This window comes from Cenococcum geophilum (genome assembly GCF_001692895.1).
Source record: "Cenococcum geophilum 1.58 unplaced genomic scaffold K441scaffold_18, whole genome shotgun sequence".
Classification (NCBI taxonomy): domain Eukaryota; kingdom Fungi; phylum Ascomycota; class Dothideomycetes; order Gloniales; family Gloniaceae; genus Cenococcum; species Cenococcum geophilum.
The window spans coordinates 424,880-496,968 of NW_027137576.1; the positions used below are offsets into that span (position 1 = coordinate 424,880).

The 72,089-nt window shown below is 39.1% G+C and overlaps 6 protein-coding genes across 6 annotated transcripts; 4 read left to right on the forward strand and 2 right to left on the reverse strand.

Annotated features, from left to right (window-relative positions):
* Positions 1-9,189: 9,189 nt before the first annotated feature.
* Positions 9,190-10,744, reverse strand: K441DRAFT_658970 (1-deoxy-D-xylulose 5-phosphate reductoisomerase). Its single transcript, XM_067648446.1, has 2 exons — positions 9,397-10,744; positions 9,190-9,309 (listed from the first exon to the last, which is right to left on the reverse strand). The coding sequence occupies exon 1, from the start codon at positions 10,674-10,676 to the stop codon at positions 9,495-9,497; it is 1,182 nt and encodes a 393-aa protein (XP_067504523.1). The 5' UTR covers positions 10,677-10,744; the 3' UTR covers positions 9,190-9,309; positions 9,397-9,494.
* Positions 10,745-11,034: 290 nt separating this feature from the next.
* On the forward strand, positions 11,035-11,985 carry K441DRAFT_83765 (2-C-methyl-D-erythritol 4-phosphate cy). Its single transcript, XM_067654483.1, has one exon. The coding sequence runs from the start codon at positions 11,111-11,113 to the stop codon at positions 11,819-11,821; it is 711 nt and encodes a 236-aa protein (XP_067504524.1). The 5' UTR covers positions 11,035-11,110; the 3' UTR covers positions 11,822-11,985.
* A 346-nt stretch (positions 11,986-12,331) lies between these two features.
* K441DRAFT_676943 (uncharacterized protein) lies at positions 12,332-12,775 on the forward strand (the record flags this gene model as incomplete). Its single annotated transcript, XM_067651009.1, has 1 exon — positions 12,332-12,775. One exon carries the CDS (start codon positions 12,332-12,334, stop codon positions 12,773-12,775), a length of 444 nt encoding a protein of 147 aa, XP_067504525.1.
* A 32,297-nt stretch (positions 12,776-45,072) lies between these two features.
* K441DRAFT_676944 (uncharacterized protein) lies at positions 45,073-46,778 on the forward strand (the record flags this gene model as incomplete). Its single annotated transcript, XM_067651010.1, has 2 exons — positions 45,073-45,087; positions 45,246-46,778. 2 exons carry the CDS (start codon positions 45,073-45,075, stop codon positions 46,776-46,778), a joined length of 1,548 nt encoding a protein of 515 aa, XP_067504526.1.
* Positions 46,779-47,021: 243 nt separating this feature from the next.
* Positions 47,022-49,156, reverse strand: K441DRAFT_658975 (uncharacterized protein). The gene has a single exon (XM_067648447.1). It carries the CDS (start codon positions 48,657-48,659, stop codon positions 47,337-47,339), a length of 1,323 nt encoding a protein of 440 aa, XP_067504527.1. The 5' UTR covers positions 48,660-49,156; the 3' UTR covers positions 47,022-47,336.
* Positions 49,157-49,568: 412 nt separating this feature from the next.
* Positions 49,569-51,312, forward strand: K441DRAFT_658976 (uncharacterized protein). Its single transcript, XM_067648448.1, has 4 exons — positions 49,569-49,842; positions 49,898-50,016; positions 50,414-50,701; positions 50,758-51,312. Exons 2-4 carry the CDS (start codon positions 49,971-49,973, stop codon positions 51,141-51,143), a joined length of 720 nt encoding a protein of 239 aa, XP_067504528.1. The 5' UTR covers positions 49,569-49,842; positions 49,898-49,970; the 3' UTR covers positions 51,144-51,312.
* The last annotated feature ends 20,777 nt before the right edge of the window (positions 51,313-72,089 follow it).

Below are 72,089 nucleotides of genomic sequence, written 5' to 3' on the forward strand. Positions count from 1 at the left end.
GATATTATTAAGGCCTTCCCAGGCAAGGTAGGGAGAGCTTAGTATAATATCACGGCTTAAACAAATGCCTTTAAACCGAAGCTTGAACGAATGCTGTATTACCAAGATACTAAGCTAAAGAGAAGGAAAAGGGGTTGCTAGGACCGATGTAAACAAATATATAGGGTGAGCCGCTAAGGCGCTAGCTTTGGGCGGGCCAATCGCAGGTCGGCAGAATATGGCAGAATTTGGCAGGTAACGTGCGATAGCGCCGTTACATTAATAGGGTGTATATAGAGACACGGCTTATCTAGTACCGCTTTTAAACCTATACTTTATAGAGCAGCAGACATCTCTAAGAACTACAATTTAGGAGATTTCTATAGTCCATACATTGCCTTTCTTAGGCGGAGGGAGAATCCAGGTAGTAGGTCTATACCCTTAGGGGGAATAAAATAGACCTTATTATTAACCAAGGCATTAACGAATGCATTGACGGCGTTAATTTATATAACGTCAAGGTTAAAGCCAGCGATAAGAGCGTAAAGTAGACGGAAGGTTTAATAGGCTGCCGTTATAGCCTTAACCTCCTCTTAAGAGACTGCTTAGAGGTCTCCGCGGACAACTAAACAAGCTTTAAATCTTATAATATAGCCGTCCGAATCTTCCTTATAGGTAAAGACCTATATAGTAGGAAGTCGATAAGCCTTCTTAATTAGCCGTACCTCGTCCTAGGTATATTTTCCGGTTAAGGCCTTTATTTTAGTATAAGCAGCTACTTTGAACTCTATAGCGTACTTATAATTAAGTATCTCTTTCTATAACTTTAGTGGCGGTAGAAAGTCATCTCGATATCCGTACGTCCTTATAGTAGTAGTATAAAAGGCGTAAGCTAATAGCGTCGTCTCTGGATCGATAAGATTATCACCATTATTAATTTAAACCGTAAAGGCTTATTATTATAGATCCTAATTTGGCATATCTTTTTTCTTTATTATAGACCGCTTTTTACAGCCAGAACATCTCTTACCCCTTAATAATAAGCCTGCTGTCGTCTGAGGTTTAAAACGAGGTATAGGATCTACAAACGGTGGTTTAGTAACTTTAGAAGATAACTAAGTAGTAGATAGTGTCTGTGGCGTAGATGCCGTAGTAGATGGTAATTGCTAAGGCGCTAAAAACGCTAATAGTATAGACGGTTCTAGAGTTAGCTTCAGGGTAGGTAGCTAAGGGAGTTCTTCTATTAAGATCTGAATGCTTTTTAACGTAGGAGTAACGTCAATATTTACTAAATGCGGCAGTCTTATATTTAGTTCTTCGTTAAAGTTCCCCATCTAGTCCTTGCTGCTATCTTAAAGATTATCTAGTAAGTCCTAGACTTATTAAAAACAATCTTTTTAAGCCTATATAATAATAAGGTGTTCTAATATTATAGAAGATTAATATCTCTTTAACTTATTAATTTGTATATTACAAGATCGGATAATACGGTTAGTGGTTGGTATCTATATCCTATAGATATTTAACGCTTCTATACCAATAAGATAACCTACCTAGGCTTATAGCTTAAACTTTACCTTCCTAGGAATGCTGTATTAAATAAGTATATAGGTTAAAGATCTAGCTATACAAAGTCCTGCTAGCCATAGCTTCCGTTTATAAAGTATCTTAAATAGGGTCTTTTAGTTAATAGACTTAATAGGAGTTCGATTAAGTAGGAACACTGCTAGAAGTATAAACTCGGGCCACAGATCCATAGGTAACTTTACTTTAATAATAGCAGTCCTTACTTATTTAGAAATAGCTCTCCCTAACCTCTCTATAGGTCTATTTTAAGCTAGGGTATATAGCGTTAATTACTTAATAATACCTCCGTTAAGCTAGATAAGGTTCTTTACCCTAGCTCCTATACCTTACTCCTTATCTATATACTAAATACGGATACCTTAAGCATTAAATTTCTTCGCAAATGCTATTATCAATTTAAAGAGTAGGAGTAGTATCTCTTACTCGTGGTTCTTAATAGGAAAAGCACGATAGTACTTTATATAGTTATACCAAAAATAAGCTATATACGTATCTCCATTAAACCCATCTTCCTCTATAATAATATTAAAGTAAATACGTTTAAAAGGGTAGGTTCCCTTTACAGATATTCTATAAGATATCTACGGTATTATCTTTCCAAGAATATATAGTTTATAAAGTAGTACACCATACGGAGTTCTTTCTCTATCCGTCTTAACCACTTTAACCCCATCTACTATAGTCGGCAGATAATCCACTAACTCCATATTATAGTGTAATAAGCGTTAATACCATACTCTATTATATGCTAAGGTTTTAAAGAATCTAGTAGATATAGCGTAGGTAGTAGGAGTAGGTAGTAAGCAGGCGATGGTATTGATAAGGTAGAGACCTCCATATTCTATAATGTTGGCGAATAGGCTTCCGTCATCTTTATAGCGTAGATAGTTTATAAATTAGTTAATAATTACTCCGACCTTACAGAGCTTTACTACGGATATTAAATTAGTATAAAAATATAGAGCGTATACTATATTCCTTAATATTAGATACTAAGTTAGGCGTTATTAGCCTACCTTAATTGCTAAGTTAATATCACTATATCTATAGATTTCTGCCCTAAAATCTCTAGCTGTTGCTATAGATATACTTAGCTTAAAGTTACGGAAGTATCTAATATCGTTGCAGAAGTGGGTGTCTGCTATAGTGTTATACCCCTAGGCGTTAATTAAAGACAGATCCGGATAATCCTATAATAATGTTAATAATATTAATAATAAAAAGGATGTTTTTATAGCCGCTGCTATAGCTTAAGGTCGGTCTAGATCCTTAATCTTTTCGGCAGTAAATAAAGCTAATAGAGATATCCTTAACCTAGGGCCTTCCCTCTTAATCTGCTTAAGCCTCCTATCGTAATACTACTTATTTATCGGGACCTTAAGCCATTCCTAACACCTCCGTAGATATTCGTTATTTAGTATAAAGTTTGGACCTTAAAGAGACTAAAATAGTTGCTTATAATTCTTTAACTTATAGGGTAAACCATAAGCAAAGCACTTTGCCTTAGGTAATTAAGAAGGTATTAGGGTAGTAAACGTCGTAGGATCTGCAGCTGGCTGCCCTAAGAGTATAGCATAGGCGTTATATCCCGTATTCGGATGCTTATAGCATCGGGAAAATATTCGCAGGATGAGATTCAAGTAGACTTTGATTTTCGCGTTTCGCGTAATTGACATGTAATTTGACCAACTCGACACGCAATTAACCAACTTGACACGCATTTAACTAACTTAACACGCAATTTAACTAACTTAACATGTAATTAACCAACTTAACACGCAATTTGACTAACTTAATACGCAATTGACTAACTTAACACGCAATTCGACTAACTTAATACGCAATTAACTAACTTAATACGCAATTTAACTAACTTAACACGCAATTGATACGCAATTGACTAACTTAATATATTTAAAAGTTAAATAATACATAGTTGACCTACTTAGCAACTTTAAAAGGTAACTGTATATTTCTTGACATGCAATTAAGGTAAAGTTATATGCTATATATTTAACTATTATATATTATCTAATATAATCTTATACAATCTTATATAGTCTTATTACTTAGAGGCTCTGCATGAGGCTCTGCACGAGGCTCTACACGAAGCTCTACACGAAGCTCTACACGAAGCTCTGCGTACAGAGGCTCTGCACGAAGCTCTGCGCATAGAGGCTCTGCACGAAGCTCTGCACGAAGCTCTGCACGAAGCTCTGCACGAAGCTCTACATACAGAGGCTCTGCACGAGGCTCTGCACGAAGCTCTGCACGAAGCTCTACNTACAGAGGCTCTGCACGAGGCTCTGCGCGAGGCTCTGCGTACGGAGGCTCTGCACGAAGCTCTGCACGAAGCTCTGCACGAGGCTCTGCGCGAAGCTCTGCGTACGGAGGCTCTGCACGAAGCTCTGCACGAAGCTCTGCACGAGGCTCTGCGCGAAGCTCTGCGTACGGAGGCTCTACACGAAGCTCTGCACGAGGCTCTGCGCGAAGCTCTGCATACGGAGGCTCTACACGAAGCTCTGCATCGGGTCCCCGCTATATTCCCGATAGCGTCTACACGTGTCTCTGCCTATGTAGCCGCCTTATTTTTTACCCTTCCTTCCTTCCTTACATCCTCCCTACCTAGGGAGGCACTAGAACGGCAGCCAGCAGAGGACCGTTGCTAGAACTAGATGACTATCGCTAGAACTAAACGACCGTCGCCAGAACCAGACGACCGTTACCAGAACCAGACGACCGTCGCCAGAGCCAGACGACCGTCGCTAGAGCCAGACGACCGTCGCCAGAACCAAGACGACCGTCTCCAGAGTCAGACGACTGTCGCCAAAACCAGACGACCGTCGCCAGAGCCAGACGACCGTCGCCAGACCAGACGACCGTCCGCTAGAACCAGACGACCGTCGCCAGAACCAGACGACCGTTACCAGAGCCAGACGACCGTTACCAGAACCAGACGACCGTCGCCAGACCAGACGACTGTCGCCAGAGCCAGACGACCGTCGCCAGAGCCAGACGACCGTCGCCAGAACCAGACGACCGTCGCTAGAACAGACGACCGTCGCAGAACAGACGACCGTTACCAGAGCCAGACGACCGTTACCAGACCAGACGACGTCGCAGACCAGACGACTGTCGCAGAGCCAGACGACCGTCGCTAGAACAGACCGACTGTCGCAGAGCCAGACGACAACGACTAGCAGCGAACACTCTAAACGATTCGATCGATTGATCGAATCAAGGTAGCACAGACAGGTAGGCACAAACAGGGAGATGCTGACGGTAGGCAGATGTAGACAGGTAGGCAGATACAGACAGGTAAGCAGATGCAGATAGGTAAGCAGATGCAGACAGGTAGGCAGATGCTGACGGGTAGGCAGATATAGACAGGTAGGCAGATGCAAACAGGTAGGCGATGCAGACAGGTAGGCAATGCAGACAGGTAGGCGATGCAGGCAGGTAGGTAGATAGGCAGGTAGGTAGATAGGTAAGTAGTAAGTCAATAGGTAAATAGGTAGAAGAGAACCATCGCTATATTATATTAAATTATCTAAATAATATTATTTATTTTGCTAGCCTTATAAATAGCTTTAAAATAGCTTTTATTTATTTAAAATATGCTATTAGTATAAAAGAGGTAAATATAATTATGGTTGCCAAATGCGCAGGTTGCGCGCAGGCTGCGCGCAGGCTGCGTGTCAAAAAAACACGACATAGGCTAGTCGGTCGAGTTGCCAAATGACCTCAACTGCGCGCCAATTGCGTCAACCACCAGCCATTGAGGCCATTGAAAGGGTACCATATTTTGCCGATGAGAGGAGGTTAAATTCCTTAATTATTATTAATATTTTGAGTTTCTCTAACCTCTTTACTACCTTTTAGATAAAGGCATAATATAGAGCTGGATAGATCTCCTTATAGTCCTAGATAAAGGCTTGTATAACGCTACTTTCTATTACCTCTATTAACCCTTCCTCTAGCTCTTCGCCATTTTGTATAATAGTGATATAAAGCTAAAGCCATAATTCCAGAGTCTGGCGTTTAGGCCCTTATTTCCGTTTCTTAAGATCATCTAATACTATTTGCTATAATGAAGCTTATAACGGCTTTGCTACCTTTTTTAGCTGCCTTAAAATTAAATATGGTGTAGTGAGGTTTTTAAGATATCCTAAAAAGTTAGTACCTATAGTGGCATGCAATAGTGCTATAAAGGTATAAAGCTTCTCTTCCCGTTTTATATAGTCCTGTTATTAAAGCTTATAAAGCTTAAAGAGCATTCTCTATATCTCTAGAGATTGCGGTGTTTATTATCCTTATTAACTTAATAACTTAAGTATAGCTGTTCTAGTAGACGCTAGAGTTACTGCTAAAGTTATAGGAGCTGCTGCTAGTGTTGCAGAAGCTGCTACTAGTGCTATAGAAGCTATAGGAGCTGTTATAGGTGCTATAGGAGCTGCTGCTATCGAAGGTATAGCTAGCTCAGTGTTTTTTTTAATTTCGTTCTCCGTCTTATTTAGGTTAATATAGTCCCAGATCTTCGCAAAACTTACTTTTTAGCGGATAAATTAAAACTATATAGGCCAGTCTTTCTGGGTTAGCAAAAGAGGGTTTGTAGAGTCCTTAGTTGCTATATTGGCTTTTATTTTAAGGTTACGTAAAGAGACGCGCTTACGCGTAATATACGCGATATTTCGTAACAAACTATGCTTAAAGAGGCTTAGTGGTAGTCGTCTAGCCACTAAGATCTCCCTAGTGCTCAGAAGGTTACCGGGCTTATAACTTTTAGCCAGGCAGATATCACGACAAATAACTTAAGTTGGCTGGTAGGTAGAGACATAGAATTATATAGGTGATCTATTCCATTTAAGGCGGCTCTAAGAGCCCTAATATATATAAGAGAATTGACCCCCTACAGGGGTCCCTAGAGAGTGATGATACACGTTAAAACTGACGTCGAACAGCACCCGTCGCACCTCTGTAGTAGGGCTACCTCCATAGCCAACATTTATTTATTCTAATATTATTTAGTTTATTAGTTACCCCTAGTATTAATAATAGTAAAGTCTAATTATATTAATCTAAAGCGGCAAATCTATTAATATTAGTTACTATAATAGCGTCAAAACGTTATATAAGGATAGCTTACTATATATTATATAAATTAAACCTTATCGTCACTCTAGCGGTTCCTGGAGAAGGTCACGTGACTCTAATTTTGACGTAGAGTTTTCCTTATTCTTAGTATGCTTAGACTATAAAGATAAATCCAGCCCAATAGCACTAAACCAGTTTAGGCTATCTGTCCTATTATGGTCTAAGATACTTTAACCAACGTTTATAACGCACGTTGCTATATTTACACAGCTAATATTATAGATATTTACTTCTTATTCTTATAACAAGTTTAGGTAGCTTAAAAAATTTATTAATTATACACTAAGCCCTAGCGAATCTAATGGTCTACGTAAAAAGTCTTCCCACCTTCTCGTTCCTAATATTAATTTTAAAATAGCCGTAACGCGGTTTGCCAAAGTGTATAATTACAGTCACAATATCCGCAATAATATATTAACCTTAACCACCCACTCTCTATCTTCTATATCTATTAAAACCTATTAAGATCTATTTATTATAATATATTTAAGCCCTTAGGTAGTTTATTAAAAGTTTAAGAAGACTGGCTCCTGCTAGATAAGTAGAGCCATTTAAAGAGCCATTACAGAGCCATTTGTAGAGCCGTTGCAGAGCTGTTTATAGAGCCGTTGCAGAGCCGTTGCAGAGCCGTTGCAGAGCCGTTCGTAGAGCCGTTTGTAGAGCCGTTTGTAGAGCCGTTTGTAGAGCCGTTTGTAGAGCCGTTTGTAGAGCCGTTTGTAGAGCCGTTGCAGAGCCGTTACAGAGTCGTTCGTAGAGCCATTCGTAGAGACGATGTAGAGTCGTTCGTACAGACGATTGTATAGGCGACTATATATAGGCGATAGTAGAGCTGTGGTAGAGTCGTTATAGAAGAATTTTCTATTAAGGGCCTGGGAGCTTACGGTCGCAAAATTAACTCCACGTATAGTAACGCTTGCGGATATTAATAAAGACCGCTTATACGCTAAATACGCGCGCCTAATATCTCAAATTTAAATTCTAGTTGTATTAAATGCACTAGTACATAGTGCAGATATCCTAGATATTTACCGTTTAATTAAAAGCTTAAGACTGGCTCCTACTAGACGAAATAGAGGGGTTTCTTCAACGCCTTTTAGATACATTTACAGCTAGCGGTTAGTTCTAGAAATTTTATTAATTAGAGAGCTAACTAAGGCGATTCTAACGCAGGTACTTACAGGATAATAGACGTGGCGGTTGCTTACATTAATTTTGTTAAAGTTAATGGTTTGCCTTATATAAACAGAGCAGCTTAGCTTCTAAAAGCTTGCTAAAGTAGCTCAGACCAAGAAACAGATGGATCAATCGAATAGGTTAGCTTGCGGATATTCAATAATCCGCTTACGGATATTTATTGGTTTCTTAGTCTGAGCATGCTGAGTTAAGAGTTTTCCTACACAAAAGATGCCCAAAAAATCGATCGCCCGCTATAACGGTAGTAATATCGATCCGGCTATATAGCCAATCCTCCCTATACACTATTGTATGTATATAAAACAGCTCCTAAAGTAAGAAATAGCGCCTCTTAATAGCACTAAAGTTGGAAGCTAAAATCGAAAATTTTGGTAGGACTCGTCGCTCTATTTAAAAGGTAGTAAACTAAATTAAATGGCGCAATCTCTGGTCAAGTCCGAACTAGTATACGATTTCCTTATTAAGAAAGGTCATTTTCTACGTTTAATAAAGCTATTACGGTTCTAGCTTCGCGTATACTGTAAGGCTACGATATATTCGAGAGTAATAAGGCTTAAGTATATTACCGAGCTTACTAAACGATCGTTCGAAGTCGCAGCTTGATGGTAGTATACTTAGTATATTAAGAGCCATTTAGCTAAGGTTAGGAAACTCTATTGCCATTATCCTCTAGTGTAAAATAAGTAATATAGCGATAGGAATTAGTGGGTAAAAGAGGAGACTTTAGAGGGTTAAGTCAGAAAGACGCGATTAGATGTTTATTTTTAGCGCGTATATTATTATAGATTGCTCATTAACTGCAACTCGCTTTTAGATAAGAGCCTCCTATATTATATAATACACCCCTACTAATATAGCTTTATATTTTATAAATAAGAGGCCTATTTTATAGCTATATTTTAAGGCTATAAAATAAGTCCCTATTTATATAAATTAGACTAATATTGGTTGAATTATATGGGGTGGTTCCTGACTTAAATTAAGACTCTACACTAACTAATCTAACCCCTCTACCCCTAAAATGAGCACCCCTTAAAACTCTACTAAAATAGCCCTAAATTATATAAATAAGGGCTTATTTTATAGTCCTAGAATAGAGCTATAAAATAGGCCTCTTATTTATAAAATATAAAGCTATATTAGTAGGGCTATAGGAGGTGTATTATTTGATGTGGGAGGCTCTTATCTGGAAGCGAGTTGCAATCGATAAGCAATCTATAATATATCACGATCGTGGTATATTATAGAACTACCCAAAACTCAACCACCAAGAACCCCCCCTTGACCAAAAACAATACCTATATCTTATATATTAAACGAGCAAACCAACTCAATCAAACGAGACGATATAGGGCTTGATTGGTTGTTTGATTGCAAAGCAAACAAGTAAACAAACTAGCAAACGGGGTTTGTTTATCAGCAAGTCTGCTTAAGTTACTTATAGGTTATTTGAGTATTACTCAAGTAGAGTATAAGTATTACCTTAAAATGGTTCAGTAGAGTAGAGTAACAGGCATTACTCTACTCATTTGACATACCGTGAAAAGTGTCATGTTTTATTTCTACCTATGAACAAGCTTTCAACCTTCTTGACCTTTGATCTCGCCAACAGAACAGAACAATCCAGCCATATTGCGAGCTTCCTTGTCGACGGCCAAATAATCTTCGTAGACAGGACTTTGAACGAAATTCGAAGCACGCATTACTTTTTCGTTGATCTCACCGACCTGTAGGAAGCCGATCTTCAATTCCAAGAAGGCTTGAACAGTGACTTCGTTCGCGGCATTCAAAGCGCATGCAGCAGTTCCACCAAGTTCCATAGCTTCGTAGGCAAGGTCGAGGTTTCTGAAGGTTCCGCGGTCCGGCTTCTCGAACGTCAGTTGGGGATAATCCATGAAATTGAACCGTGGAAAATCGTTCTTCACTCGCTCTGGGCACGCCAATGCAAACTGGATCGGGAGTTTCATGTCCGGCAATCCCATCTGCGCTTTTATGCTTCCGTCCTGAAACTGGACGAGAGAATGCACAATAGACTGTGGATGGACAATCACATCAATCTGGTCTGGCCTGAGGTTAAACAACCATTTGGCTTCGATCACCTCGAATCCTTTATTCATCAGCGAGGCAGAGTCGATGGTGATTTTAGCCCCCATGGACCAGTTCGGATGCTTCAAAGCCTGTTGCGGTGTCACATTTTGGAGGGCGTCCTTGCTCCAGCCACGGAAAGGCCCGCCTGACGCCGTCAGGTAGATCTTCTCAATGGCAGTGAGCTGTTCTCCCAGCAAACACTGGAAAATGGCGGAATGTTCGGAATCAACAGGATAAATATTGACACCGTTCTCTCGTGCTAAACGAGTCACCAGTTCTCCCGCAACGACGAGGGTTTCCTTGTTGGCAAGGGCGATGTCTTTCTTCGCGACAATAGCTGCCAGCGTTGGTGTGAGTCCGGCATAGCCTACCAGCGCAGTCAAGACAATATCAATATCCTCCAAGGCCACGACCTGCGCCAGGGAGGCTTCCCCACTATACACCTGGACTCCCGCCCCCACGAGTGCGTCGTTCACTTCTTCGTATACATCTTCGCGAACGATCACCACACACTTCGGCATATAACGGAGCGCCTGATCGATCAGCATATTTGCGTTCCGATGGGCGGTTAGGACCTGGAGACTGAAGTGGTCTGGGTGGGCTTCGATGACTTCGAGCGCCTGCGTTCCGATCGAACCTGTAGAACCCAAGATGGCAACGCCTGTTTTCTTCATCGTGCAGACTTCCTAGAGAGCAATTATTGCACGAACGAGCCGGAATAAATGTTGAAAATATCGTGGATGCATTGTCAAATGTAGATATTGCGGAGCGCTTATGCACTCGATATCCCTGGTCAAACGCCCAACCCCCTCAACCTCTCAATCCGTGATTTCACTAAAACAGCGGTATAAAATCACAAAATCGAGTAGATATTCGTAATCGCCGACCTTAGAATAGTAGTCCTGGAAGCTTTTAGAATTTTCCAAGCACTTTGAAAAAATCTCAAATTTTTGGTGTTCTGGTAACTGGGCGGTTGAGCGCTTGATAAACGCTTTCCTAACTTCCCTTCTCTATAATAACATAGGCACTCATCACATAGTTGTCCTCTTCGTACTCCGTTCACTCTTACCAAACCCCTGTTTTCACTCTCGTTATATACGCAAGAGAGATGAAGCGTTCAGTCATCATTCCAGCAGGGGGAGTGGGAAAACGTATGGGCGGAGATCTCCCGAAACAGTTTCTCTTGCTCGCCGGCGAACCCATTCTGTTCCGCACCATTCGTTCTTTCCACACATTCGATCCAGCTGCGCAAATTATAGTCTCGCTCCCGGACGACTGGCTGTCATACTGGCAAGATTTGTGCCGTCAGTATCGATTTACAATTACCCACGAAGTAGTTGCAGGAGGCAAAGAGCGCTTCCACTCTGTCCAAAACGCGCTGCAGCTGGCAAAGGGCGACCTGATCGCCGTGCATGACGGAGTGCGCCCCTTCCCCAGCCTTCAAACCAGCCAGAAGTGCTTCGAGATTGCCGGGACGTACGGGAGCGCCATTCCGGTCGTCGAATTGAAGGATTCTATACGAGAGATCACTGGGAACAGGTCCACAGCAATGGCCAGAAAGAGGTATCGGTTGGTGCAGACCCCGCAAGTTTTCAGGTCTGAGATAATCCGTAGCGCCTACGCGCAAGAATTCCATGAAAGTATTACGGACGACGCGTCACTCGTAGAAGCTTTGGGGATTCATATTACGCTTGTTCAAGGAAACGACGAGAATATCAAGATTACTAGCCCCACAGACTTGATACTCGCCGAATCTATAGTGAAATCCTGCCAATTGTTGGCCGTGGTGGCACATGGTGCCAGAGATGAAATTGCCTGAATGTCGGTGATATACTGGGTTTGCAGCAAGCTGGGGAGGTTCCAAAACGTATACCCATCGATCTCGAAGCTGAACGAGCGTGCGACGCGCACCTGAATCAACAGATCGTACAGGTGGCTTGGTAACCACCTTGATCAGATTCTACAGCGGCGCTACCGTACGAGTAGCCAGCCGCTCGAACCCGCGGAGCTGACGCCTTACTGACACTGTCACTGTCACCAAACGAGAGCAAGTGCCTGCCAGAAGACCTAGGAGGAGCTCACCGACCGAAGCTGAAATTGATTCTGGATAGAATCGACGACGAGCCTGAACGACACAGAGCCGCTAACTATACTGTCAAGAGCTGATACCTGACTATCACACAGAGCTGACACCTCACTGTCACACGGAACAAGATCACGAAGAAGAAATTCATTCTGATGGGCTGTAATTTAGATGCTAGGCTGCAATCCGAAGGAGACAGTGAACCAAAGAGCAGCAGCAACATACCTACCAGATAATCTTTGAGATATGTATTCAGCCATGATACTACATGGCAGGATTAGAGCTCCTTGGTGGGAACAGCTTGGAGGAATGCCGGATTTGATTGTGAAAGCCGTGGGGGTTATGAACGAGTTCTACACCGGGAATCCACTCCGAAGAAACGACAATCCTTACGAGCAATCACCAGCTTCATTTGGGAATGGGGAGGATCTGGATAGGACGAGGGGGAGGGGCGACGTGGGGAACAATAGGCAGACACCAACACAAGAGGATCGGGCACAACCGCAACGCTCGCAGAATGGTCACAGTCAGCAAGACGGTGATGTGGAGAATAGTACTTCCGTTATGAACAGCAACAAGACAGCTGAGCACCCCTCTACGGGAGCCTTTGAGAACGGAATGCCAGCATCTCCACAATCCCAACCAGCTCCCAATGCCTCCACGCACTCCCAACTGGTTTCGAATGCTTAGGTTATTAGCAACGATGTCAGTGGCCACAAAGTGAGCAGAGCCATGCCCCGATTCCACTGCAGTCAAAGAACGAATATGGGTCTGCAGGCAACGCCCAATCGTCATATAATTTTCACCATATGGGACCACGGCGGACACCCGGGAGAATATCGGTCTCCTAATCTCCATAATGCTGGATGCCTTGCTTCAAACCAATCACACGGCGCTGTTGCGTCCACATATCCCCAACCAAATCAGTAACCAGTTTGCGTACCTGCTTCTCTATGTCCCGAAAACCCTGCTCAAAAAGTTTGCGTGTTTGAGCGACTGGCAGCGTCTCTAGTTCTCTCTTTATAAGCGATTCAAAAATCAGTGTGCGATGTTGCGTCTCTATTAGCCCGAGCATAGCCTCTATCGTACGTTGGCTGGTCTGCAGACCTTGGTAGACAGTGTGTCCAACAGTCAGCTTAGCTGCGAGCTTGAGAAAAATAGCTGACTGACTGCGTCAATTGGATCGCTCGCTGTCCGCTGACTGTTGGATAACGTACGCTGACCGTGAAGCTGTCAGCTAGCTGTCCCAATTAGGAAATTTGTATAGACTTTATGGTGTTTCATTTTAGATTTTTGGCAGCACCTCTCTATATATAAATATTAACATTGCCCAATTAAAATTTAGCCCTAATTTACCTAATATAGTATCTAAATATAGCCAAATTCGTCCCGCGCCCGTAGAGGCTTAAAAGGTAGGTAGAATAGTTGGTGGTAAGGACTCCGGAGGCTCTATTTCTATATTAGATTTAATTAAATACGAAGCTCTGTTAAGTCACCTTACCAAGCTAGCTTTTCTGCCTCTATAGTTAGCTTATAGCCAGTAAGATTAACATTTAAGCTTATTAACTAGGGTGTAGTTAAAGCTCTATTTGAGTTAATACAGTCGATTAAACTGCTTAATAAAAGGCCTTTAATTAACTACCACTTCTGATATTGGTCTGCTTTAATTATATTAGCTAAGAGTTTATTATACTTATTAGTAACGATCTTTTTAGCTTAACTAAAGGCTTATTTATATACGGAGCTTATCACCAGTATAGAGAATATATTAAGAGTAATCTTAGCAAGCGTTAGATAAAGGATTTAACTAATTTTAAGCCACTAGTTAAGAGGATTAGGAATGACGTCGTTCTGCTTATTACCGTCTTTAGAACGGATCTTAATAAACTTAAGGCCTACGTTATAGTAGCGGTTAAGCTCACTAGTAAGCTTAATACGCTTTTAATTACGCTTTAAGGAAGTAAGGCTCTTATTTACGACTAAGGACTGTGCATATTTATTAGTTAAATTATTATTAGATTTATAAGGAACCTTCCTACGTTATGGCTTAACTAGTTCCTTATCTTCCTTATCTACTTACTTATTAATATAGTTATTAAATAGAGTCTCTATACACCGCTTGGCGTGCTTCTACTACTAGGGCTACTGTTTCCACTTATCGCGTGTCACGGAACGAGGGCAGTGGCTACAGAGCGTATGTATTCGAGGAGTCTACAAGACGTTGCGCGATCGATCGTAAGGGTCGAGGGCGTAAGGAGGTGATATACCTACGCGTAGCTGACATAAGCTGTACGCGAGGTGTACGCGAGAGCACGGGGCTCTCCTATGGAGGCCCCTGCGGTGGGGTTCCGTGACATCGCGAAAGTAGGCGCGTTTAAAAGACGGATAAAGGATTACTGCGGCAAAGTAGTAAGGGCTTTCGGCCTTTATTTTATTAAAATATTTATTAATCTTTTTAATAGCTATATTAACACCCAATTTAAGGAAGGAGTTGTATTCGTTTTTAAGGCTTAGCTAAGTTCGCTAAAGGATCTAATAGAGGAGCTCTATATTAGTAATTAACTCCTATAGAGCGCTATATAAGCCTTTAATACTAGAACTATTGGCGTCGCCTTTTATACGCTTAGTAGCTAATATAAAAGGCTTTAGGATCTTAATAAGCTGCTCTACCTACTACCAATCTTTATTAGTAAGCGCGTCCTAAGATAGATCGTAGCTATTGTTAGCGGGCTTCCTTTAAGCTAGTAGATATTTATTAATCGCTTTATAAAGAAGCAATGCACGGCGGAGTATAAAGTAGGTTAAATTCTACTAAACGCCTCCGTCCTTAATAAGTAGAAGCTCTGCTTAATTAAAAAGATCGTCCTTAATATAGGCCTTACTTTAGTTCTTAGCAAAGTCCTTACGGCGTTCTGTTAATCGCATAATATATTTAACGATATTATAAATCTTGCTTATAAAGCCTCTCTGCCGTATAAGGTTAAATTTAATATAGTTACTCGCGCTAATTATTAAGCGCTTAAGCTTGCTAACGCCTTTGCCGTATATTAAAGCCTTAACAATAAGGTTAATAATATAGCCAACGCACTAAAGCCGCTCCTTTTTAGGCACTAAGAGGCTTTATAAGAGATGGTCGTAGAGCTTATTATTATTACTGGCGTTATCGGCCATTAAGGAGCCAAGCTTATGATTAAATTAATACTTTTAAATTACCAATACTAGGGCCGTTACTATATTCTTAGCAGAGTATAATCCTTATAGTTGTAAAAGGCCCAAAAGCACTAATTAAAGCTTTTTGTCTTTATTAATAAAATAAGCCACTATACTAAGTAGTAACATTCTATTTATAGATGTCCAGATATTATAAGTAAGATTAATTTTACTAAGTGCGGTAAGGAGGTCTTTAATATTAACGCGCCGCTATTTAAATGCGGTTTTAATCTAATTGCTTAGTAATATAGGCGCCTTTATAAGACAGTCTTAGATTTAAGGACGGTTAAATATTAGTAGAGCGCGTATAAAAGGACTTATAGCTTAATAAAAGGTAATATCTTATAAAATTATCTAATTAACATAGGCTTAAACATAGCTAGCTGCCTAGAACGGCTGGCGTTTATAACTGCTAGCGGAAGTAAAAGCTTCTACGGCTAATAGTTGTATTCTACTACTATAACTTTTAGGGTTAATAATAAGGTTATGCTTTAATTTTAAATGGCCGTTAATATAATTGTTGCTATTAATTATAAGTAAAGCACCTAGTCTTTAAGCTAGATGGCAAAGCTTATATAGCTAGAGCCTCTTTTTACCTAAAGGACCGTTCTAAAAAAGGTCTACCCTATACTTTTATATTAGTAATATAGGAGCTTTACCTAATAGCAACCGCTTATTAGTAACTCGGTATCCGTATTTACTAATAAGCTTGCCGTATATTATTAGGTAGAGATTATCCTAATTAATAGGAAAGATACAGCCGTAGTTCTAATTAGCTAGAGAAGGCTCTCGCGATATGAAATTATCTTAATCGCCCAATTTGGTATTATTATTAATTAAAAGAGGGGAGGAAGTAGTTAATCTATAAACCCTACGCGGTACTAAAGGAGTTAAGTAACGCGTAGATTGTGGATTTAATAAAGAAGTAGAGGAAGAAGCAGAGGAAGAAGTAAAGGAAGAAGATCTACTATCTAGCTAACGCGTAAAATATAATATACGTTGCATTTATATAGGTGGCATAGGAGAACGGGTATACGGCGCGTAATGGAGATATTGGGGAAAATGCTTTATTTACTATGGCTAAGCAAGAGATTCTTATAGGTTTCTTATTGCTTGGCGTATAATCTTAGTTAAAGATTTAAATATCCTCAACTTCTACTAAAAGCTTTAACTTACCACCAAATCTTACTACCAAGGCAGCGAGCTGTTAGCTAGCTGCAGTTTTATAGCTAACTAACTGTCACAACTCTATAGGCTCGCTGACTGCTTATGTTATCAGCCTCTTGGCAGCGACGCTGGCAGCGACGCTAACTCTTGGACATACTGTTAGTAGAGCATATCGAGGCTCTTTACCATAGACGTTCGCAGCGTTTTATCGTTGACTATATCCCTGCACATTATGCACCTGCGTTTCTTTCGTTTCTGCGGAGGTAGCCCCTTATCAGAGATGACGTTTAACTCATCTGATTCAAATCAGGTCTGTGGTTCCTGTACGCAACATATAAAACTGTAGGCTTTGCAGTGTGGAGGAATTGAGTGAACGACTTGATTGTGAATGTAGCTCTAAAGCCTCTATATATACACGAAGAAGGTGGAGGTAATAAGACATAAAAGGGTAATAGGTAACTGAAATAGGAACAGTGATCTGCAAGCAATATTGATCTGCAATCAATATATAGGGTGGCGTTGACGCTGTCTTGGAGCCTTCCAAGCGGTGATCTTATGTCCCAGCACAGTGTCGGTAGTCGGTTACACACCCCCCTAGATTTGACGGCGTAGTTAAAGCTGTAGAAAACAAATAAAGGTAGAAACTGTACCAAAGATAGGAAATTTTAATACAATTTTAGAAGTAGCAAAGGGGTAGGGTGATTGTGAAGATATTACGGATATTGTAAATATTGCGGATATTGCGACGGAAGCAAGTAGGTAGAAAATTGGCTATAGGAAACCATTGGTAGAATAAGGTCGGCAGAAGGCTTAGCCGAGATTTAGTATATAGAGCGGTTCTGGTGAACTGCTTGGTTAGATGGAGGTTGCTTTAATTATATCTAAGATATTGTCTTAAAGTCCTTATGGTAATCCTAGTAGATCTGGAGATACCATTCTATAGGAGTTAGTAACTGTTTAGTATCCTTTTATAGGAGGCTCTACTGAATTAGGTATAGTGATTTGATCTACATTTGAGGCAGTTAATTAATCTGTGCTCGCGGTAGATCTTTTTAATCTATAGTTGAGGTAAATATTTAGCATCCTTTATAGGAGGCTCTACTGAATCGTTTAATCTAGGTGTGGTATTTTAATCTGTATTTAAGGTAGTCAATTAATCCATACTCGCGGTAGATCTTTTTTAATCTATAGTCGAGGTAGATATTTGATCTGTGTTTAAGGTAGTTATTTAAGCTATAGTCATATAAGCTGTAATTGAGGTAGATCTTTAAGCTGTGCTCTAGATGCTGCTTGTTGCAGGAGGGACGCTGCTATTATTGTAGGAGATTGACGTAGTTATTTAGTGACTTTGGTAACGTTAAGACGTCGTATCTAGTGACGTTGAGACGTTAAGATTAGTGCTTTGGAATTAAAATTAATTGTTCCGGTATTAATATTAGCTTTAGCCCAATTCGATCGATTAATTAATTAAATTATTCTGGTGTTTGTTTTCTGGTTATCTGAACGGTTGTCATACGGCTTTAGTTGCGGTGGTCTCTTAATTAAATATTATTTAGTGACTATCCATCTAGTATCTAGCTAAGTGTAGTACTGCTTAGATTATTCCATACCGTTTTGGTAATCGTCTATCTAGCATCAGCCTTGTGTTCTAGCCTATTCTATAAGCTTGTAGTACTATAGGAGTCGTCTGTTGTAACTAGTTGTAGGAAGTCGTTCGCTATCGATTTAAAAGGGTCAAGAAGGGTCCAGTTAGGGTCTTGGCGAAACCTTATTTTGACGTTCTGAGGTTTTGATTTGATTGGACGGTTCGTTCGTTAGTCGGGTACGGTCGTCGGTCAAGGTCAATTGTCCGTTTGGCGTAGTGTTAGTACCTCCTTAGGAAGCCTTGATTTGATTTGCGACAGGCCTATATTAAGGCTCTGGTTTGGTTTGATCTAATATTCGCTGTTTAGTCCAGTCGAATTGATCTGGTGTTTGATAGCTAGTCATTTAAACGGTTGTCTAGTTTTGGCGACGGTTCTCTAGCTGCTGTTAGTCTGGTTCCTTCCTTGTCTTCCTAATATCCTTATCTCTTACTATTAGTATATCTAAGCTAGCTTCTGCTTCTGGCTTTTACTGGCTTCGTGCTTTGGCTCTATACTCTAGCATCTCGCTCTGGCTCCATACTCTGAATTGCGCTGGCTGGGCTCTCCCTTGGACGCTATATAAGGTCGTTATATTATGGTAAATAGGTTGACTCTGTCAAATGGTTGTGTATCTGGGTTAAAGGAGGTTAGGGTTTGTACGGTTGGGTTCGTACGGTTAGGTTTGGTTCAATTAATGTTTAATGCGATTAATATTTAATCGTCCGTCCGTTTAGTAAATGAAGGTAATCATGAGTATAAGAGAGGTACCCGGAAGAAGCTCGAAACACTTATAAAGGTAGAAGAAGTAGTGACTTCTTAAATAAGGTAGTAATTGATTGCTTAGTAAGCGCTAAACGTATAGATTAGATACAGTACGGTAGGTAGGCCGGGCTTATAACTGTAAGCTTTGCAGTGTGTGGGAATTGAATAAGTAACTTGATTGTAAATCTATGGGTATTAAGTGGAATATATACATAAAATGGTAGCTAAAATGGGAACAGTAATCTGCAAGCAATATTGATCTGCGATCAATATATTGGGTGGCGTTAAGGCTGTCTCGGTAGCACGCGTAGTCGGTTACATATTAGCTATAGTACGACTACTAGGAAGAGATATAAATAGGTTAGTTAAGACAGTACGGGAGGCGCTAGAACCGATTAAGCTATGGGATAAGGGGTAGCTAAGTTATATAGCTAGTTACGTTATAAGTTCGGAACGTAGGAACGTAGGAATGTGGGAACGCGACGTACTAACGTACTAACGTACTAATATACTTAGTATATTTCTTAGGCGTAGTATTATATATTTAAAGGACTACGGTCGCTACCTAGATAGTTCTCTTTTTTATAGTAAATCTTAGAATATAATTAACGTAATTCACCCCCAAGCTGGCCATACCCCTAAGCTGGCCATACCCCCAAGTTAGCCACCTTAAAACTTACTAAAATCTTACTTTAATATCTTAACAACCACTAAATAATAAATTCTAATAATTTAGATTTGGACTTTTATATACGCTCTACAGCTTCTATTAAAGTTGCATAGTAATTAGTTTAGTAGTTTTTAAGATATTATAATTTAGGGGCTAAAATAAAGCTAAATTACTACGAATTCGTATATCTTAAAAACCACTAAACTAATTACTATGCAACTTTAATAGAAGCTATAGAGCGTATATAAAAGTCCAAAAAAAGCACTAATAGGATACCCCAGGACCTGGTAAAAGGAGCTCTTGCTATACCCGGCCCAAAAAGACCAAAACCAACCAAAAGAACCCTGAAAAACACCTAGAGAATCCCCCTGAGATGCATGCATCGTAGGGGAGGCACACGTCGAACAACGGTGGCTCGCACTCGCGCGCGACCGCCAGAACTACGCCTAGCAATGGCCCTCCATAATAAAGACGGGCGAATACCACACTATAAAGCGGAAATACCTCTATTAAGAAGGCATCTAACAAAATACAAAGCCTATTAGACGCGTCTAGTATCCAGAATTGCGGGGGAGTAACCGTTAGCCATAACGAACTAATACAGCTAGTAGAATGGCTCCGCCAGTCTAGCAAACCTTAGGCGCCCCTCCAGTAAACCCTTAATTAAATCCTCTAACGGCTAAGCAAAATTAAAAATAAGCATAACCCCCCCTTACCGGCGAACCGCACCTAGGCCGCCGTAGCTGCGCTTTTATAGTATAGGGAACCCACCCCCCTTAAGTTAATAACCGGGTATATAATTATAATACGACCAAACACAGAACAAGCAGAGGGGCTTAGGGGACAATTAGAAACAAAAGTCCTTATAAAGATTCGCAAAGAGGTCTATAACGCTGTTATAGTCCAATACCTTAAGAGCGGAGATATTAGAGTCACCCTAAAGGACCAATAGGCAAAGGAACGAGCCGTAAGGGTAGGGGATAGGCTAGGAGAATATATTGGTATAAAAGTACTCCGCGAGGATTACCCAGTTAAAGTCCTAGCGGTTCCTATAAGCCTTAAGGTAGAAAAGGGACGCTAGGCGGACAATATAACAATTATATAGGAGATAGTAAGATAAACGGAACGCCTTATACCAGGACTCAGAATCACCCAAATCCAATAGCTTTAACAGGAAAATGCAAACCAAGCATATAACAAGAATAATAAGAGAACACGAGGGTCGCCGGAGACTCGCTAGGGAGACGCCGGATAAACGCATGGCTCCCTTATTATTAGTATATATACACCAGGAATACAAAAACTCCTTATCTAAAAAGGAATAATTATAAATGGCCTTATATATAATATAAGGCTCTACAACTACAGACTACGCCTAGAACAATGCTATCGCTGTGTATAATAAGGACACACCTAATCTATATACGCAGTATAGGTGTGCTGCAGCCATTATGCAGGCCCCTATAATACAAGACACTACTTAAATTAAGACTAAACAAAATGCGCGAACTGCTACCGAAGCATACATAAGGCGTAGGAGAGAGAAGACTGCATTAAATACAGAAGACGGAAGGCAAGGGCTTAACAGCTGCGGGAATAACTGCACGCTAGGTTATATAAATGGAAACAACAGGCGATAAGCTAGGGGGACGTAGGTGCCTTCCTAGCGTTTCCTACCTTTAACACTAGAGGGCTAGGCCAGCCATCCTAAGCCTTAACGGGCTAGAAGCAACGCCGCGTAATATTACTAGACCGATTAGGAATATAAGAGTTATAGGGGACATAAGGGAGAGAACGCCCCGTAGGAAGACCCCTATAAACAGCGACAGTAGGCTTAAGACTAGGATAATTAAGAATTAGACTTAACGCGGCAAATATAACATTCGTAGCTAACCCATAAAGGGTATATAGCCGACCAGTAAGAATAGGGGAAGAACTGGTAACAATAATAGATTTAGACATAGAAGCGCTAACAGGAACACAAAACATAAGAATAGAAAGCTCTACACAAAATAAGTAGTAATTAGGGTGTAGATATAAGAGACAGAAGCTCTAAATATCCTAGAGAAAATGGAAATAGAAGAAGCGAGGAACAAAGGAGAGTCGAAGGACCCTCGCTAGGGGTCCGCCACCTATCTATTATATAGTATAACTACGGCAACACAAACCACCGTCTTGCAAGGCCCCTACTAGACAGTCTAGACCTAGAGAAATACTATATCTTTGCTATACAAGAGCCGTATTACAATACCTTTATATAATTAACATACTGCCCCTAAGGATTCCAGCTCCTATACAAACTAAAAGCAGCTACACACATGTGCTTTATGATTAGCAAGGCTATTAGCCTATCTTTATAGTCATAGCGGATAGTTAACCTAGATATTGCAGTTATAATAATCCAAATATATAGGGGACTGGTATAAATTATTAATGTGTATAACCCTAGGGTTAAAGGGGTCCTATAAATAGAGAATATTATATCGGTAATAAGCTTACTAGAAACCGAAGGTATAGAGTCTATTCTATTAGGAGATATAAACCTCTACTACCCGCGGTAGGGGGGTATCTATATTGCTAAAGATTAACAGTTAGAGTGTTTACTAAGAGCTATAGATATCTGGGGCCTTAAGCTAGCCACCCCCCTAGGAGCAATTATATGGCAACAAGGCACCGCCAAAAGTATAATTGACCTTATATTTATAGACAAAGGCCTATATTAGAGACTTAAAAGGTATAACCCTAAAGAAGAATAGGTACTTACCCTAGACCATATCCCTATCCAGATATAGCTAGACCTAGATACTAAAGCGTAACTAAATAGAAAAAGATACGTAATAAGGAAGCTCGAGATAGATAGTTTCCTTAATACAGTCGAATAACAACTTCAAGACCTAGAAGAAATCTACCTAATACCAAACAAGCAAGGCTTATTAGCTACCCCCAAGGAAATCAACCAAAGACTAGAAAGGATCTAGGTAGTAATTAAAAATAGGCTAAAAGAGTACTACCCAGTCTTAAAACCGGGCCCTTACGCGCAACACGCATAGTCTATATAATGCGCAGTTCTAGTTGCTAGCTAACGATAAGTAAAAAGGAAATATATAAGCAGCCATAACCCTAAAGATAAGAGACAATATAAAGACATAAGAAACTAGCTAAAGAATACCCTAAAAAAAGAAGTAAGAAATAACTGGAGACGGTTTATAAACGAGCATACTTCTAACCCGAGCCTCCCCTATAATAAGGGCCTTTAGGCTATAGCGAAATGGATAAAGAAAAAGGTAGGGCGCCTAGCAAAAGACTTATACTTACCACCCCTATAAAGAGCAGGAGAATCACAGGCCATAAATAATAACGATAAGAAGGCAAAGATCCTTATAGAAAGGTTCTTCCCCTAACTAGCTCTAGTAGACCTTAGTAATATCACGGGTAAAACACCAGTAACTCGCCTGCGGGTTAACAGCGACATAATAACAGAGGAAATAGCTAGAACTATTAGCCGCCTTTTAAATAATATAGCACTAGGACCAGACGGGATTCTAAATAAGGCCCTAAAAACCTATAGGCCACTTATAGCACCTTAGCTTACAGATATAGCTAAAGCATACTTTACTATAGGCTACTACCCGTAACTCAGAAGATCTATAATAACGGTTATCCTATAAAAAGAAGGTAAAGCAGATTACTTAATCCCAAAAAGCTACCGCCCTATTACCTTAGAAAACACCCTTAGTAAGATCTTAGAAAGGGTAATAGCGGAACATATAGTAGACACGGTAGAGGAATACGCTTTATTACCACAAAGCCAAATAGGGGCAAGAAAGAACCGCTTAACACTATTAGCACTTACGCTACTCGCTGCTACCATTAAATCTGCATAGGCGATGCGAAAGGACTTTATAGTATTAATGCTTAGCCTTAATATCAGTAGTGCCTACAATAACGTACCCTATAAGCGCCTCCTATACATCCTTAGGGCAAAGGGCTTCCTAGAATGGATTATACAATTTGTTTAAGGTTTTATAGGCTAAAAAGAAACATTACTAGTCTTTAGCGGATACTAAAGCCCCCCTATTGCAGTTACAACAGGAATACCATAAGGATTACCCCTCTCGCCTATACTCTTCCTTTTCTTTATAAGCAACCTACTTAACTCCTTTAAGGAAGGGGCGACCTAGGGGATAGGCTTTGTCAACAATATAAACCTAATTATATACGGGCCAACAGCCGCAGAGAATTATAGAACACTAGAGAAAGCCTATAATACCTACATAGAATAGGCAAAACAACATAGAGTCCAATTCTTACTAGAGAAATACCAGCTAATCCATTTTATAAGAAAACGCAACTAATCTGCAGATCTTCAGCATATAATTCGCATTTAAGGCTTTAGGGGCCAACTAGTTTAGGGCCTAAGGGTATTAAGAGTATAGGTAGATAGTAAGCTCTAGTGGAGCGTATATACGGCACAAGCGGCCTATAAGGGCTAAGTATAGTATATCGCATTATCTAGGATCGTTAATTCTACATAGGGCCTATGCTTTTAGAAGTTACGCCTACTATATACAGCAGTTGTCCGGCTAACTATGACGTATAGATCCAGCATCTGGGCTATTAGAGAAACTAAGAAAGGCCCTCCTAAATCACTCCTTAAACCACTCTAAAAGGTCTAAACAGCCTACCTCCGGAGTATAATAGGTGGGTATAAGCGAACGGCCACAGTACTTCTTAAGAAGGAAGCTAATATTCCCCCCCTATAACTATATATTAAAGCCGCTACAATATAAAGGGCGCAAAATAAACGTAACTCTAATATTATAAAGTATATTAAGACACGCCTAAATAAACTATAGAGGGACCCTAGGGCACCCTATAGGAGAATAAACTAATAACCCTAAAGTAGGGAAGATATATTAGAGAAGCAGGTAAAGAAAGCAGAAGAAGAATAGTGCTACTTTAGGGCCCAGGCCTATATAGAGGAGGAAGGGAGACGCGTAAGAGGCCAGTAAAGATAATAGTAAGAGAGAGAAAGGAGCTAAAGTAGAGTACGGAAGAAGGCTGGGAAACTATCTACTGTAATGCAATACTGGTTGGACCAACGCTGGAGAGGCGTATGGGAGTCGAAGGTTTAGAGGCTAACTCAGGCAAGAGAAACCTAAGCCATAGCATAGTTAACGCCATGGGGGGTAAATACTTAAGGGCTCCGTAAAGGCCTAACAAAGGCAGAAAATATAATAGCAATACTTATAAGAACAGGAGTAATAGGACTAAAAGATTGGCTCTACTAGGTGGGTGTCCTAGTAGGTAGCCTAAGATGCGAATATGGCTGGCTAAGACAGACACCAAAACACGTAATACTATTATGCCCCTTACGCACCAACTAAGAGGTAATACTCTTAGTAGCTGGCATAGAGAACTATAATACACTACTCTTAACATAAAAAGGTCTTAAGGCGGTCACCTAGTGGCTTATTAGCTAAAGTGTGCTAAATCAGTTCCGGGTTACAAAGGAAATGGTAATAAAAGGCAAAGGGGCGAGCAGCAGGCGCCCCCTAATGACTCTATAGTGGTAGAGTAAAGTATATAATATTAGCGCGTCCGTAGGCTTGTTACGGCAGCAGTGGTTCTTAAGGAGGTTAAAAAGTAAGGTAGTAGAGCACTATAGGCGACTTATAGGCGACTTACAGGCGCTAAGTTGTTGAGTCCTAAAAGGCGGGGAGATGGATTACGGGGTTTTCTCATTTTCTTAAATAGAGTTTTCTCCCCATATATAAATAAGGAGTAGTCCGCGTGGGCCTAATAGGGATCCGTATCGGACGTTAAGCAATGAATTATTATTATTATATAAAAGTCCAAATCTAAATTATTAGAATTTATTATGTAGTAGTTGTTAAGATATTAAAGTATGAATTTTCTAATTTTTGGTGAGTTTTAAGGTGGCTAGCTTAGGGGTATGGCCAGCTTAGGGGTGGATTACGTTAGAGTTAATCTATTAGGCAACTACTCTATTAGTTATTATTATATTATTAACTTCTTGTTTACCTATATACCTAGCCTATTAGCGAGTCTACCGTAATATCTTCTATAAGGCTTTATTATACATTTACTACCTAGTTACGGTATTAATAAAGTTAAATAATATACTACTAAAAGCACTAGTTATAATGCCGTTAATAGTAGTAACTACTTTATATACATATTAAAAGCCTCAAATATTAAGCTTATTACGGCTTATTGATCCTAACGATTTAATTAGCTAATCCTTGTCGATAACCGTTGGACGCGAAGCAGCGTTGCAAGGGATAGTACTAACGTAGTTCACGAGCAAGTGGGCTACCTAAGCATGTGGGCCACCCCATTGAAGAGCGCGACGCGCTGTACAACTATAACCTTAATGGCCACACCACAACAACAAGAAGCCCTCTATTGAGAGGGTAGAATTAATCTAGCTATTAATATACGCAAGCAAGGCCAAATTTTAAGCTTCTGAGCAGCTACTAGCATATATAACGTATCTAGAAGTATAGCCTAGCAACGCGTAAAGGGCATTAAACTAAAACGTAATTCTATCGCACCAAATCGCTGTCTTACGCTGTATAAGAAGAGAGCCTTAAGCAGTGGATTCTATTATGAGATTAATGTGGTATGCCGCTATAAATTAAAACCATATGGTAGATAGCTACTATTTTAGCTACTTAGCGCGCTAAATCTACCACCATATAACCTATTAGTAAAAATTAGGTATTAACCTTTCTTAAGCGCTATAATAACCTATAATTAAAATATAATTAAAAGTATAACTACTAGCGTACTAAATATAACGATCCTGTACTTATTTAGGCTTAGTTTAAACGCGTATAAGATATAAAGATAAAATATAGGATTTTAAATAAGAATATATAAAATTTTAATAAAACTAGCTGCTAAATAGGTGTTATTATAACTGTAAAAGTTATTATAGGAACTAACTATACTAGCTAGCCTAAAATAGTATAGCTAGGCAATTAAGAATAGGTTATAATTATTAAGTGCATTAACGCGTTAGGGGGTGCAATTCTACTACTTATTATTTTTAAGGTAGTAATATACTAAGCTGCTTAGTATAAGGATAATATTATTCTATATAATTAGTTAATTAGTATTAGTAAAAATGGCTAGATAATGAATAAAATTAGCCTTACCTAGCTAAAACTATTTTATAGGTGTAACGGAACCTTATAGCAGGAACTACGGTAGGCTTGTTATTGGGCTAGGTGTATAGGAAATGCAAATACAAAAGTTAGCAACGTAATAACAACTAGTAGAGTGGTTGCCCAATAAATTAACTCTAATTGTATTCTAAGAATTACTATAAAGAAGGAACTATCTAGGTAGGGACTAAGGGTCCTTAAATATATAACCATACTCCTATAAAATCCTTCTTATACGTAATATACGTATGCTCTATCTACTCTATTATAGATCCCGCAGATCGTATAGATTATATAGATTACCCTATATAACCTTAGTTACTATTCCTCGTTATATAGTTCTACCGGCTCTATTCTAGACCGTGCCTAAATTAACTAACTAGCTTCTTCCGACTCTTCCCTAAGTAGTTATAATATTATACTTAAAGCGTCCGTAATATTATCTCCCTCCTTTTTATCTTTATCCTTAAAGATTCGAAATATCTCTAAGTTATTTACTAGAGGTATAATGCCCATCTAATTAATTTGGTTAATATTGTTGCTTATTATACCTAAAGTAATTTCTTCTTCCTTAACTGCTCGTCGTTCTCGCACTATTGCTACGATATTATCCCTTAGTGAGATTATACCGTCTCTATATTCTTACTGTTTAAAAGAGGGGTTGGTTTATATTGCGCTGGCGAACCTATCTTTGCGAAAACCGTCCTCTTACTTAGAGTGCACTAAAGCAAATATTTATTTATCCTATAACGTTCACTCTATCTCTAATACTAAATATACGCGACCTATTGCTCTTAATAGTCGTTTAGTTCCCTAATTAATTTGTCTTAGAGTTTTATGTTTAATCTGCTACTACGCGGCTAGATAATAAACTGTCTATTGCTCTAGTGGAACTGCGCCGTTCTTATAATGCTAAACAAGAAGCTGCCGATACTTAATAACAGGCTCTTAAATCTCGTCTCGCGGCGTTCACTCGGTTAATCTGTCTTAAGAAGGTTTATAAAAAGGTCTATTCTAAGGAGTAAAAACTTATAGAATAAGGTTTGCAGGAACTTAGTGATAAAAGAACGGATTTTCCTCTAATAGAGAAGGAAACAGATCTAAGTAGTTTGGCAACTGCTCTTCCTAGGTCCCCCTTAGGTGACTTATTTTTTAGCAATTCTTCTTTTTTAATACTGCCTGACCTAATCTCTTCTAATACTCCTATACCTTTCCTATAGCGTTCTTTAAATTTTTTAGTAGCTTTTAGGTAGTCTTATTATAGCCTATCTACTTAACCTCGTACTATGTTTTATTATTAATATCCTTATAATTAACAATCTTTAAAACTTGCTATTTATCTTCTTCCTATCCTCTATACGTGTCTACCTTATAGANTGGTAGCTTAATATTCCCGTATACTAGCTCTAGTATTGCAATATACTATATAGGGTAGATCTTTATTTTGGCTAGTAGGTTTAACTTAAATATAACTGGTGAAATTCTTTACATAATTTCGAAAGGTCTTAGTCTAATATAGTCCAACTTCTTACTTAGTTGTCAACTCTTGAAATTTTTATATAGTAGCTATACTTTATCTCCCTCCTTAAGATCTAGTCCCTTAGATCTCTTAGCGTTATAGTACTTTTTTATTCTCTCTTATACTTTCTTTACTAATTCTATAAGGTCTATATAAAAATTTATTAACGTCTTTATTCTTTCTTTAGCTGTGCTACTTGTTTTCTTTACTTGCTATAGTAATAACAATATTCTTAGTTTATATCTATAATTCGCCTTAAATAGTAATATACCTATTCCTTCTTAAGGTATTGTATTATATGTAAACTATATAACTAGTAATAGCGATACCTAATTGTTCTGTATATAATTAATATAATGCCTTAGATACTGTTCTAGTGTCTAGTTTAATCTTTCTATTTAACCGTCTGTCTATAGATAATATGCGGTAGAAGTTACTACTTAAACTCCTTACTCCGCTAAGAATACCTTTTAAAATGCTACTATAAATCTTAGATCTCTATTTAATATAATCTTGTTTAGTACTTCATATCTTATAAATACTTCCTTAATATAGATTCTAGCAATATCTTCCGCTAAGATTTCTTCTATGCATGCTATAAAGTATCCCTACTTTATAAGCTTGTCTACTATTACTATAATCGCGTTATAATCTTATCTAGTAATAGGATCTCTTAACTTTGGCAACTTAATAATAAAGTCCTATAATATAACCTCCCATAGTCTCTCTAGTGTTTTAATAGGTTATAGCCCCCCATACGGCTTATACCTTATTAGTTTGTTTCTTTAATAATCTAGATACTCTTTAGTAACCCTTCTAGCTATCCTCTAGATCCTATTAATAATGTACTCTTCCTAGAGTCTTAATACTAAGCTCGTAGCTCTATTGTGTCCCTAAGTTAGTCCCTTATAGAAGTCTTCTATGAACTGATCTGCTATACTTCTTAGGATATACTTTACTTCTCAATTTTTATATATATCCGTCTATAGATCTTCTAGCTATACTTCTAGAATTTTCTATACCTAAAAGCTTTCCAGTGTCTTATAAACCCTATCTAGTTCTTCTTAAGTTGCTATAATTTTTAGATAATTATACCTAATTAATCCGTCTATATCTTTTCGCAGTAAAGCCCCTAATAGCTTTTTATCGTTCTATAGTTTAGCCTTACAACTTAGAGTATCCGCTTATATATTGTCTATACCTTTAGTATACTAAATCTCAAAATAGTATTCTATAAGCATCTCTACCCATCTAACCTATCTTTAGTTAAGTTCCTTTATCATTAGAAATCCTATTAGGTTCTTATAATCCATCTTAACTATAAATAGTTTCTCTATACCTTATAAGAATACTCTCTATTCCTTTAGTGCTGTAACTATACCTAATAACTCCTTATTATAGATGTTATAGTTTAACTCTAGTAGTGTTATCTTTTAACTATAGTATGCCACTAGGTGCCATCTATCTTAATGCCTTTATATAAAGTATACCCCTAGTATATAGTTTAATGCATCTATCTTTACAACCGTCTCTAGTCCTAGTTAATAGATCTTAAGAACTGGCTCTTAGGTAAACAACTCTTTAACTTTTTTAAAGAGTTCCCTTTATTCCTCTCCCTATGCCCATAGTTCTTCTTTTTTTTATTAATCGCGTAAATAGCTTAATGTCCTTTAACTATTACGCTATAAACCTTCTATAGTAATTACAAAACCCTAGGAACAATTTTAATTGCGTAACATTCTCTAGTTCTTACCAATTTACTATAGCCTCAATCTTCTTTAGATCTATACTAAGTTGGCCTAGTTTAATAATAAATCTAACAAAATTGGTCTTCCTAGTGAAGAACTCGCATTTCTTAATTGCTACTAGCATCTGTTCTTTTTATAGTCTCTTTAAGACCCATTTAACGTATTCCTTATATTCTTCCTTAGTTATTAAGTAGATAATAATGTCGTTAAGGTATACTATAACAAACTCATCTAAGTGTTCTCCTAATATGTTGTTAATATGCTTCTAGAACGTTGCTAGCGCGTTTATAAGCCCGAATTATATAACTAATAGCTTATATAGTCCTTCCTTTAACCTAAAGGCTGCTTTCCATTTGTCGCCTTCCTTAATTCTAATTTAATGGTACGCCTATCTCAGATCTATCTTTATAAAGATTTGCGCGTTACCTATCCTATCTTAGATTTTACTAATTAAGGGTAAAGGATACCTATCCTTTTAAGTAATGCTATTTAACTGCCTATAGTCGATATATAACCTTAGTTTGCCATTCTTCTTTAGTACAAACAGTACTAGATAACCCGCTAATAACTGCGATGGTCTAATATATCCTTTTCATAGGTTTTCCTAAACAAACTCTTTTAGTACTCTACCTTCTTCCTTAGTAAGCTTATAGATTGGAAAGAACCTTAAACTTGTTCCTAGTTCCAATTCTATTTTATAGTCCTATACTATATACTCTAACAGCTTTTTACTTTCCGGTGACTATAGTTTCTTACCATACTTATAGTATCTCTTTAGTACATGACTTAGTCCTTTTTCTGTTTCTTTATAGGTCGCTCCTACTTAGTACTATACTAACTTAGCTTATTGTCGCATCTTACGTCGTTAAGTATCCCTAATATCGACTTAACCTATAATCTAATTAATCCTTAAATTATATTCCTATAACTAAGGCATACCTAATACTACCTTGTCCCGTCCTAATAGTAGGATATTAAAAGACATCTTAATTCATCTTCCTTTAATAGTTATCTAAATAGGTCCTGTTTTAAGATTAATAATACCTCCTCCATAGGCTATCAGATCTCCTAAAATTGTTACTAATAGGTAAAGTTGCTCCTTCTATCTATAAGGTAGTCCCATTCTTTTAACTGCTATTAATAAGATATAGTTTCTCATTACTCTACTATCTATTAGCGCTTTAAACTATTAATCTTGCCAATTAACTTGTAAATTTAGGTACTGTCCTTAAATTCCTTTAAGGGTCTAAGGCTCTACTACTAGCTCCCTCTGGTTCTATAGGCCTCTACTTTTCCTAACTATTAGCTGCTTAATTTTTATATACTTGGCTTACTCTTTAGCTAATACCTAGTTCGCTTTTTATCTTTAATATGCTATAGATACGTGTTCTCTAGGTATTCCCACCACTATTATTTATCTAAGCATTCTTCCATAAGGAATTTTCCTGGTTAAAGTACTAAACTTTTTTCCTCTTAAACCTCTGCTGGATGCCATCTATATATATATTTAGCATTCTTATACTATTACTTGTCTATTATCTAGTATATCCTTATAGGGTATTTCTAATTCTTCTCCTTTAGATTTTTATGTATTTTATATATATTGTCTATATATACAATCTATAATAGCGTGTAGTGTACTAGGTGCTTTAGGTCAACTCTTAACTTATCTTCGTCCTTAAGTTTAAACCTCCATCGTGCTAATCTAAATGTTGCGACCTTATTCGCAGGTACTAAGATACGTCTCTCGCTTCTCTAGTCCTCTAATTATTCCTCTAGATCCCTTAACGTTATTATTAAGGCTCCTTTAATATGCGTTATAGCCTTTTTTGTAATCGGGTAGTCCTGAATAACTTATTTATCTAACTATATATAGAAATCTTCCCACTTATCGTTATACCTTTGTCTATACCACTTTTAGTATAGCTGCTAGAGTATATACGGCTTGTCCGTAAGGAAGTATCTTCTTATTACTACGTTGTAATAGCCCTTTATATATCGTTCCTTAAACCTAGTAGGGATCCCTAGATCCTCTTTATCTTCTAGTTTAGTAAGCCACTTAGCTCTTAGTATGCCTGCCCTAGGCCTATTAGTAATTCTTTATACTAGTGCTCTATCCTTTATACGTCCCAGTATACTAGATCTCTTATTTAGTTTCTATTCTTACTATGCAATAATTCTTTGCCTAAACTCCTCTATAGTTTCTTTTAGTTTGCGTCTTGCGCTTTAATCCTTAAAGTTCTCTTACTTCTTAATCTTGGTATTAACTTTTTAATCTTTAGTTTAAACACTAGGTTCTACTAGTAAGTCCTTTAGGTCTATATATTCGTCTCCTAGTCTAGTTGCTATTTGCGCCGCAGATTCTCTAATCTATAAGGAAGCTCCTTACTTCTTGCTTATAGGTGTCCTAATTCGTACTTTAAATTCCTAGTCCCTTAGATTCTTTAATCCTAAGCTTACTTCTAACTTAAGCTTAGCTCTAGCCTTAGTTTAACTAGGCTTACTTAGTGTTCTTATCTCGTCTTAAGAGTCTTAAATCTCACTTATCTTGTCTTAAGAGTTTTATACCTATAGGAAACTTCGTCCTGAGCTCATTTATATATTGCTAAACTAAGCCGTTACTCTACTCTATCAGTTATCATCCGTTATAGGTCCTTAAGCTTGCCTTATCTCGTCTTAAGAATCTTGGTCGTCTTATATCTTATCTTAAGAATCTTAAGTCTTTAGCCTTTTGCCTTTATTAAGTGCCGAAGTAGTTCGCTATTCTATTTCTCTTATATCTCGCGAAGCAATAGATATCGTGTCTAGTGGGGTCTTAATCCCTACTAATGTTCCCTGTTCTGTAGTGGAATTATCCTTTACTTCTAGTGTAATATCTCTAATAGCTGCGTGTTCCTAGTAAACCGCTCTTATTACCTTATTGTTATAAAATATTTCGCCTATATTAAATTTATTATCCTTAATGTCCAATCTACGAACTGGTTTATTGGTTCCTCTATATTCTATAGGTGCTAGCTCTTATAGCTAATAGCTTACGCCGTACTTAGCGTCCTTATAAATTTAGTATGCGTTGTTATAACAGAACGCGAAACTTTTAATTAAATATTCTTTTGTTCCTTATAGTATATTGTCGTCCCTCTATACGTATATATCGTCTGCTAGTCTTATACCCCTTACTACGTAGTGACTCTGCCTACTTCTACAGTCTCTAATATAATAACCCTATTTTCTGTAATTTATATAAGCTCCTTCTTTAAACCATTTTTCTTGCTATAGAGTCCGCCTAAACGTCTTCTACTGCTAAGATCCCTAATTTAGCTTTTGCTCCTTAGACCTTTAATTACTTAATCCTTGTCCTCTAGGTTTCTATAGTTTCTTACTCCCTTTCTTATAGGCTTTTCTAGTATTACTTAGGTCTATTGGCTCTGCGCTATACTATAGTTTCTGACTTAGCTTTTATCGTTGCGTACTTTGCGCCTTATACGACTATAGAACTCTATTTTAGCCTCTCTTAGCCTATTCCCTTTGGTAGATCTAATTGTTAATCTTAATTACCTAATCTATTAGTTCCCTTAGGGTGTCCGTATCTTCTATTAGGATAATTACGTCCTAGACTTTAGCCTTAAGTCCCTGTTTATACTATGCCATAAGCGCCCTATTATTCTACTCTACTTGCGTTACTAACGTCTGGAACTACGTTGTATACTTGATTGCTGAGGTTCGTTATATAATGTCTTAGAGTTTCCTTTCCGCTATGGTTGTTGCCTTTAGGTCTCTGAATATTTATATAAGTTATTCTATAAATCTATTCCAGCTTAAGAATATAAACTGTACCTCTTAGTTAGTGGTCGTTATGCCGTTCGCTTGTATCTCTGTAAGGTAAAACTTAAACTATTTAAGTGCTCTTCCTGTTAAGAACAGTCCTGCATAGGCTATTTAATCTATAGGTATTGCCAGCTTTACTCCTTCCTGTGCTACCTTAAAGTACATTTATATAAGGAATCCTTTAAGCTTCGATCTCTCTTCTGAGTATCTTTTAATTAATAATAACTTAACCTTTGCTGCGCCTATCCCGTTAATCCTATTTTCTAACGTTATATTATTTTCTATTAGCTGGTCAACTATCTCTTATAGTTGTCTAACCGTTACAGGTTGCTATAAGTTAGTGTCTGCTATACTAGTGTTATTACCTGACCTTAAAGTAGTTGCTGCCGTCAATAGCGTTATAGTGGCTGCTTCCAGTGGCATGTTGTTTAACTTTCTATACTAATACTATAACTAGGTAGTGATTGTGTAACGGAACCTTGTAGCAGGAACTACGGTAGGCTCGTTATTAGGCTAGGTGTATAGGAAATGCAAGTATAAAAGTTAGCAACGTAATAATAACTAGTAGAGTGGTTGCCTAATAGATTAATTTTAATTATATTCTAAGAATTACTATAAAGAAGGAACTATCTAGGTAGGGACTAAGGGTCCTTAAATACACAACCGTACTCCTATGAAATCCTTCTTGTACGTAATGTACGTATACTCTATCTACTCTGTTATAGATCCCGTAGATTATACAGATTATATAGATTACCCCACGTGACCTCGGTTACTATTCCTCGTCACATAGTTCTACCGGCTCCATTCTAGACCGTGCCTGAATTAACCAACTAGCTTCTTCTAACTCTTCCCTAAGTAGTTGTAATATTGTACTTAAAGCGTCCGTAATAATAGGTATATAAAGGATCGCATTATTAGTGCGTATTAGCTACTTATATTAGACGGCCACAATAGCTATATTAATACTAAATTTAATTAATTCTGCCTAGATTATAAGATTATTCCTATTTATATACTGGCGTATTTATTATATATACTATAGCCATTTAATATAGGCTGTTTCTTAGCGCTAAAATAGGCCTATAGATATGGCGTTAAATAGCTTATAGGCCGTGGCATTAACTATATTAATAAATATAAATTCCTGCTACTATATAGGTAGGCTAAGCAAATAGCGCTATATTAAAATAATATATAGGCAGTATTTATAGCTACTAGCCTTATTTTATATAGCCCTAATTACGTGCTATTATAGCTATATACTATTAGCGACTTAGTTAATTATAGCATAGATACGGCAAAAGGGACGCGCAAGCCTATACGATTAAATTGTCTATAAACGAGAATCTAAAGCTAGGGAAAGAAAAGGAGAAGAAAAGTAGCGCCGTTTAATGTTTTATAAGACCTTCGCGTTATATAACCGCAATATACGGCAATCTATGGCAACTTGCCGGTGCGAAGTTCTGCCAAGTTCTATTAGTGCCGTAACATTACCCCCCCCCCTCTAAAAAAGCCTACCCTTAGGCTTTGTCGCTAAAAGTCTTAATAAGAGAATTTAACTAATTAAATAACTTTAACCGCCAGTTAAAGTTCCTAGATATTTTAAGACTTTATATAACTAAGAAATTTCTAGGGCGTTTTTATTCTTATATTCTTCTAGTAGCTTATTATCTTTATTATACTAGCATTTTATCCACTTATTTAGGTACTTTAGCAGTCTATGTTTATTAGGGTAATAGCTATAAAACTTCTAAAGCTTATAGGGACTACCTATAAAGTTCTATATAGGGTACTAAGTGGGGTCTAAGTTATATCCTTTCTAACTAATATAATACTTTAATGTTCCCTTTACAAGTTTATAGGCTAGTATTTCTTTAATTTCCTATTTATTATCGCCATTAACTTAAATTAGTAGGGGAGGTTCATTCTTTTATCTAGGCAGTAGGTTATTTATAGCTTTCTATAGCTTATTTAGTAAGAAAATAGGGTAAACTTTAATTAAGTCTAGAAGCTTAACCTTATATAAGTTACCTACTTTATTAAAAATCTTATATAGTCCTGCTATCTTATAGTCTAGCTTATGGCTAGGCCATTCTATCTTTTAGTTCTTTATTATAACCTAGACTAGGTTACCTATAGTAAAGTTAGGCTTACGCCTATACTTATTTACCTACTATTTTATTAATTTCTAGGCCTTTTTTAGGTTTATATAGGCTACTTTCTGTAACGTGGCCCGCCTCCACGTCGCCATACGGCCAAAAAGACTGAGAGTGCTTGCGAACTTGTCGTAAGCGCGGCGGGACCTAATATATATACTCTTACACTTTCTAGGCTTCTTTATAAGATAGTTTTTCGCGTATAGTCTAGGGCCCTTCTAGTCTTTCCTAGTTAAAGCTTATATAGGGTAGGTAACCTATTTCTAGTTAAATAGGGGCAAATCCGATAGAGTTGTAGGGTAGGGTCGCTTAGGCGTAGTCTATTAAGGGTAATAGTTCGGCCTAGTTATCTTAGAAGTAGTTAATAAAAGGCCAGAGTTTCTAGTCTAAGTATTAATTTATAATCTCTATTTAACCGTTTATCTAAGGGTAATATACTATAAAAAGCTTTAGCTTAATACCTAGGATTTAGGTAAATTTATTTTAAAAGACTAACATAAACTGCAGTCTATAGTTAGATATAATAGTATCTAGTAGTCCGTAAATTTGGTAGACGTAGTAAATATATAGTTAGGCCGCCTCTTTAGCATTAATATTTTTATAATAGGGAATTAAGAACAGGTGCTTGCCGAAGTAGTTAACTAGGATTATAACTATATTATATCCGTTATAGTCTAGAGGTAGCTTATAAAAGTCTATAGAGATATATTACTAGGGGCGGTTAGGTATTAGGAGGGATTTTAATAGTTTTAGAGTCTTATCTTATGGAATTATAGACCTATAGTAGTTATTGCAGTTCCGTATATAGCGGTTAATATCTATAATTATTCTAGGCTAGTAGTAGCGGTTACTAATAATCCTATAGATCTTATTTTTTTTAGGGTAAGCCGTAGAGACCTAGGTATGTACTTTAGTAATAAGCCAAGTCCGTAAGTTCTATTTTTCTGCTGCTACTAGCCATTTATAATGCTTAAGCAGTCCACTTTTAAAGAACTATATGCTAGAAACGTTCTTTGCCTTTTTGCGGTACTCCTATAGAGAAGGGGACGTATAGTTTACCTATAGTAGTTTATTAATAAGGTCTAGTTCTATAGAGTTAATAGGGCATATCTTAGTATCTAAAAAGTCTATATTTAGTTCTGCCCGTATTTAAAAGTTAAGGTGCTCTAGTTATAATAGCGCTTAGGTTTATAATAAGATCTTTATAGCTATCTAGTTATTTATATCCTATTTACGCCTTATAAGAGCGTTCGCACGGTTAGTGGCGCCTGGCCTATATATAATTAAGAAGTTAAACTAAAATAGGGTGTCCGCCTAGCGCGCCTATTGGGCCATAAGGGCCTTTATTATTATAAAATATTCTAAGGCCTTATAATCGGAAACTACCTAGATAGACTTAGGGGTGCCTTCTAGTTAGGCTCGCTAGTGCTAAAAGCTAAAGATAATAGCTAGTATTTCTTTATCGTAAATTGGGTAGTTTAGCTTAGCATCTACTATAGTCTTTAAATAGTAAGTAATAGGGTGCTATTCTTTATCTATCTACCTTTAGGAGTAAACGCTAGCTATAATACTATCTAAGGTATTGGTTTCTAGCATTAAGGGCCGTTTTAGGTTAAAGTGGGCGAGTAAGGGAGCAGAAACCAGTCGTTTCTTAAGCTTATTAAAGGCCTACCTATATACGGTGTTAAAGTAAAAGGGCCAGTCCTTATAGGTAAGTAGGCTTAGTGGCTAGGTAATCCTATTATAGTTCTTAATAAAGTGTTAGTAGAAGTTACAGAACCCTAAGAATAACTATACCCCCTTTACGGCCCTTAGGGGTACCTATTAGTTAATTACGGCCGTCTTTTCTAGGTCTACCTTAATCCTATTTATACTAATAATAAACCCTAAGTACTTTATATGCTTAACACTAAATTCTAACATCTTAATATTGGCTTAAAGGCTAGCTTCCTAAAGCCGTTATAAGACTTTATAGATATACTCTTTATATTCTAGTTCGTTTTTAGAGTAGATTATAATATTATCTAGGTATGCTGTATAGAAGTTATTAAGGTAGTTAAATAGTACGTTATTTATATATTATTAGTATATAGCCAGTCCGTTAGTTAGTTTAAAAGGTAGTACTTTATATTTATATATTCCGTAATAGGTCCAAAATATAGTAAGGTCTTTTAATTTAGGGTCTATTCTAATTTAGTAAAAAGCTTAGCGGATATTAAGCTTTGTAAAGATCTTAGCTCTACTTATTTAGGCCAAAGTCTTATTAAGTAAAGGTAGTAGGTAGCGGTCTTTAAGGGTTAAATTATTAAGNTTATNGTAGTTAATANAGAAANNAAGTNCTNTATTTNGCTTTTTAGTAAAGAGAATAGGTAAGTTAAAAGGGGCTTAACTAGGCTTAATAAAGCCCTTATCTAGGTTATTAATAAGATACTACTTTATAGCCTATAATTTAGTAGTAAATTACTGTTGGAGGGGGCTATAGCTAAGGGTAACCACCTTGTCCGGCTTAATTTTAATCTTATAGTTATATAGTTGGTAAGGCGAAAGCATATTAAATACTGCTTTAGAGAAGGTGTTTTTAAATTTCTAGTATTACCGGGGCAGTTTTTATTCTACTAGCTCCTTATCTATAAGCTCGCCTTTCTCTTAGGCTAGGGCTTCTTTCTCTTTAATTATTTAATTAATTCTATATAAGCTCGTTATAAAGGTAATAGTATTAGGCTAAACTAGGTTCTAGTAGAATCCTATAGCGCTAATACAGCAGATATTAACTAGTGGGAGGTCCGTAGGTTTCTTTACGGATATTTATTAAGCTGTATTTTGTGGTATAAGGTTTATAGTCTTCCTTAGCTTATATTCCATTTTCCATAAGTTATTATTTTAATTTATTAGTTTAGTGTATTATCTAATATCCCTAGCCTTTCATTATAGCTGCGTAGGACCTAAGTTCTCTATTAGGGATTTAGTTAGGCCACTATTAACTTCCTAAGTCTTTAGTGCGGGTAGTATAGCATAGGTAGTCTGGGGGCGGAGTAGTACACAGATCTGTTGCGAATTAAGCTATATATCCTTCTTAAAAGCCTAGTCCCTACGCGTTATATTAGCCTAGTAAACGGTATTTATCTATAGCTGTATAAGGTTTTCCATTATAATACTAATCTCTTTTATAAAGGAAGGCGTTAGGGGTATAGTTTTGGGCTAAATAAGCTGCCTATTTTATATATTAAGCTATAAGCCTAAATAGGCTAGCTATTTTCTCCCTAAGATTATATTATAGCTTCTAAGGTCCGTAATAAGGAAGGGGATATTATATTACCTTTATCTGTTAATGCAGAGGTAGATCCGCAAGATAGTTATAATAGGTAGTTTTATCTATCCGTTATAACCGCGAATAGGGATTAGTTTAGGCAGTTCTTTAAGGGGTATATTTAAAAAGTTAGCCAGTTTTATAACGCACTTTATATTAATTAAGGTAAAGGTATTTACTCCTAAGTTAGCTAAAGCAGAGGTTAAAACTTAATATCTATTGCGAAATAAAGTATAAGAGATAGTGTAGCTTTTCTATTAACTAGCTAACCTAGATTAATATATAATATATTAATCCCTTTTAACCCTAAAGAGGAGTCTTTCTCTAGGGTTCCTCTTTTTCCGGCTTTATACTATCCTCCTAAATTAATAGGACCTTATTTATCTTTATCTTTATTAGGCAGTTCCTTATAGGGTAGCCTATTTAACTATATAAGAAGTAAGCTCCTTAATTACTAAGGGCTTATATATAGGGGTTGCTATATATAGGCTGGGTGTACATTAGGCCTATAGTAGGGGTAGCTATACGGCTAGCTGCTAGGTTAACTATAGGAGTTCCTAATTATGCTAGGGCACTATAGGCTGTACTTATAGTACTTACGGCCTAGTTTATAAGGTTTCTAGTTTTTAGCTAATTAGTATATACCTTAATTTAATAAAGGCCTTAGTTAATAGCTAGGCAATAGTCCATAAGTTCCTTTAACGTCTATACTATAGTATAAGCTAGTAATACGGCCCGCTATAGGTCTAGGGTAAGCTTATTAAAGAGGTTTAGTAGGAGGTCTTTTTAGGGGATCTAGGCCTATCTAGCCAAGTATAAAAAGCAGGTTTAAAAGGCTAAAAAGGTCTTTATTGTTTTTATATTTAGGCTTTTATAGCTAAGGTAGGCGTTCTATACTTTAAAAGGGTCTTTATAAATAGAAGATAAGTATTTAATTATTTCTTCTTTAGGGATAAAGGGGTCTACTAAGTTTTTAGTATATTGCGGGCGTAAATACGTCTAGGCGTCTTCGCTAGTACGGCTAAAGACATAAGCTATTCTGGCTTAGGCGTTAGGGAAGTAGTCTGCATTAACTTTAAGCTTATCCTATAATTAAAGCTTCTAATTATTAAATATAGGGTTAGTTCCGTCTGTAAGTAGTAAGGGATTCACAACCTTTACTGACCGCTTTAATACTATATAGGCCTTATTTAATCTACTAAGGCGCTAAAATAGGGCCTAAAGGACTATAGCAAGTCTTTAATTATCTAATAATAACTTATTATTAGATATAGGGGTATCTTTAGCTTTAAGCAGCTCTCGCAGTTGTTTAATTTCGGCATTAGTAGCCGTAAGCTCCGCCTAGGGGGTTAAAACGTTAATTATTTCTTTATCTAAAGTATTTAAGGGTCCTGCAGCTACTTTACCTACTACTATATTTTATGGCATAGTAGTAGGGGTATTAGGTAATTCTGGTCTGTATATATCTTATAGGTCCTTTCCTTAGGGTTTTGTTCTTTTCTTTTAGGTCCTGTCCTTGTGATCCTAGTAATGTCCTTAGGGTCCTATTCTGTGATCTTATCCTATTTATAGTGTTGTAGATATATTTAAGTTCCTTCTTAGAAAGAAAGAGTAGAGTAAGCTTTAGATAATGTTAGTGACTTAGTTAATTATAGCATAGGCACGGTAAAAGGGACGCGCAAGCCTATATAATTAGATTGTCTATAAACGAGAATCTAAAGCTAGGGACTAGGGAAAGGAAAGGAGAAGAAGAGTAGTGCCATTCGATGTTTTATAAGACCTTCGCGTCACGTGACCGCAATATGCGGCAATCTATAGCAACTTGCCGGTGCGAAGTTCTGCCAAGTTCTGTCAGTGCCGTAACATATACTAAATTTCAGACACTATTACCCTAGCTCTATCCGCCGTTAAATAGATCTTAGGTAGCTAAAACACCTTATAATATTACTGAGCTATAAAAGCAAACAGCCTTAGTAAAGCGCTATCTCTAGCGGCATACGCGTAGCCTACCGAGTCTAACAGAATAAGCCCTTAGCTAGCTTATTAAGGGGTGTAAAATAGCAATATTAAGCGCTATACTGCTTATAAGCAAAAATAAAAGGCTATATATGGAAAATTAGCCCCAGAAAAGGAAGAGAGTAAAGAGGCGCACGTATATAGCTAGGGGGGGTGTTTTATGAAGAGCAGAAGGGTCCTCTTGTGCGTAAGCTGGCCAAATAGGGGCAGCAGAGGGGGTAGTAGAGGCGGCGGCTGAGCGACCGCAGCGAGCACCACGCAAGTGCAGTATGTGTTATTCAACAGAACATACGGCGCGTACGTGCCCTACACGGCAGGCAACTAGCTAGTAGATAGCTACACCAAATACAATTATTTGTGGTTAAGTAATTCGCATTATTTGCCCTCAGTAGTGGGGTAGGTGGCCCACTTGCTCGAAAACTACGTTACAGTTTATCTCATGAATCAGACCCCCGGGGAGAAATTGCGCCACGACGTAGCTAAGGGTTAGCGCTACGCTTGTGGACCTTACCCTAGTCCTGTGGACTCCTGGACCAATCAGATCGCACCGAGAGGAATTTCTCCCCTAGGGTCTGAGAGCTTATGGGCCCTCTTTGTATGAGAACTCAATGTTTCTTATTAGGCGACGACTCTTCCATTACAACGCTGTATCTTAACCCTTTTATAACGTCTAGTTATTATAAAATTACTATAAGGTAGGAGCTCTTTAATTTCTCTATCTATTGCAATAAATAACGACGTCGTGGCTATATTAGTTAGTCGTATTTTCNTTAATTATATTTTCATCGGTCGCAAAAATCGTCAGTCGCAAAACTCGTCGGTCGCGATCTTGCCTCGCTGCTCTGCTCAAAGCTCTGCATGAGGCTCTGCTCAAAGCTCTGCATGAGGCTCTGCTCGAAGCTCTACACGAGGCTCTGCTCGAAGCTCTACACGAGGCTCTGCTCGAAGCTCTGCACGAGGCTTTTCTCGAAGCTCTGCACGAGGCTTTTCCCGAAGCTCTGCACGAGGCTCTGCTCGAAGCTCTGCTCGAAGCTCCATACCTTATATACTTCTCTACGTCTAATTATCTCTAAAATACTACGAGCTAAAAGCCCTTTTTCTTCTCTATCGCCTCTATATTATGGCGATATTGTAGCTCTATTATACAAGAAGTTAGATATAGGTAGTCGGTCAGTTTTAATCGCAATCTTGCCCCACTGCCTCACTGCCATACCTTATATACTTCTCTATGTCTAATTATCTCCAAAGTAGTACGAGCTGAAAGCCCTTTATCTTCTCTATCGCCTCCATATTACGGCGATATTGTAGCTTTATTTTATAAGAAGTTGGATATAGGTAGTTGGTTGGTTTAGTTAAACATTCATTTTAGAAATCTAACTTACGTTCTACGACGATGTATCTCGCCCCTTAGTATTCCTAGTAGGGGGTTATAATTTATAAATATATAGATATAATTACCTAAAGAATCTATTACATTAATAAAATATATAATAACTCTTNTAGTTAGGACGTTGCTCGTAGAAATACACAAAATTTGATTTTTAAAACATTNATTTCTCACCAAAGCGACGCCCATAAGTCCTCAGACGCTCCGCAGAAGATTTTGCTGGGTGACAGGGGTGCGCAGGGGGCTGATATTAGTGCGCTATTTTGATTGGTCTAGGATCTAGCAGGAGGTCTGTGTCACCGGAATAAATCTTTTGCGGAGCGTCTGATTCATGAGATAAGTTACAGTAAAATCTCCTTAATACGATATGGGGTATATAACGATAACCTCTACATTACGATCTACACCCCTTAATCAAGCCTTTTCTGGTGTAATATTACGATAATCTGACTTTACCACCAATATCGGTATAACCAGTGAGAATTTGTATGGGAGAGGGCCTATTTGGTCCGCGAGGTAGACATCCTAAGCCTTTTCAGGTATTAAGCTCCTTTTTTTCCTACTTATTTACCCAACACGTGACTCCTGATATAACAATACCATTGGTATTACGATACGATCGGCCGAACAAACGGTATCGTACTAAAGAGATTTTACTGTACGCCTTTACCGGAAGGTACAAGTCTGTGCGAGAGGGGTGTGTCGTTTTGCAAGCAGCCGCGTTGGGTGATCGCAACGTGGGCGTGGTTCCTTGGCATGAACCTCATATCGATAATATATTATCAACAGCGGGACACCGACTGATGCCTCTTGTGGCCACGAAATGTCCGGACAAAATCCCTTAGCGTTGCACCGAATTTCATCCGGGCGATTCCGTGTCCACGAGTGCTCGCCCTCACTTCACGCGCCCGACCGCCAATTCCTCTGCCTGCAGACATGCTACGAAGCCACCACTGCCGTCTGATTTATCACCCTCGCAACCGCTCTCTCGTCGTCATCCGGTTTAGGCATACCCGCCGCTCTATTGTCGCTGCAACCGATCCAGCACAAACCGCGTGCTTGTGGAAGAGGGTCATGTCATACACTACTGACACTGGAGAGCTCAAAGGGAAAGAGGATGGCAAAAATGTCTTCGACAGGAAGCATAACGACGGTGTCAGCGATATCCGGACAGCGCTGGCGGCAGACACTCTCACCGCAGGCAGACCGGGAGGCTGTCTCAGCCTGGTATATATTAGCCTAGTGCTATGCTGCCGTATGTCCCCGGCGACACTGTGTGGGATTGGCCTCCGGCAAAGCTAGCTTGAAATAGCGACCCATGTTTGTCCGCGGCGTCTGCCAAAGACATATGCAGCATAATCCAGAAGGTCGGTTGGTAGACTCTCGCAGACTTAAATTTATTTATTTATTTTTTGCAACTGGTCAAGAATTAGGGACATTGCAAGGCAACGGGTTGACGGACGCATTCGGCTAATTGGGCGCACTCAAGGACGGTCTTGCATTTGGCTGCAAGCAGATGGGAGGGCGGGCGGGTGATATGACATTGAAGATAGGAATACCTGGGAGTATACGTAGTCGCTCGTTGAGATTGTGATGCATCAGGCTGAAGGTCTTCTGTCAAGGGCTGCCCCAGAAGGTGGCTTGGTATCGATAACGAATCAGCCGCCCTCGCGTTTCAGTCCATGACGAAGCCTTTATGAACGGGGCGGAGCCGCAAGGCAAATCTGTAGACGGTGCCAAATGCTCTTTTGCCTAATATTTCGTGGGTCCTGTAAGTCGCTAGCTTATAAATAAGGAACGATGCTAACCTTGACCGGAAGTCGGCAATTGAATGCAGGTGGGCCCGTGTGTGTCCTTCAGTCTTGGATGCGCCGGCCGAGAGCCTGAAAAACCGCTGCCTCGGCACAACAACCCTCTTACACCACGGACTACTCTCTTGCGATACCCGATGAAAGTGCTCTGAAGCCAGCTTTGTATCGCAGTACCCAGAGTAACTTTAGATAGCAGATCTTTCCGGCTCACACAAGCTCGAGTATGGTTATGATGAAGCTGAGGAAAAATGCCGACGTCCTCTATTCTTCAGCCCTGTTAGCCTTGCTGCGGGCGCCGCCTTGAAGGACGATTGGTATAAGGATTAAGCGCCCCCCTCTGCCTTCTGCATTATATAAGGGTGGCTGGAAGCAGTGTCTTCCATTACAGATCTTGACTGCCTTCGACTTCTTTTGGCCCCATACGTGTTCAGCCTCGTCGTTGGAGGAACCGCACTTTAGATCTCTCTTATCTGCCACTTTTCATACTCGTATGGGTTCATAGTCCGTGTTTCCATCTCCTTGTTTGATTGCGTCTTGCGCCTAAATTGGTGTCAAAGAGACTGTCGCTTCTTTCAAGCCGCCGCGGTCATGCCGGCAACGGAGGTACGTCCGTCGAAGTGTACACAGGAGATTTGTTCCACTCTGGAGAAGCGTTTCAGCACAAAAGAACCACTTTCGTAGTGCCTCGCTTTATACGCTGAAACGCTCTAGGTGAACGATACAGAGGGCGATTCAAGCTGACTCAAGAACTACTGTAGCAGCCAAATACCGACGATATCAAGGGTCTGGCACGCCAGGCAACATGGATAGCCAATATAGAGATACCACCACCTGTGAAGAAATTCGTGGAGAAAGAGTATTTCTTCGAGCACTACGAAGGGATGGCCCAGTGTGTGGAGGGAATCTTGCAAGAGAAACTGAACTTAGGTGGTGTAAAGCAATTTAAACTCTCTTCAAGAGCGAAGGATAAAGAGAGTCTGAAGGAAAAACTGATCGTTCGTTACGAAGAAAAACAATACAAGGACGCAGACGATATTCGAAGAGATATCATCGATTTAGCAGGAGTTCGCATCATTTTATACATGCCGACAGCAGAGGAGTACGAAAAAGTGAAGAAAGTGATCCAAGAGATTTGGGGAAGAGAAATTCAGCCAAAGACGCACCCTCCTGCGAAAACGGAAAATCCTGAAGAGGATCCGAATAAAAGGAAGAAAAGGAAGAAATATCAACCAAGACACCTTGGATATCGAGCAATTCATTACCGAGTTCCCATGAAAGAGGATCAAAAAGGAAAGCATTATCGACACATGCTAGACGATTTGGTCGAAATTCAAGTTGTCTCGGCACTTACGCACGCTTGGGCGGAGGTTGGCCACGATATCGTCTACAAAAGCTACGCGTACGGTCCCCCAACTCTCCAAGAAGAACGGACATTAGATGCGCTGAATGGGCTCGTGCAATCTGGCGATCTTCTTCTCGAGCAGTTTCAAGATATGGTGAATAAAAGGACGTGGGCTCGCTTCAAACACCGAGCAGAACTCACACTCTTCTTTCACGATTTCTACGCTACGGAGTTGGAAGCGCTTGAGGATCCGGATGAGTATGAAGATCCGACGCATGCGCGAAGCGAAGGCGTGTATATTCTCTTCAAATTCCTCGAAAAGCAGGAGAAAAACTATCCGATTGCTGTTCGCACGGCTTTGAAAGAACTCAAGTATCCTTACGAATTCGATAAGACGGAGCAGTTGATCATCCAAAGCTTCAAGGTCAAACCTCGATTAGCGGCCGACATGAGCATGGTCGTATGCCTAATCCGGCACCTACTCCTGGAACAGCGGTATCAGCCCCCACAAACGAATCTCTCTGCGTGCGACCAATGCTCCGTCATGATGAGCGCCTTGACCATGCTCCAACACTCCCTCGGCGGAGCAACAGCCGCGAACAAATACCTACAAGATGCAAAACTCAACGAAGGCCAAGTTGAAAGCATAAACTTCGTTCTCGACAGTCCGAAACGCCACGCAACACTCGAAGGACGACGGGATCAAGAAGTTGTCAAACCATCATTGCAAGATGCGTGGACTTGGTTTCGCACCGAAGCAAGTGACTCTAGATCGCTTTGTGGCCTGCTTTTCCGCCTTGCTGAAATGGGGTGCAGGAAGGAGGTTGATCCGTACACACAGTTGGATCAGCTGCAGATAGGCCCACTGTCTAGAAGTAGCACGACGAGTATGGACAATGCAGCCGCGGGGCCATCGACTTGTCCTCCAACGACGCCACCAGGTGCCGTGTGAAGTCGAGGACGGCAGAGCTGTATCACGTATTGAAAGCGCTTCAACACCCCGTACGGGACTCTTGGGGAGTGTTTGTTACTCGTCAACCTGCTCTCACGAAACGAGGCGAGACCACTCAAGGCTCGAAGAGCCTCTGGCCAAGGAACGGCCTTGTCCGATAGAGGTTCACGGCATTCACAATCATTTGCGGCCTCGGCCAACATTCATTCCGTTCCCCGTATCTCTTGCCTTTAGCACTTTCATTTCTGCTGTCACGGGGTTACTGGAGATAAGGGCATATATGGTACACAAACAGGATTGAGGGAGGAGCCTCCATAGCTCTAATTCTTAGTAATGGAACGTTATCATTATGACTACCCACATGCTTCTGAAACGTATAATGGCGATGAAAGTATAGAAAATACACATTGCGCGCCCACCCGTGGGACTTACTCAATGATGTGACGCATGTGCTTCTGAACGTCTATAGGTCTTCGCGCAGATCTTCGTATTCAAAGTTTGGTCGGCATATGCGAGTTATGAACGCTTGACAATTTGAAGCTGAGTATTGACGAGGTGTTATTGCGAGAACATCTCAGGTGTCGTAACTGTGAAAGCATCGCCGGACCCAAGCGTCCTCGACTTCTGGACCAGTTCCGGTATGCTCTCCGCCCCATGCTGCTTCGCCAGGTGTTTCTTGAAGTTATCCAGTCGCGTCCACATCTTATCCCACTTCGCACAACCAGGTGCGGCACACCTGTATACGATCCTATTCTCCTGGCTACTATGAAGTGTCCTCATATGCCTCAAGCGATCATGCTGGAGGTTGAACCCTTGTTTGCAGTGTGGACATGCGACCCGCTTATTCTTGTCTTCATTGCTATGGCCGAGGTGGCTCGGGGGTGTTGACGAAAAATCTTTGTCGAGGTCCTGATTGTAGCCGGAGTCTGAGTAGTCGGATGGCGTGGGTATCGATCCGATATCACTGCCTAGAGAATCCCCGTAGAAGGCACCGGAGGGACGGCTAGAAACACTGTCCTCCTTAACACCGCTGTGTACATCACTGTGCGTTCTGCGGTGTTGTAGAAGCTTATCTTTGCGCGTGAACTCTAGTCTGCACCCTGATACTGGACACTGGAATCTTTCCTGGTCGTGTATTGACTTCATATGCCTCTTAAGGTCTTTGGGCAGAGTGAACGAGCGATTACAGAGATGGCAAAGGTGTAGTGCGTTATAATTGTGTTCTGATGCAGTAGACGGAGTAGACAGTGCCCAATGCGCAGACATTCCGAACGAGGGACGCGATGTGTGCGAACGCCCGAATCTATAGGATCTGAAGTTAGAGCCCCGGGGATTCCCGCTAGATATTGATGTCTTCTCAGAGTATACAGTATCGACTTCAGATGTAGAAGTTGTTGAAGGCGAGGTGCAATATGTCGCAGGGTTCTCAAAGGAGTTGTCGGTAGTATTGGCATTCATGTCACGGTCGTACCGGGTCTCTCTAGATACCTCGCCTCTCAAGAATGGGTATATATCATGGTCCATATCCTCAGAGACGAAGGCTTGGTAAGGTCCAAGCATGTCCTCCTCAGCCGAACGCTCCTCTACGTGGCTGCTTCCGAAGGTTGTAGATATTTCTGTCTCGAAACTCTCCTGATCCAAGAGGTACAGAGGGCCAGTCTCATTTCCAAAACAATTGAGGGCCGTAGAGTAGGTATGCGGCGCATGATGGGTAGTTGTATGTGGGATATGCGGAGTGTAGTGCGGCGACGCATAAGACGAAGGACCGGACGAGTCTGCCTCCAGCGACGGACGCGTGGTGTTGTTTTGTGAGCGTTTGTACACGGCAGGGTCGATATAGCTGTCGAATAAGTTATCGTGGGGTAGGTTTAATGCGTACATGGAATCGATAAGGGCCCAAAGGGCTATAAGCATCTGATCTGCTCTATGAAGGACTCCCCATAGGCCCAGCCCTGGAGGTTGGGACGAAATCAGCACAGCCACGCCATGTGGCTAAGGTGCGGCGCGGGCCCCCAACCCCGAGACGAGACGCAGGGTATCAGTCGTCATATTTAGGCTCGCAAATAGGCTGGCTGTATTGATGCGTGAACTCATCGCCGTATGTGGAAGTTTTGCCAGCTCATCTGCACCTTACTTGTTCAGAGTGGACGAATGGTGGATCTGCTGGAGATTGAGTAAGCCAATGCGGGAATGGATACTTGTTCTGTTCTGTCGCTAGTAGGACGAAGAGCGCCATTTCTCGCTGAAAAATGCGACTGTGCGAAACATGGCTCTGTCGCGCGAGCACGATGTGAGAAGGCTGGCCTGCCCTACGTGCGGGGTGTCAAAGCGAGTGTGAGGGAACGTGGAGAGCAATTGTTGAAAGGAGTTTACGGTGGGACAGCCAATGCACTATATAATGGCAAGAGTCGGGCGAGTGATCGTCGCAGGCGATGATAGCGGAGGGTTTGGTAGCGTGGCCCTGTGTAACCGTCAACCGGGGCTACAGCGCCAGAGCACGAGTCTGCCATGAGAACAGAGAGACGGCGTCGGCGCGCGAACGTGAACGTCTGCGGGCATGCGAGCGCTCTCGAGGGGCTGAGACTCGAAGTGCAAGAGTGTTTTCACGCTTAGATTGTTCGATTTTGGACAATTGAACAACTCATTTGATGGAATTCCGTGATCCTGGGCTTGCGCGCCGCTCTTGACTGACAGGTCTCACGACGGGCACTAAAACTTTAGCTTACGTGACGCACGGGCACTAAAACTTTAGCTAACGTGACGCACGGGGAGCTGTCCGCGTCGGAGCGTTTTGCCTCAACTATTTTCGACAGCTCCATACTCGAACTTCAGCATACACAGAGCTCACATTTCCAGTTGGTAGAGCGTGAGACGACATTCTACACTCTTTAGTTCACAGTTCTCAACTTAAGCACAAAATTATTGGACAGCGAGAGGTGTTGCGTGCGGAAACACTCGTTCACTGGATTGTATTACTAACAAAACTACTATCAACAAGAGGCTGAACGATCTCAACCACGCAGTAGTTTTTTTCCCCCCAAAACTCGTCTCCGGGTTTCTCTGCGTAAGTTCCCTTCGATGTGTAGCTCCCCTGCCCTTCTGACCACCATGGGCCGCAGTACAACCTCCGCCGCCGCTCCCGCGACTCGCTTCAATCTTCCATCCTCAACCTCTACCCTAACCCCAATCAACATGTCCGCCACAATGCAATACCAGGGCTCTGTGGTTCAAGCGCTAGGTGAGTCGATTTTCGGTTATTCACACCTGCCACGGGGGTGATGTGGAGAGCTGCGCTCGGGGGAGGCGCGTCGCTTCTGGTACCGTGACAATCCGCCCACATGGCAGACCCATTCTGCAAGGTCCGGGAAAATGTCGTGTTCGGTCCGCTGCCGCCGGAATAGCCCCCTCGCACAAGCGAACCAAGTGCCGCAGCCGGCCAGAGGCGTACAACGCGGCGGATCTGGCGCAGCGGAAACCGGTGACAAATTGATAATCTTGTAGCTTGTCAAGCTTGGACGACTCCATACCGTTGGTGGAGGAGCTAGTGGTACTATGGCGTCCCGACAGTCGCTGATTGAGGCTCGCCGTTGGCTGCGGTGCTGCGTATGAGTGTCTAGAAGCTAACGATACTTTAGAAAATGTCGGCCCCGAAAACGTCGCCTACGTCGCAAACACCCTACGCCAAAAATATGGACGGCCCGGAAAACCCAAGGAAGAACTCGTCTTTGAGGTTTGCTACTACGTTCCTGATCGAGTCGTCTCCCGTAAAGACGGAGCCGAGTTGGTCGCGAAATTGATCGTGGACCTCCAAAGGCCGCTACCCATGGAAGGGATGCTTGTTCCGAGGTTCCCAGACAAGGTTGAAAGAGGATATCTAGACAGGGTTCGGGAGTTTTTGCTATCGGAGGAGGGCAAATATTGGAGTAGGTGGCATACTGCACATGTCGATCCAAAGAATCCGGCTGCTAACCGCGTACAGTTGGGAGTATGCTTCGGCTCGCCTCGAACCGCGGTGTTGGTGGCACGATGGAGGTTGGGTGGTCGAGGCCTGTTCAGCAGATGGCTGAGAGGAGCGTTCACCCCTGTTTGTATTCGCCCCCGGGTTACAACCCCGTGGCGATGATGCCCGACGCCAGTCTCAATGAGACAACTATGAGGCCGACGTCTGCCATGAGTGTTTCCGACCGCCCAAGTGGTCTTGTTCCTGGTATCCCTCGCGCTTATGGTACCGTGTCTGACAATGGCGAGAGGTTTGGCGTTGGAGAGCTTGATCAAAAGGTCTTGAACAACAAGCTCCTCTGCGCTGTTCTCAGCTGCTGTGGAATCCACGTTGTCGTACGTTTCCTTTCGATCATCTTGGTCTAGTCAGAGCACACTAGAGTCCATCTATCCACGGCTGAGAGGGAGTGTCAGTGCCAAGACAGACTTCAAAGAGGCGTATCGAGGTTGGGGCGCTTACGAGGGACATTCGGGTCTCCATGGTCATCATCTTTCCTATTGTCGCAGTCCAGTGAGCATGTCAGGAGTTCTTGAGCTCCCTTCCCATAGCATTCCTGAGCGACTGTAATTGGTATTTTCCCACACAATATGCCTCCATGCACACGTGATCTGAGGGCCGCCAATCGGTGAATTCCGGCATCTCGCATTCGAGCGTTAAGGAGGTCGCTTAAGCGGATCTTATTGGTCGAGAGGTCGCACAACCGTGTGAAGGAGTGCGCTAAACCGAAAAAGTGGAAAAACAGGCTTTCAGCCTTATGATGAGGGAGGAGAACAGATTGTGTTTCGCCCAATGCGCGGCGGTCAAGGTGCTCGTGGAGGACACAAGGTCGAATTGGGAGATTGTAATTCTTGTGAATGTTTCGTAGTCCGCATTGTGTGAGAATGGGAGTGTTGACGTGGACTTCTGAAGGAGTGTTCGACTTTTGAAGGCTTGTTCGAATCGGCCGGTTTCGCTCAGGTGCAGTGGAGGGTGCTTCAGGGTTCCGCCCAGCCGTGGTAGCGAGTCCATCTTTCTTTGTCCATACTTTTTGATCAATGAGTATTTAGAAAACCTTGATCTTGGGGAAGGGCAATCCTTTTTAAGGCTCGCTTGCTTTTCTTTGGTACTGTGATGGATGTGTGGTTGTACGATGCAAGGCTCACGAGAAGCTGTCTGTTGACCGGAAAGTGATGCAAGCTGAAGGCCTAGGTGGAAGCAAGTGTGCCTAGTAAGAATATGACATGTGGTAACGTATGTTATGGGGTTTTGACCGACATCCTAGTTTTGACCGATAGGAACATCAAAACTTTACCTAAGTTGTATCTATCACGCCTACGTAAGCCTTAGCACGACACACCGCCTTTTAAATATGTGTTGCTTCAATTTTAGCAGAACAATAAAACTTTACTTAAAATAGCAGGCGGTACGCTAGCGCGGTCAAAACTAGGGTGTCGGTCAAAACCCCATAACTTATGTTAGTAATATTTAAGATCTAAAGTCCGCTCTACTTACAAGAATCTCACGAAGTTGAAGTTTGAAGTTCCTGACAGGATGCTGACCGCCCGCAAGCGAGTCCTTCCTATTGGCGCGCACGGGCCACAGCTTTAAGTCCCCTCTAACGTGTTCTATCAGTCATCCGGTAATATCAGTCACCCGGTAGCCCCACCAAAATCAACGCGACTCTCTGCACGATTACTCTTTAACAACATAGAATAACAGACTTAAATTCTATATATAGCCTCTTTAGCTACTAGTACATTGACGCCTGTTATGGCCTTATATATGGCAGTTGCTACACGTTAGTGGTGCGCGTTGTTGCACCTAAGATGTCTAAGCCTGATCACCCTCCTAGACCACCCTTTTAGCCTTTATAACACGCAATCGACCTTCTTAAGCCTAGAGAGCGCCTCCAGTAGCAATATACTGTTATCGCTGCTACTTCTTACGTTCTTAACAATGATTTGCAGCATAAAGCTTAGTATTCTCCTCTGCAAGGATTGTTGCTAAATGCATTGCTATTTAATAACCTTTAATAAGCTAAGAGATAGCTTAGCTAATAGGGCTCTGGGACTAATAATAAATAAGGTCTTATATAAGTTAAGCCTGCTGCTTAAGCTAAGCAATAGTATGCGGCGTTTCTGCTGTCTATATAACGCTATTAGCTACTACTAGTGGTAATGGCGTTCTAATAATAGTAAGCAATATAAGGACGCGCTCTGGACAGAATGGAATAAGTCCTATTACTTAAAATCTACTTTTAATATTTTACTTTAAGAAGACTAACATGCGTATACATGGGTAGATATTAAGAAACTCATCCTTATTAATGTGAAAGACTTCTTAGCGGGCGAGCTCCCTAACCTTATATCTATACGCTGTCTTAAGAGGAAAGAAGCAGCTAATATTAAGAGGCTATAGGAGATAGGACGTATGTATAGGTATATAGAGACTAATGATCTTATTCTCTGTATTGTCACGGGACTCAGTCAATCGAGGCACGAGCGCCGTAAAGAACGTATGCAAGCCTGTATAATTGGATTGTCTATCGACGAGGATATTAAGCTGAGGAGCAGAAGGTGGAGGAAAGGACGTCTATATGTGTGCGCCAAGTCTTAAGCGAGCCCCTGACCAGATCCGTTACGGGTGCCGTAACATGTATAGTACTAGTTAAACTTAGGCGTAGCGTAGCTACTATAGCCGTTAAGGATAAGTAGATAATAGACTCCTGTTATATAAGGCGCCGTATATTTATTAAAGTGCTTTAGCCACTTAAATCTAAGCTTATTAGTTGTCTAGCTATTCTTACTTAGCATAATTACCTAGTTAGTAGGTAAACTGCGATACTAGCTTACCTAGTGGAGCTTTCCAGACAGAATAATAATAGGTGGGATAGACTAGCTAGACGCGTTAATAGCTTTAATTACTATTACCCAGTTGCAATTACTAGGCTGTATAATAACTACTCGACTAATAGTATTATAGCTTATAACAACCTTTAATATAGTAGTAACGCCTATTATAAATCCAGTCTTATTAAAGTTATAGCTATCTTTATTAAGGATGCTATACGCCTAACATATAACGGCTCGCACAAATGCCTCTAAACCGAAGCTTGTGGATTGCTATTTAGTAAAGATACTAAGCTAAGGAGAAGAAAAAGAAGAAGAATCGCTCAGGGGCAGTAGGTAGATATGTCGTGAGGGTCGCCAAGGCGCTAGTAGTAAGCGAGCCAATAGCGATTTTCCATGCCAGGCATGGAAAATCCTAATTGGTTGAATGTGGCAGGTGACGCGCACCAGCACCGTCACATCACCCCCCCCTCTTAAAAAAGCCTGCCCTTAGGCGTTGTCCAAGTTCCTTATTATTATCCAAATTATTATAATTATCTAACCCTTCTTCCCAGCATTTAATCCAGCTATTTAACTTGCTTGGTGGTCTAGGGAGGTCTAGGTAGGCTAGGTGGAAGTCTTATAGTTTATAAGGGGAGTACTTAAAATCAGATGCAGGATACCATTCTAGGTCCTTATTATAGCCAACCTAGCTTATATAGTATTTTAAGACACTACGGACCTTCTTAACTGCTAGAATCTCTTTAACTTCCTATTCCTCATCCTCTACAATCTAAATTGGCGGTAGGGGGTCGTTGTACTGTCTAGGCAGTGGGTCGTTCGCAGCCTTTTATAATCGGTCTAAGGAGAAAACAGGGTAGATCTTCATTAAATCTGGTAGTTTAACCCTAAAGGAGTGTCCTACCTTCTCCAAAATCTTATATAGACTAGCCATTTGGTGGTCTAACTTACGGCTTAGCCTCTAGGTTTTCTAGTTCTTTATTAACACCCATACCTTATCTCCTACTTAGAAGTCTACTTCGCGATAATACTAATTCATATCGGCCTCTTTCTTCTCTTACGCCTTTTTTATAATTATTTAAGCAGTCTCCTAGGCCCTGTGCATTCTCTCGGCAAATACCTGGGCCTCTTTATAGCTAAGGCGTTCGCGAGCCGTAGCGGGTTCGGTAGGCCTATCCCAATTAAAGGACGTTTATAGTGCGTACCCGTTAAGCAGTTTAAATGGCGACATCCCTATGCTATTATAGGGGAGCGTAAGCTACGCGTAGTCTATTATAGGCAGTAATTCCGATCAGTTGTCCTAATAGTAGTTTACAAAGGGACGTAGTCGCTAGTTAAGGTACTAGTTTATAATCTCGGTTTAGCCATCAGTCTAAGGGTAGAATGCGGTAGAAAGCCTAATCTTAATCTTAAGGATACGGCAGAATTTATTCCAGAAGTCTAATATAAACTAGGGGCTATGGTTAAAGACAATTAATTTAGGAGCGCTGTAGAATTAATAGATATTATTAACGTAAAGGCGAGCCATATTCTTTATAGTTATAGTCTTAAAGTAAGGGAGGGAGACGGATTACTTATATAGTCGGTCGATTACTATAAAGGCCGCGTTATAGCTGTAGGCGTCCTTTAGAAACGACTTAAAGTCCATTATAATATATTGCCAAGGGCGTTCTAAAACCGGCAATAGACGTAACCACCCAGAAGTTTAATCCCTAGGGGCATCCGCGCGTTTATAGGCGTAGCAGTTTCTAATAAATCATTTTATATTAAATAGGAGTCCTCACCAATAGTAATGGGGCGCTAGTAGTTAGTAGGTCTTATCCCAACTAGGGTACGCCATTAAGACTTAACAGTAGGCCTTACGGATTAGCTCTATCCGTAGGTTGTTAATATCCAGAACTATAAGCCGTTCTTAGTATAAGAGTAGTCCTTCTTTTATTTCTAAATTAGGGTTACCTTTTAAGGCCTAGTCGCGGAGGGCCTTTAGGGATTTAACTATACGGTTTACGGTTAAAATGCGGTTAATTAATCCTATTAGCTTATCTAAGAACTCTCCTTCTATAGGTACTAGCTTATTCTCTTTGGAGCTTAGTTCCTTAAGGATATGTAGGTAGAGCTGTTTAGGATAAAGGAGGGCACATATCTAATATTGCGCCTTTAGCTCATCCTAGGGGCCTACATCCTATTCTCTCCGGGTTAAAGCATTAGCCTTAGAGTTTTATATACCTAGGCGGTATATAATTATAAAGAAGAATTAAGAGAGTATTTCAGCCTATTAAGCCTATCGGCCAGTAAACTGCTTTATTATTATAAAATACTCTAAGGCTTTATAATTAGTATAGACCTTAATCCAAGAGTTTGTGCCTTTAAGCTCCGCGCGCTATTAGGACAATAATTAAATAATAGCCAGCATTTCTTTGTTATATATTTTGTAGTTACACTTAGCCGGGTCTATTATCTTTAAGAAGAAAGTAATAGGGTACCATTCACCGTCCGGATATAGCTATAATAGGACCCCCGCTATAACTCCGTTAGAAGCGTCCGTTTCTAGCATTAATTTAAAATCTAGGTTATAATAACGCAGAATTAGAGAAGAGATAAGCCAATCCTTTAACTCTCTAAAGGCCTCTATATAGTCATTATTAAATATAAAAGGCATATCTTTCCAGGTAAGTTATATAAGAGGCTTTGCCATAACTCTATAGTTACGGATAAACCAGTAATAGAAATTACAAAAGCTAAGGAAGGACTAAATCCCCTTTATAGTATAAGGGGGCTTCTAGCTGCGGATTACTTTAACCTTCTTAGGGTCAACTTTAATCCTATCTATACTTATAATAAACCCAAGGTACTTTATGCGTTTTACCCTAAATTCACATTTCTTAATATTAACTTATAAGCCTACGTTCCGTAATCTCTCTAGGACCTTCTTAACATAAACTTTATACTTAAGTTCGTTGTTTAAGTATATAAGGATATTATCTAGGTATGCCGTGCAAAACTTATTAAGGTAGTCAAAAAGGACATTATTTATATACCTTTAGTATATAGCCAGCCTATTTATTAACCTAAAAGGAAGGACTTTATATTTATAGAACCTATAACGGGTACGGAATGTTATTAAATCTTTAGATATAGGGTCTATCCTAATTCGGTAGAAAGCTTAGCGGATATTAAGTTTAGTAAAGATCTTTACCTAGCTTAGACGTATAAGGGTCTCGTTAATTAAAGGAATAGGATACTAATTCTTTTAAGTAATAGCGTTTAGCTTCTAATAGTCAATACAAAAACGAAGGCCTTTATTAGGCTTTTTTACAAATAGGATAGGGGAAGTAAAAGGGGCTTGGCTAGGCTCGATAAACCCTTTATTAAGGTTATTAATTAAGTACTACTTTATTACCTTTAGCTTATCCGTTAATTATTAGTAGAGGGGGCTATATCCTAGCGAGTTATTAGCTTCTAATTAAATCTTATAATCGTATGTTTGGTAGGGGGGTAGTATATCTAAAGCTGCTTTTAAGAACGCGTCTCTATAGCTTAAAAGGTAGATAGAAAGAAGGCGCTTAACTAGCTCCTTATTACTTTCCTTAGCTAGCCCTTTTTCCTTCTTATTAATAATCCGGTCAATTTCGTATAAGCTAGTTATAAAAACCTTATTATCCTTCTAGTATATATTAAAGTGGAACCCTATAGCACTAATGGCCGCGATATCCAATATAGGGGGGTTACGCGATAGTAGGGGTGTACGTAATTTCTAAGGCTTCTAAGGTATTAACCTTCTCGTTCCTCCCTTTAGCTCCTACTACATCTTTTAGAGGCTATCTCTTATATCCTATTAGTAGGTCCTCTTCCATATAGGTCGGATCTCCGCAACTTAAGCGACTTCTATATTACTATCCATTCCACTTCTATATATAGAGTCCTCTTCAACTATAGCACTATAGGAAAGTATCTTCGTTAGTATAGGGTTCTTACCAGCTTCGTAATAAGCGTCTTCCTATATAAAGGCTAGGTCCCAGTCCCTAATATCCTACTTATAGGTAGGGTCCGCCTCTACAGCTAATATCCTATAGTTAGTTCGGATCTCTTTAATAAAGGAGGGTAATTTCGGTCTATCCTTCGGCTAAATAAGCTGCCTTTGTTATACGTTTAGCCAGATATTAAAATAGGACATCTACTTCTAACTAAGGATTATGTTATAGGAACCTAGGTCTAAAATGCAGAAGGGTATACCATATAGGCGTCGTCTATTAAGAGAAATATATAACTTTAATACGTAGGTAACCGGCTTACCGGCTTAGCTGTTATAGCCTTTTACTTAAATAGGCTTCTCTAGCTAGGTAGCTTTCACATTTAGGAACCTAGTAACATTAGTTACATAGGCAGTATCTATAAAGGCAAAGCCATTTACTCTAGTATCAATAAGGGCGGTTATATTAACTCTATATACATTTTAAAATACTATATATAGAACTATAAAGTGTTTTCCACCTATTAACTAACTTAGATTAATCTCTTTAAGATCAATAAGGTACCCTAGGGGGGAGTCTTTCCCTAGGGTTCTTCTTTTCCTAACTTGTCGGACGTTTCTCCTTCCTCTATCTCCTTAATATCGCCTATATCTTTTAGCTCCAGGCAAAACAAGGCAAAGTGTTTATTTTTTCCGCAGTTAAAGCACGTAGCTGTAGCAGGGTTAATTGGGGTGTTACGGTGGGTATTAGTTAGGGGCGTAGTATATAGTTAATCGGGAGAGGCCCGCTAAAGGGCAGTTGTACCTACCTTAGGTATAGGGGTACTTTCCACTAGTTTTCCAGTGCCAGCCCTAGCAGGTATAATTATCGGTTTTTAATCGCTACGGGATTTCTTCTACCGATTAGTGTGGGCATTAATTCGCCGTAGTTCTAAATCTAATAACAGACATCGGGCTATAAGTCTTTAGTAGGTTAGTAGGTCGTCTAGGGCTACTATAATCTTCTCTTATAATCGAACCGTCAGTTTGTTATATAGGTCCAATTAGTAGTTTTTAAGGGGGACCTAGCCTTCGCCTATTAGGTGTAGGAATTAGGTCTAGAACTTAGTAAAGGATTAGTTCGGTCTCATCATTAGGCGATTATAGTTATACCTAGCGTCGCGTACTTTGTTCGGGTTTACGTAGATAGCCGCTAGGTATTATAGCATCTTATTAACAGATGTAAACCAAACAGGTAACTCGTCCTCAAACTTAGCTTAGAGGTACTTTTAGGCGTCCCTAGTAGTTCGACCAAAGAGGTAAAGCATCTTAGCTTCTTTGGAAAGGAAATAGTTATAATTAACGCGGAGCTTTCCTCGTATTTAAATCCTCTAATTCTTAAAGGTAGGGTCTATCCTATTAAACAGTGGTTAGGGGTTAGGGAGCTTAACGGACTTTAATTACTTTATTATCGTTTCCGTACTCCCTAGTGTATTATCCTTAGTTAAGTAAATAGGTTAACTAGGACTTCTAAAAGGGGGAGCTAAGCTACTTTAAAGAGCTGTAAGGCTATCTAGGATCTCTTATAGGGTCTCCTATATACTTTAAGCTTAGAGACGGTTGGCTTCTTAATTAGCCGTTAGGGCACAAATCTGCTTATATACGTCTATAATATTATTATTATCTTCAATTTCGGATCCCAATTAAATCTTATGTTCTTCTTAGGTCGGGGCAGCTCTTTTAGATAAGCTCGCTTTAGGTGCCATTATTGGCTTCCTAAGGTTTGTCGGAATCGTATAATTCGGTTTTAATTCTGGGGGGTATAGGTCTAGTCCTATCTAGCTCGCAAAGTGGGGTATTATTAAGGCCTTTGCAGGCAGTATAGAGTTGTTTTAATATCTGAGTATAGCGCGTCGACGCGTCGTTGCAGACGAAGATCTTCTCTTTTTTTTTAGGGGTGGGATATTATTAAGGCCTTCCTAGGCAGTGTAAGGAGAGCTTAGTATAATATAACGGCTCGTATAAATGCCTCTAAACCAAAGCTTGTGGATTGCTATCTAGTAAAGATACTAAGCTAAGAAAAAGAAGAAGAAGAAGAATTGCTTAGGGGCAGTAGGTAGACATATCGCGAGGGTCGCCAAGGCGCTAGTGGTAAGCGAGCTAATAGCGATTTTCTATACCGGGTATAGAAAATCCTAATTGGTTAAATATGGTAGGTGACGCGCACTAGCACCGTTACATAACGTATCTCCTACACAAGTTTAAACTACGCGTTAATTATAATAGGATTATTATGTCGTGCGCGCTATAAGTAGAATTTCTTATTCTACTTTATTTAAAGCTCTAACTAGGTCTTAATAAAGCGCGACACTTAGCACTTACTAATAGATTAAGGTAGAGAATTCTAGCTATAGGCGGTGAGTAGAGTGTCTGCTATTTGTCGTACGTTAATAATTTAGGGGGGAAATCCTTATTAATTAAGGTCTAGGATCCACTGGATAAGAGATTACTCTTTAGTAAAGAGTAGCTTCCGTTTCTTTGCATTAACTACAGCTTAAGGTAGGGCACCTGCAAGGCGGTCTTATAAAGTAGAAAGAGGAGTATTATATAGCTTTGTAGCGCTAAAGACATATTAAATTTGTTTCCTTTAAATAGTAGCAACAGCTAGAGGTAGTCTTCCTTCTTTTTAAAGCAATTAAAATTGTGGTATTAGGTCTATAGCTAGTTAAACGCGCTAAAACGCGTTAATTTTGGTGGGGCTACTAGATAACTAATATTACTAGATGACTAATAGAACACGTTACAATAACGAGCTTCTTAGACGTCTAGATATACCAGATAATATAAATATAAGTAATCCTTTAGCGCTGTTTAGACTCTTCTTTATAGATAAGGTCCTTAATTAGCTAGTGGAATATATAAATCGCAATATAGAGCTTAATCCGACTCCGGAAGAGCGTTAACTAAAGAAGTCCCCTAGAGTATAAAAACCAATATTATACGAGGAACTACTTATATATTTAGGTGTCTTACTTTATATAGGCGTTTATAAAGAACCCGCGATAGAGAACTATTAAAATAACTCCCTATAAAATGGCCCAATTTATAATATAGGGGACCCTATTAGCTACAGCCGCTAGCACTAGATTAACCGCTTCTTTTACTATATAAAGCCTAAAGAAGAAGACAACAAACCGTTTTAAAATACCTTTTAGCGGATAAAGGAGCTTAATAAGCATTTACGGCTTTATTGTTAATGTTTTTATAAGCTTAGAATCTACCTTACTATTAATTAATTAAGAGGTTTACTAGCCGCGTAAGTAAGATTATAAATATTCTATTTAAACTAATACCTAAGGGCTTTAAAATATAGATACTGGCTAATTGGGGCTATATTCTTAACTAGCTATTTTATTTAAAAGGTAGGGGTAAAGGTCCCTATAATCTAGAAAAAAGTTTTATTAAAGATAGTTTTATAAAAACGGAAGGAGTAGTTCTTAACTTAATGCTATAAAAGGATACTAAAACTAAATAACGCCTCTATTAGCCGCACTAATACGTTATCTAGCTTAATAATCTATTTACTAGTATTAAGCTACTTAACATATTCTACTAACAGGCTATAAATACTAGCGATATAATAAAGCCTTATAGGAAATACTACGGTAGACTTATTAATAGGCCAGATATATAGGTAAATAAAAGAATTAATAGATAAATATAACTAGTAGAGTAGGTTGTCTAATAGATTAACTCTAATTATATTCTAAGATTTACTATAAAGAAGAAAACTATCTAAGGCAAGGACTATGGTTCTTTAAGTATATAAGACTACGCCTATAAAATATGCTAAGTATATATTAGTAGGGGGGGTACTTAGGCAGTATCTTTAAGCTTAGTAACGTATTACGTAATAGCGCGCGGGCCATTATATAGATACCTTCTCGGGGCCTTTAAGCCCCTAAGCTTCTTCCTTATAAAGTATTATATGTATTATTCCATTAGCCTACTTAGTGCCCAGATAGGCTATAAGCCCTCTTATAGCTTTAATTAAAGCTTTATTAGCTGCCATTTTATTATCTAATTAACTAAGTCAATACAAACCCACAAATCCTTAAATTTAGACCTAGGTACGGTATAATAGAAATTTAAAATAAACTAATATAAATACACGCTACGCATAATATAGTTAAACTAATTAATTATATACTATAGCGGATATAGTATAAAAAAAGAAGGAATACTAGAGCTCTCTTAGGGCTATTCCTATATTAAAAGGGGATAGTAATTACAAAGAATAGTATTGTTAAATTGTATGACGACTTAAGCTTTATAACCTCCTACTAATAATACAAGATACGGCTATAGAGCTACCTTCGCAGATAGACGAGTATAGAGATTGGCGTTATAAACAGATAACGGGACTTAAGATAATTAAGGGTGTAGTATTGGAATTGATTCGCAATTAACTTATTACATTAGGCAAGCCGCGCAACTCCATTAAGGATTTGCTTAATTTAATTTAATTACTATATACCGCGTAAGGTCTTATTTATAACTACTAGATATAGAATTAATAGCTTAATCTTAGTTATAAAGACTATATCTCGCTTAAAGCCTATATAGAAGCTTTCGTCTTAGGTATAAGGAAATGTCATAGTGCTGCAATAAAGTAGACTAAATAACTACGTTATGGTATAAAGAGGGGAAGAGGGTGGAAAGGGGGTATTGTATATAAATAGTAGGGCCGGCCGCTAAGTCACTAGTAGTAGGCTAGCTAATAGTAAGAAATAGTATAAGATAGTATAAAACAGTATACGTCAGGTTAGTGCCGTAACAGTACTTCTCTCCCCTAAATAGTTTGGTCCCTAAACTAAATAGATAACTTAAAAATAGGCAGTATATAGGGTTGCCTATTTTTTTTACCGCAAAGATATTAGTTTTACTTACCGCCCTTAACCAAGCTAATGGCGATTTTTTATACCAGGCATAGAAAATCCTAATTAGTTAGTTTAGTAAGTAAGGTCGGCAGAACTCTACACTACTACCTAAATTAATCTGCGTGGCGTTTCTTGGTAAGAATTTGGCTAATTAAACAACTTTAACCGCTAGTTAAAGTTCTATAATATCTTAACCACCACAAATTTTAATATAGTGGTTGGCCGTGACCTTAGCGTGATTTTTTCTTATCTTATGTTTAGTCTAGGGGTTTTAGCTTCTTAAGGTGTTATTTATAAAAGCGCTATATAGCTTATTTATAACCCTTTAGGTCTTCCTCTAGCTGCTAGGTTATATCCTTATAATATTTCTATTTAATCTTATAAGTTAGGCCTTAGGGGTCTTTGTTATGTATATTAAGAATTTTCTTAAACTCTTATTTATCTTTTATATTGCCGTTATTATCTCTCTTTGCTACTTATCCTTATATATTACGGCGCTCTATAGTATTAATATTTGCTTAGCTAGGGATCTCTTTAGTAGCCTAAAGATAGACCTTAGATATATAAAAGGATTTATTTACTTAGATATAGTTTGGAAGGTCTACTATAACTACCTCTTAGTATACTATAAGTACGGGGTATAGGCCGTCCTATTTATCGTCCCATTTATTTTTAGGTTTATTTATCTTTATATTTTCTAAGCTAACTATAACTATATCACCTTTATAGAATAACGCGCTCTTATCCCTATAGGTATTAGCATTATCTTTATAGCATTACTATAAAATCTAGGCTAGGGCCTTAAGCTATGTTAATATCTGCTTAAAGTGGTTAGCTATAGAGTCTACGCGAAAGAACTTCTTCTTTGCTTATACTAATAGCATTAGTAGGTAGAGGCTAGCAGGCTTAATTCTAAGGTAAGGGTTAAAGCTATAGTTTATAAAAAACGGGGAGATGCCTATACTTTTATTAACTTAGTTATTTATAGCAAACTTAGTAAGCGGCAGGTAATTAACCTAGTTATTTTATATAAAGCTAACAAAAATATAAAGGTATTTATTTACGGCAGCGTTAATAATTTTAGTTTAGCTATCTATTTTTAGGTATTAGGCTAAGCTTAGTTATAAGGTTATTTAAAGGCGTTTACTTAGTTGTTACTAGAAGTTGCTAATAAATTATATACCGTAATTAGAGATAATTATACTTAGTATACTATAGAGCTTATATATATTATTAATAAAGCTATTAACTAGCTCCTCTATTAAGAGTTCTATTACTAAAATAAAGTATTATATTTTAGTTAGGCGGTCTATAATAATAAGAATATATTTATATACCTTACCGTAGCGTTAGTATACCGGCAGCGTTATAATATAGTTAATTAAGATATTAGTTTATGGGTAGGTAGGTAATTCTAGTAGCTTTAGGAAACTAGGTAGGGCAAAATAGGAGGTTTTAGTACGAAAGTATAGGTCATAGTCTTTAATAAAAGTAGCCGTAAACTAGGAGATTTCTAGCTACTAGTATATTTAGTTTAAAAGGTTAAAAGTTTTAACCTAGCTAGGGTAACTAGTAGGGCCGCTACTATAAAAGTGGTAGGTAACTTCTAGGCGAAGGTCTAGGGCGTTAGGGATAAAGAGACGTTAGTGAAAGTAGATTTATTTGTTAATAATACTATATTCTAACTTATTATAACAAAGTAATTTCCTAATTTTTTTTAGCTAATGGTAAGCTTTCTAATTACGTAGGGCCGCTACTATATCTCTTACGGGTTTGTTCTCCTAGTATTTTAGCTAGATTAACTTATCTAGTAACTTTTTGTGAAGGCTCAGTCAAAAGAACAAGAATCTATTGGTAGCCAGTGAACGAGAATTCCAAGACGAGGTCTGGAAGAAGGTTGAGGAAAGGACACGTCTATATACATGGCGCCAAGGCTCGGCCGAGCCCCTGACTAGGGTCTATATCAGTGCCGTAACACTTTTTAGCTATTTTAGGGTCTAGAGCAGCTATAAACTTTACGTTATTAAAGTTACGGGATTTATATAGTAATTTTTCTAGGATTATAGGGTTAACTTTCTAGGGCGGTATAATAACTTAGGCTAAGTAGCGGAGGCGTTTATTATTAATGTCCTTAGGCCTTATTCCTAGTAGCTAGCTTAGGGCGTTAGGGAGTATAGCTTTACTGCTAGGTCTATATATAATTATAAAGTTAAACTATAAAAGAAACTCTGCCTACTAGACTTAGCGCTAATTTAACTACTTAGTAGTTATAAACGTCTATAAGTTTTTATAGTTGGTAATAATTTTAAACAGCTCCTTAGTCCCTTATAGCTTAGAACACTATTTCTTTAAAGCCTTAATAATAGCTAAGAGTTCTTTATTATAGATCTTATAGTTATACTTTAGCGTAAAATGCTTTATAGAGAAGAATGCAACTAGTTTTAATTTTTTGTTATTATTATACTGGGAAAGGACTCCGCTAAAAGCCTAATTTAATACATTTATCTCTACTACTGTTTTCTTTATATAGTTATAGTATACTAGTACTAGTGCTAAAGTAAAGGCTCCTTTAAGGGCCTTAAATAATTTAGCTTATTTTAGTCCCTATAGCTATCTAATATCCTTCTTTAGGAGTTTTATTATAGGTATAGCGATGGCAAAGTAGCCTTAAATAAATTATTGGTAGAAGTTCGCGAAGCTAAGAAATTATTATAGTTCTTTAATTAATGTTGGGTCCTTCTATTTCTATAAGGCCTATACCTTCTTAGGGTTTATAGTTATACTATTAGTTAAGATAATTAAGCTAAGGTATTTTATTTTAGTAGGTAGGTAGGTAGGTAGGAGAGGACCGTCGCCAGAACTAGAGACCGTCGCCAGAACCAGATGATAATCGTCCAAACGACCAGCTAGCGAACACCACAATCAATTCAATCGATCGATCAAATCGAACCAGAGCCTCGATATTATCCCGTTACCGAATCAAATCGAATCAAGGCCTCTAAGGGAGGCACCCTAGACAACCACCATTTAAACGTACAGCCAGCGAACGCCCATAGAGAATAATTCGAATCAATACAATCAATCGCAATTAAATTAATACGATCAATCGACCAATTGAATTAAGCAGAGCCTTCGATCGGGCTGACCCCTCCCCCGAATTACAGATACAGACGGGTAGGCGTAGACAAGTAGGCACGACAGGCACAGATAGGTAGGTACAGACAGGTAGGTACAGACAGGTAGGCACAAACAGGTAGGACGGTCAGACTGGCAGGACAGGCAGGTACTAGGCCTAGTTAGGAAATCAGTACACGGCCAGCGGATCACCGGGAACACCGCCAATCGACGGTTTGGAGCCTCTGCAAGAGCCTTACCCCTCGTCTCAATTAATTACTTGACGCCCGAGCAGACACAGACACAGACATAGGTGGTAGGTAGGAAGGATCGATTTGGATTATTTAAATTGCTTAAAGCATCGTGTACATAGAATAGGGCCTAAAATTAACCTAATTTATATATTTTAACTGCTATAAATACCGGAGTATTAATATACCTCATTTTGAAATCTAGAATTTTAATTATCCTAATTATCCTAATTGTCCTAATTGTCCTAATTGTCCTAATTGTCCTAATGGTCCTGATGGTCCTAAAGGTCCGTTTAGTCCGTTTAGTCCAGGCGGCCTCCTAATAGGCTCCTGACAGGAAACTAAGTGTAAGGGTCTCCTAGAGATCCTAGTAGCCCTAATAGGAGCTGTTAGGAGCCTATTAGTACTATTAGGAGGCATAAACATTTTCCTGATGTAGTGGTAACCTATACTAACAACTTATATTATTCTATGTATATACTATATAGACAACGCGTAAAGCTAAAGTATAGGTTAATAGCGGATTTAATAGGTATATAGCCTTACCGTTCTAAACCTAGCTATATATAAGTAACCTATAACCTACCTACAAAGTATATACAGCACTACGCCGGTATAGCGTAAGGCTAAAGTAGGGTTAGTAGCGGGTTTAATAGGTATATAGCCTTAACGTCTATAAATCTAGCTGTATATAAATAACCTATAACTGACCCGCAAGGTACTAGCGACCTACCTATATAAGTAAGCTTTTAGAATATTTCTAGTCTATTAAATTTAGGTGATAGTATTAAGCTCTACTAGCTCTACCTATTAAATAGACTAATTAGGATTTTCTATACTAGGTATATAAAATCGCTATTAGCTTAATTAAATATGGGGGAGTTTTAGTAAGGCAAATCTAACTAATTAGACAACTTTAACTCATAGTTAAAGTTCCTTAATATCTTTACGCCACGTATATATACTACTTATCTCTCTATACACAAAATTAAGACGCTCTTTTTCCTCTAAATTTTTTCCTTACTAAGGTTTTTTATGGGGTTTTATTAAGGCTTAAGTATATAAAGAATTAGGGGCAACCCTTTTTAAAGGGGGGGGGATTATTAGGTAAAACCTAAGTAAATAGTTATATAGCCGTAAGGTACGGGCGACCCTAAAATAACCTAGAGGTAACTTACCTATAAGGCACGTACTTTATATATACCTAGGGAAAACCCTTTCTACCTCGCATATAGACTCCTTCTTTTCCCTTAAGGATTCGTCTCTGTCTATACAATATACCTATTATTTTATTATTAGACTCCCTATCTATATCCTTACCTTATAATATATTAGCTATCCAAATAAGGCCTTAAAAACATGTGGACCACTTATAGCACCCTGGCTTGCAGATATAGCCAGGGCATGCTTTGCCATAGGCTACTACCCGCGACTCGGAAGAGCTATGACGACGGTTATTCTACAGAAAGAAGGTAAAGCAGATTACTCAATCCTAGGAAGCTACCGCCCTATTGCCTTAGAAAACACCCTTAGCAAGATCTTAGAAAAGGTAATAGCGGACCGCATAGCAGACACGGCTAAGGAACACAACCTACTACTATAAAGCCAAATAGGGGCAAGAAAGAACCGCTCAACACTATCAGCACTTACGCTACTCGCTACTACTATCAAATCCGCATGGGCGATGCGAAGGGACTTTATAGTATTAATACTCAGCCTAGATATTAGCGGCGCCTACAATAATATACCCTATAAGCGTCTCCTATACATCCTTAGGGCAAAAGGCTTCCCAGAATAGATTATATAATTTATTTAAGGGTTTACAGGTTAGAAAGAAATATTACTAATCTTCAGCGGATACCAGAGCCCCCCTATTGTAGTTATAACAGGAATACCACAAGGATCACCTCTCTCGCCTATACTCTTCCTTTTCTTTATAAGTAACCTACTTAACTCCTTTAAGGAAGGGGCGACCTAGGGGATAGGCTTCGTTAATAACACAAACCTAATTATATACGGGCTAATAGCCGTAGAAAATTATAGAATACTAGAGAAAGCTTATAACACCTATATAGAATAGGCAAGATAATATAGAGTCCAATTCTTACCAGAGAAATACCAGCTAATCCACTTTATAAGAAAACGCAACTAATCTATAGATCTTTAGCACATAACCTATATTTAAGGCTTTAGGGGTTAACCAGTTTAGGGTCTAAGGGTATTAGGAGTATAGGTAGATAGCAAGCTCTAGTAGAGCGTATATACGGCGCAAGCGGCCCGCAAGGGCCAAGTATAGTATATCGCATTATCTAGAATCGTCAATTCTATATAGGGTCCATGCTTTTAGAGGTCACGCCTACTATATATAGCAGTTATCCGGCCAACCATAACGTATAGGTCTAGTATTTAGGCCATTAGAGAATCTAAGAAAGGCCCCCCTAAATCGCTCCTTAAACTACTCTAAAAGGTCTAAACAGCCTACCTCCGGAGTATAACAGGCGGATATAAGCAAACGGCCACAGCACTGCTTAAAAAGGAAGCCAATATTCCCCCCCTACAACTATATATTAAAGCCGCTGTAATATAAAGGACGTAAAACGAACGTAACTCTAATATTATAAAGTATATCAAAACACGCCTAAATAAACTATGGAGGGACCCTAAGGCGCCCTATAGGAGAATAAACTAATAACCCTAAAGTAGGGAAGACATATTAGAGAAACAGGTAAAGAAAGTAAAAGAAGAATGGTGCTGCTTTAGGGCCTAGGCCTATATAGAGGAGGAAGGGAGACGCGTAAGAGGCCAGTAAAGATAATAGTAAGAGAGAGAAAGGAGCAAAAGTAGAGCATAAAAGAATGCTAGGAAACCATCTACTGTAATATAACACTGGCTGGACCAACGCTAAAGAGGTGTATAGGAGTTAAAGGTACAGAGGCTAACTAAGGTAAAAGGAACCTAAGCCGTAGCATAGTTAACGCTATAGGGGGTAAACACTCTAGGGCTCCAAGAAGGCCTAATAAAGGCAGAAAATATAATAGCAATACTCTTAAGAATAGGAATAATAGGACTAAAAGACTGGCTCTACTAGGTGGGTATCCTAGTAGGTAGCCCGAGATGCGAATATAGCTAGCTAAAACAGACACTAAAACACGTAATACTGTTATGCCCCTTATACACTAACCAAGAAGCAATGCTCTTAGTAGCTGGCATAAAGAACTATAATACACTACTCTTAATATAAAAAGGCCTTAAGGCGGTTACCTAGTGGCTTATTAGCTAAAATATACTAAACCAGTTCCGGATTACAAAGGAAATAGCAATAGAGGGCGGGGGGGCGAGTAATGGGCGCCCCCTAATGACTCTATAGTGGTAGAGTAAAGTTTACGATACTAGTACGTCCATAGGCTTGTTACGGCAGCAGTAGTTCCCAAGGAGGTTAAAAAGTAAGGTAGTAGAGCACCACAGGTGACTCGCAGGCGCCTCGTAGGCGCCCTATAGGCGAGTCCTAAAAGGCGGGGAGATANATNACAGGGTTTTCTTAAATAGAGTTTTCTCCCCATATGTATATAAGGAGTAGTCCGCGTGGGCCTAATAGGGATCCAAATCGGACGTTAAGCAATGAATAATAATAATATATTAGCTATACTTATAAACTATATATTATCTATACCTATAATAGTATTAAGGCACACTACTTACTAAATACTACTATACCCTACTATTAGCTTACCTACTAGCGCCTTATTAGCTAGCTCTTTATATTTATTTATACTAGCCTTAGCGGCTCCTTTTCCTTCTCCTTCTCCTTAGCTTAATATCTTTATAATATAGTATTTATTTAAGCTTTAGTTTAGAAATATTTATTTAAGCTATAACAATCTTTAATCTTAGCTTAAATAGGTAATTATATACTTAAGCTTAAAGCTTTACTAATATATACTACTAATATATAAAAAAAGCTATATTAATAGCTCTATAAATATCTATATAATTAATTCTATTTACTGCCTAATTCGGTCCCTCTTTTAGGTCTATATAGGCTTCTACCTTCTATATATAGGGAAAAACCCCAAATCTATATACCTTTATAATAAGTCTACCTTATATACTATACTTTTAAGGTATCTTTAGAAGATCTAGGGGGGAGTAAGTAAGAGGGTCTAGTAATTCGCCTATAAGCTACCTTTAGCTAAGTAGAAATATTTAGTCCCTAAGGGGTTAAAGGGGGCGTATCTATAGGTATCCTTTTATTAAATCTTATATACTATCTAGAATTACTAAAGGACTCCTTAGCCTATAAGCCATTATAATTAATTAATTAGTTATTTATATAAATAAATAAATACCTATATAATTGTCTTTATAAACTCTGTAATTAATTACTAGTATAAATATTTATATATGTCTATATACCTATATATCCACGCACCTATATATTTATATAAAGCCCTATATAAGGCTCTATATAAGGCTCTATATAAAGCTCTACCAGCTCTATATAATACTCTATTAAAGCTCTATATAAGGCTCTACCTAAAGCTTACCCCTTCTATAAAGCAAATCTATACCTATTAGTAGTCCTTAATTATTATTTAAAGCTAGCTTATTAGTTTAGGTACTCTAGCTACAGTAAGAAGAGGGCGGTAGGAGGAATACGGCTACTACGACTTAAGGTTATCGAGCGCGATAATAAGATAATAAATTAGAATCGGGCAAATCGGGCAACGTAGTCTTCTTTGCTAGGTTTAATTTAGTAATTTTAGCTATTAGGAATAGTTTAGGGAGTTATAAAAGTTAAGATAATTTAGCTTAAAGTAGGTATATATAGGCCTAAATACCCTACGCAGGACTAATAAAAATCCGAACTATGTACTAGACATTCTAATAAAGGTCTTACTAAAAGCGGTTAGCGTCTTAGCAAGAGAAGCCTTAGTAAGAAGGTCTAGGAACAAGACAAACTATTTACAATTATCCACTACAATCCACTAATATCTACTAGCTACAATCTACTAGTTTCTACTAGCGCCGTAATAGAAGGGTTCTAGTTAGTTCCTTAGCTAAATATATTAGTATATTCCTCTAGTATTTCTAGCTTAAGGAAAGATCTTAGAGTTACCTTTTATAAGGCAGTATTGTTAGGGTGTATAGTAGGGAGTAGGTAAGCCGAGTATAAGTTATATAGGGAGTTAATAAAAGAGGACAATATAGTAATAAGGGTAAGTAATAGCCTAAGTATAGAGACAAACCAATAGGGGAGGAAGGAGGCTGTAAGCCCAAGGTACTTATTGTTACGGCACTAGCAGAACCTGGCAGAACTACGCACCGGCAAGTTACTACAGATTGCCGCATATTGCGGTCACGTGACGCGAAGATCGTATATAGCTTTGAGCGGTGCTCCCCTTCTTCTCCTTTCCTTTCTTTAGCTTTAGATTCTCGTTTAAAGACAATCCAATTGTACAGGCTTGCGCGACCCTTTTGCTATGCTCATATCTCGATTAACTAAGTCGCTAACATTATCTAAAGCTTACTCTACTCTTTCTTCCTAAGAAGGAACTTAAATATATCTATAAGAATACAGAATAGGACCCTAAGGATATCACCAGGACTATAAGGACAGGACCTAAAAGAAAAGAATAGAACCCTAAGAAAAGGACCTATAAGATACGCATAGACCAGAACCCCTAAAGAAATTACCCAGAATTACCTAATACCCCTACCACTATGCTATAAACTATAGTAGTAGGTAAAGCAGCTATAGGACCCTTAAATACTTTAGATAAAGAAATAATTAACGTTTTAACCCCCTAGGCGGAGCTTGCGGCTGCTAATGCCGAAATTAAACAATTGCGAGAGCTGCTTAAAGCTAGAGATACCCCTATATCTAATAATGAGTTATTATTAGATAACTAAAGACTTACTATAGTCCTTTAGGCCCTATTCTAGCGCCTTAGTAGATTTACTAAGGCCTATATAGCACCGAAGCGGTTAGTAAAGGTCGCGAACCCCCTACTACTTATAGACGGAACTGACCCTATATTTAACAATTAGAAGCTTTAATTACAGGATAAGCTTAAAGTTAATATAGACCACTTCCCTAACGCCTAAGCTAGAATAGCCTATGTCTTCGGCCGTACTGGCGGAAACGCCTAGATGTATTTACGCCCGCAATACACTAAAGACTTAGCAGACCCCTTTATCTCTAAAGAAATAATAATTAAATACTTGTCTT

Coding starts and splice junctions, on each gene's coding strand:
- K441DRAFT_658976 (XM_067648448.1), top strand. CDS start 49,971: ATGTCCGCCACAATGCAATACCAGGGCTCTGTGGTTCAAGCGCTAG. Junction 50,017..50,413: donor CTCTGTGGTTCAAGCGCTAG/GTGAGTCGATTT, acceptor ACGATACTTTAG/AAAATGTCGGCCCCGAAAAC. Junction 50,702..50,757: donor GGAGGAGGGCAAATATTGGA/GTAGGTGGCATA, acceptor AACCGCGTACAG/TTGGGAGTATGCTTCGGCTC.
- K441DRAFT_658970 (XM_067648446.1), bottom strand. CDS start 10,676: ATGAAGAAAACAGGCGTTGCCATCTTGGGTTCTACAGGTTCGATCGGA.
- K441DRAFT_83765 (XM_067654483.1), top strand. CDS start 11,111: ATGAAGCGTTCAGTCATCATTCCAGCAGGGGGAGTGGGAAAACGTATG.
- K441DRAFT_658975 (XM_067648447.1), bottom strand. CDS start 48,659: ATGTACGCATTAAACCTACCCCACGATAACTTATTCGACAGCTATATC.